Source organism: Cupressus sempervirens, chromosome 8, assembly GCF_028749045.1.
Source record: "Cupressus sempervirens isolate cs-2001-9-10 chromosome 8, ASM2874904v1, whole genome shotgun sequence".
In the NCBI taxonomy this organism is placed as follows: Eukaryota; Viridiplantae; Streptophyta; class Pinopsida; order Cupressales; family Cupressaceae; genus Cupressus; species Cupressus sempervirens.
The window spans coordinates 65486958-65559046 of record NC_143125.1 but is presented as its reverse complement, the minus strand read 5'-3'; the positions used below and the strand labels follow the sequence as shown (position 1 = coordinate 65559046).

The 72089-nt window shown below is 36.5% G+C and overlaps 2 protein-coding genes across 2 annotated transcripts; one reads left to right on the top strand and one right to left on the bottom strand.

Annotated features, from left to right (window-relative positions):
• The first annotated feature begins 28504 nt into the window (after positions 1-28504).
• Positions 28505-57703, top strand: LOC149541629 (carbon-sulfur lyase). The gene is made up of 2 exons (XM_089796809.1): positions 28505-28633; positions 56890-57703. Exon 2 carries the CDS (start codon positions 57025-57027, stop codon positions 57451-57453), a length of 429 nt encoding a protein of 142 aa, XP_089652935.1. The 5' UTR covers positions 28505-28633; positions 56890-57024; the 3' UTR covers positions 57454-57703.
• On the bottom strand, positions 45835-46835 carry LOC149541630 (uncharacterized). The gene is made up of 2 exons (XM_089795634.1): positions 46225-46835; positions 45835-46102 (listed from the first exon to the last, which is right to left on the bottom strand). The coding sequence occupies exons 1-2, from the start codon at positions 46833-46835 to the stop codon at positions 45835-45837; spliced, it is 879 nt and encodes a 292-aa protein (XP_089651760.1).
• Positions 57704-72089: the final 14386 nt, after the last annotated feature.

Genomic DNA, 72089 nt, shown 5'->3' with positions numbered 1-72089 from the left:
CGGTAAGTGTCAAGGTACTCCAGACCAAAAATCTCAAAAATAATAGTCATAAATTTCTTGTCCTCAAATAGAAAAATGTTCTTTAACCTTCTCACTGAAATCTTCCCTTCATATGACTGTGTTTGATTGTCTGATTCCAAAGCAAAATTGGCATCCATCTTAGATTTCCAAACAAAGCCTTCTACTAATATCAAAATCCAATTTTCCTTTAATCACGCCCTCTAAATCTCTAAAAGCTCAAACTTTGAAGGGTGACTCTTTATGATTATAAAGCCTCTGACATGCGCAAGGAGTTACTCCATAATGAATGCTCCTTCACCCCGAGAATAATATCTCATGATTGAATGAAATGGTCACTCAATGGGTGGGAAAATTTATAAATAAAAACCATTCCAAAGCCCATAGCCATCAATCCAAATTAAGATGCCTAAGGTCTTCAAATATCTCATATCATTTCCCCAAGGAACCATCCACTACCAAATTTGCCAACTTATTTGCCAATACATTGGCTTCCCGATAGATGTGGGTAATCTTGAAGTCTTCAAACTCCTGCAATAGACACTTAATCTGGCCTATGTGCTTGCCAAGGTGTCATGACTCCAATTTCCTTTTCTTAACTTTTTTTACAATAATCTCAGAATCACCTTCCAAATGCACTCTTCTTATACCAAGCTTGATTCCTAAAACAAGAGCCTCTTTGGCTACATCACATTCTGCCACATTATTGGTGCCATCCCTTAGACATTTTGCCACAAAAGCTAAGATGTTTCCCTTGTAATCCCATGCTATGCACCCACATCCTGATGAAGCTGGGTTACCTCATGTAGCCCCATCGAAATTGATCTTAATCCATCCCTCCTCTGGCGGTAGCCAAATGCACTTATCTCTTTGTTGAGTTGTTATTTTACACGATGCTAAATGGCAGGAATTCTTGTGAATTCTTCTGTTGAAAAGCCAATTTTGTGAATCGACTCCAAGGTTCCAGGTTGTCTTACAACACACTGAAATCTGCTCACTTGAAGATAAATGTGATTATTCATGAGGAGGCCTTTGCTGGTTTGTTTTGACTTCAGATAAATGAAGAATATGCACGCTATTTCAAAATAACACTAAAAAAAAGTATGTTTTTGTATTTTATGTTTTTTATGAATGCAATCTAACCATGCAACTAGTATGAAATCCTATTCTAACAAGGGGGTTAATAAAGAAAATAATGAAATTGAAAGCAAATAACATGAAATTCAAAGCAAATAATGTGAAATTAAAATCCTAACGGACATAAGCTACAGAAAACAACACACTACAAATTAAGCTTTCAGAGGAATCGGTAGGAAACCAATGAAAACAGGAGCAGCACTTCCTAGAATCCACTGATGCAATCGTCAATGGGAAGTTTCAATAATCGAATGATGTTTCACTCTGCATCAAATCGCAAGGCCACGAAAAGTGTGCTCATGCAAGACAGAGAGTTATGCAGGCACAATTTGGTGATTCCTTCTCAAGCTCGGTACGTTAGCGGAATTCATAAATCTATAGCAAACACCAAAACTAAAAGATCGCACAACCAGAAACAATGCAATAAACCTTTGGCTCAATCACAATCTCATGAATAAAATTTACAAAACAATGACACATTTAGGCAAGAATAATTACACTCCAAATGCCAGCACCAAAAGCATGATCTTATTGCAAAATAACGATAGCCCTGATTACATATTACAATAGGGTATTTATAAGAAATCGTCTCCTCAATTTGTGTGAGAGTGAGAGATATCTTCATGCAATAAGATACTTTTAAACTAATAAAACAAACTAATTATATAAAAACTACCTATCTATCTGGTGCTTAAAAGGACTCCATCCATTTTATATTCATTAATTGGATGCATGAGCCTTTACATGTTAAAAAACAAAGAAATTATGAGAGAAAAAGCATGCAAAAGCTCCAAGTCAAAGTGGAACTATCTGGAGATGCCAAAATTAGAAGCTGATCCTTCACAGGGCATTAGTCAAAGTTAAACTGCCTTCAAAATGTGTTTCTGATGCATGGAAAGCTCTATTTTTGGAACTAGCAGTTAACTATCAGCGCACCTCTGAAAATGCGGAGCTGGGAAGCTATGGACCTACGAAGCTACAAACCTGCAAAGCTGCGGACTTGTGGAGCTGCGGACCTGCGGACCTTGACAGGGTCAAAAATCTCAAAATTTCACTAAGAGTCAAAACTGAAATTCTAGCATCTAGGTTTTGTTCTTCTTCATCCCAAAGGTATATTTAGATGTTTGCCCTTGAATTTCTCTATAATCTCAGTGATTTTGGCCACATCCAATAAATCCAAAGCTTCATACTTGTCCTTGACCTTTCGTCTATAATTGTCTACCTCAATTTGAGTATCAGCAAAATCCCCAAGTTTGGTATCCAATTCTAACAATGCTTCCTCGATTTTGAAGGCCTGTCAGATGTCCTCCTCGTCATCAACTTCCACAAAAATCTTCTTAAAATTCTCCACTACTGTATCTACAGGTAGCAATCTCTCATGTTCCTCATCTTCAAAAATATCTAAACAGGCATCGCTATAGTGCCTCTCTACTTTCAAAATTTTCCCTTGGGCTTGATCCTTGAGCCGATGAATTTCATCATGTAATGTTTCCATTACTTTATTGCTATCTGCAATCTTCTCTATCCAGTCATCAATCAAATCTAACTCATCCATTGTATATATATCAATCAAAGTTTAGTTCCTTTTTCCTTTAATGGCCTTGAGAGTTTGTAAATCTTTGCTCCAGGCCTGTACTTCATCAATAATGCTGAAGTCCTACTTCAAAATTGCCACCATTTTATTCACATTTTCTTGAGTAGCGTGCAACATCTTCAGGTTTGCTATGATAATCATGACTCCTTTCTCTTCAAAACTTTCCCGTCATTGCTGAAAGGCTCTCAAAAATGGATCCATATGGACTACTCCCCCTTCTCTAAGAACAATATTTAAGGTCTCCTCAGGGCACTCAGGATCAAGAGGACCAACAACTTTGGCCAAATATCCCTTTAGGATCTCAACCTACCTTCGAAGTGCTTGGATTTCCATCTCATCCTCCCCCATGTTCTTCATGATTTCCTTAATTCCCATGGTCACCATTAATTGGGACGCATCCCGTGTGGGTTTTCCCAACAAAACATTTTTCAATTCATAATCCTTAGGACCAAGGCTTTCTACATTTGTATCTCTAGGAGGAACAACTACCTGTGCAAACAATTCTGGGCTATTTTGTGTACCTATAACTAATGCCAATGGTATTGCCTCATGTGTCCTAGACTCAGGTGTATTCAAAATTTCTGCAATCTCATAAATGTCTTCCTTCGAAGCTCAGAATCTAGGTTTGAAGCTTCTTATTACTTCCTTTTGCAGCCACCTTGGAGTGTGTTCAGCTGGAGGTCTTCTTATTGAAGATGAAGGAGTATGTTCTGCAACTTCCTTCCCCTTATCGCTCCTCCTTGAAGTTGTTTCTATCTGTGAGGGCTCTCCTTCTGTTTGCTCGGTCTTAGTGGATCCAGTAGCTTACACCTCAGTGCCTTGGGGAGGTGATTGAGAATATTCGACTATTTGTCCCTCCTTTGACACTTCATCGGTTTCCCTTTGTTCTGGTTGCTCCTCTTGCAATGGTTCCTTCTAAACTTGTTCTTTTGATCCTGGAAGTGGACGAGTAACCAAACCTTTATCTACCACCATAGCTTGTGGTGAAGATGGGGGAATAGGATCGGGACCTTGTGTGCCTAGTAGTATCTACATCTAGCCTTCTTATTGAAATTGGCTTGTAGGAGTACACCTAATCTTACCATCAATTAACGTCGTTCCCATAGGCATGAAGTCAAAATCGAACATATTAAATATATCATCCCCTTCTTCACTTTGCTCATCTACCCACTATTGCACTTCATCTTCCGAAGAAGAGACTTGTAAGGGTCTTGGCTAAATGGATGGTGATATGCTCAAGGTACTCTTTCTCCTTTCTTCCTCTATGGCTCTAGCTAGTTGGGTTCTTCTTTGTATGGGCACTTCTTCCTCTTCATATGTCTCCTCTTCTTCCTCTTCTTCTTCTTCTGGGATAGTTTCAGGAATAGAAGGAAAAGGCACCATTCTCTTAGTCACCTTTTGCCTTTTCTTCATTTGAATCTTAATCCTCTTTTGTTTTGTGGAGGTGAGAGGGGATACTGGTTGTTCTTGTGCAGGAGGCATAGAATCTTGTTGACTCTCTTCCTCTTTAGATTGGGAAGGCACAAAAGGAGGCAGTGGAGGATTATCCTGGACTTGAGTAGCTCTGATATCCTCAGATCCTTGCATATCTTCTTCCTGTCGATGGGAAGGTGCTTGTACTCCACCCTGTTCTGGTTAAATTCTTTGCAGGGAAGTCCTCTTTCTTTTTCTCTTTCCTGTCCTCTCTAGAGGATGATAGTATCCAACCGGGCGGTCAAGTTGGTATACTGCCTCTGGCCTGATGGGAGATTGGAGCGCAAAGGTAGTGACTGTAACTTTCCTTCCTCTACCTTTCTCAGGGCGAGCTTGAGCATGGAAGACTACAGTATCAGGTATGGGATCAAGTTGAAAAGGCTGCTTGATCCATTCCTTCGTCATTCTAACAACATGTCTTGCTCGATGATTTATATCATCGCCCTCTTCTCTGTCAACTTTTGCATTCACGATGGGTCTTTCTCCGATTTTGTCCAAGTTGAACAGAGGGTCCAATAGCTCCTTGGAATCTTGTTGCCTTATCCCCTTTGGAATATTGAGCTTAAGGGTCTTCTTTGCTAGATACAAAGTCATCCTACAATAATCCCTTATGTGGATATCATAGTCATCTGTCGCGTTCATCCAATGATCTTCAATAGCATCTTCATGATGAAATTATTTACTAGCCATACCCTCCACTTTCCCTACATTATCAAAACGGATCCTAGGGGAATTGTACTCCTCAAGGGGATAATCCTCCCATTCCCACTCAAAATTCAAAATATCTTGCTTCCATTTCACCTGATATGGTCCAATGATGAGAGGCCATGTCCAACAGGGTCTTCTTTGTCTCTTCACCCTCTCATACGCTGATTCAATCTGCCGAGAAATCTCCAATAACACTAACTTGTCACTCAAATATCTAGGGAGTTTCTTGGGGTTGATAGTGGCACCACCTACCCATAGATATGTGAATGTCTTGAACTGAATGAAGTAAGCCCCAAGAGTTGTTATCTGTGTTTTTGCTTCATCAGATAGCCTCTTTCCATAATCTCCTTCAATGAATCAAATGATCACAAAAATGAACGCATCATTCACGATTCTATATTCCTTGCTCTGTGCTGAGAGCTTCTTCTTCACTAGTTGAGGATAAACAATATATGGCTAGGCATTGGGATCCTACATGTTGCCCTTTCTATACAATCTGGGATAATCTGTTGCCCTTGTTGCAAGTAGGTATACTATGTAAGACATCATATAAAACTTCTTCTTGTCTTTCACCATCCTCAATTGCTCACACAAGTTTTCACTTACTGTGGTAGCCCAGTCCAATAGTATATTTGCTATTTTGATGGTCTCAATGAAGTTGATCATGAAGGTACTAAGGTGTCCCGCTACAGATAAACCCATGACTCTGCTCAAAAGAATGATGGAGTAACCAATATCCTCCTCCATATATCCCCGAGTCATGTCCACTTTGCCTGTTATCCTTCCTTGAGGAGGCCTCTCAATAAGGTAAGATGACTGTATAATATCTGTCGCCTACTTCTGGTGTTCCCTATACCATCTCTTTGCTTCTTCGTAGGAGAGTCTAATGAACTAATCTACTCTTGGGAGATGGAAGACCCTCTCAATATTGTTGGGTCGAAGATCAAGGACTACTTCTCCTGTCACACTTTTCACCACTCTCTCTTCAAGAACAAAATGTTGTGCCAGAGTCGTTACTAGTTCTGCTGACTGCACTGATATGGGATGTGACACTGTGTTCACCAACCCGGAACGTATCAAGGATGATACCAAATCTAACCTCCCAATTAGCTTATTACAGGTTTTCAGGAATTCTCCTAAGTCTGTATGCCCTAAGTCAGTATCTCGGATCTCAGCATACTCATCGTGCAATCTCGATTTGGATGGTACAACTTGGAACTTGAAAACTATAGGCTTGGGTGCTACTCCAGATGTGGACGCCATTTGATTAATTGGATGACACAAGAAAAAATGTCATTAGTTCAAAAGATAAGACGTAAAAACTATTAAACTAAAAAAAACATAAAGAAAATAAAATGTCCCCTTTAGGTATTTCTCAATATTTTTTTTTTAAAAATTTTAAAAATTTATTTATTTATTTTTTTAAAATTTATTTATTTATTTATTTTATATTTATAATTTTTTAAAATAAGTATGTGGGTCGCAAAAAGTGCACCGCTGGCGTGGATGTGGCTCGACGGTGGATGTGCGTGCGCTTGTGATGATTAGGGTTTAACGAGCGCGTTTAGTGATGGGAATGGCGTGGGGTGCGGCGGGGGTTTTATGGGCGCGTGATCAAAAAAATGGTGGCACTGTAGGGGGTAGCATTGGCAGCGTGCGTAGCGGCGATAGTTGGTGCCACGGGTGTTGAGGCGTGCGACACTGTTCACGGGAGGCGCGCAGCGCAGGTTTGGTGGCGCACAACATCGTATTTGGTTTGGGCATGCATTGTGGAAGATAAGCGACGCGGGGCAGAAGGCCATGCGCAACAAGCATTTGCATCGCACACAGGAAAGCGCAGGCAGAAGGCAGCACGAGTGCGCATTTGTGCCGCATAGAACGCAAGAGGGCGCGAGCGCGGATTTGCACTGCACAGGGCGCAAGAGGGGGCGGTTGTTGTGGAGAAGTGGCTTTGTGGGGGAGCGTCACGCGTGCGATGCTCGAATGTATGGTGAGGTGTGCGGGAGTCAAGTGGGCGCAGGCGTGGGCACGCATTGCATCGCGCCATTGGAAATTAGACGACGTGCGCGGAAAATGTTGTGCGCGCAGGCGCATGTTGCGCCATGCTTACCTTGTCTTCGGTTCGTATACTCCGTTGAGTCAAAACAAACCAAAAAAAGTGTAAAATGCAGAGGAGGGAGGGGGTTTTATAGGCCTTGTGCTGGGTGGAGTGCGTAGTGCGCCTCGGCAAGTGCCGCACACTTCATCCGCCCACGCGCAATATGCACTCCTCTTTTTTAATTTTTTAATTTTTTTTAATGTTTTTCTAATTTTCTAATTTTTTAAATTTGTTTTAATATTCTAATTTTTTTGTGCTCTAACACTCTAACTATAATCAAATTTCTTCTCCCAACTCTCGAATTGTGAGTCCGAGAGTCGAAAAAAGTAGGGGGTCCCCATTCCTATTGAGGAATGGGTCATGTGTTGTGGACACCACAACACTCTTCTACAAGAAGGATCAACATGTAAGAACCCATTAACAAGCCTAAACTTATAGTGATAATATTTATAAGGAAGAGATTGAGTAATTTTTTATTTTAAAAGAAATGAAGACAAAATATTTAATTCAATAAAATAAACAACTTTATAAAAATATTTAATAATTTAATAAATTTAACATATAATATTATTTATTTTAGAAATTAAATATAAAATTTATTTTCATTATATCTAAAATTCTTATCAATATATATAAATGAAAAAAATAACTATTTTAAGAAGCTAAAATTTTACAATTACATATTATTTATCATCTAACTTATTATACAATTGATATATATATATATATATATATATATATATATATATATATATATATATATATATATATATATATATATATATATATATATATATATATATATATATATATATATATATATATATATATATATTGCATTAGATTATTCTTATATTGTATTATACCTATTATAATATTCATCATATATATTTTTTATAGGTAATCGACCGAAGCCTATATTATGTATTATTTATTTTTTATTATTATTAAGATTAATTACTATTATGTGTAGATCTCAAGTAGGTTCGAACCCAAGACCTCCAAGCTCACAATTTACCATTGTGATGTAGGCTCTTGCCTAATATTCATCATATATTACATTGATATATTTATATTATATTTTTTCTTTTTGTATATCTATTAAATAATACACATTTTATAATATTAAAGGTCAATATATAATTAAATAAATAAATATAAATTAAAATAATTTATTATTATTTTTAATTATTTTTTAGTTGTAACTTTTCCAATAAAATAACATAAATAATTATTTATATCATCACTCCGCACATTTAATTTTTCTCTATGTTATTTAAACTTTAAATTAATAATTAATAATTTTTAGTACACGACATTTTTCTATATATTTAACATAAATATACATTACATATTTTATTACGCCGGAGGCGTTCCCTATATGAGAGTGAGAAGCTAACATTTGAATCCGATGATGGAAAATCATGTAGAGCGAATGACTACCATTGAAGCAATGGTAACCGTCGATCGATTTTCACCTTTTCATCATAGCATGACGTACAGAACACTGTGGATTCAGTGTGACAAACAAAAAAAAACTTGGGTATCAAAAAGTCATGGTGGAAAGTAGAGTTGGAGGATGCAGGTGTATGAAAGTCGTGGGGAAGAAAAAGATTAAGTGAGCGAACTCGGGGCCGCAGTGCGTGGGAAAGGGAAAGGGAACGACGGGATGCTGATTTCTATTTCAAAGCTCCTATTGCACCACCGACACAGGCAGGGAGGATGCTGGCAAGGGTGAAAGGAGGTGACCGTGGATTTCACATGCAAATCTGTTTTACCTGAAAGCTTCTAACGCCTTTTTCAGTAAACCCATTTTCTGCAATCTTGCAATTGATGCAAGGTTTGCATTGAGTCCATGTCAAATCACTTCCCGTGTCCATAATCCCTGCAATGGCTACCCCTGGAGTACCAATTGCCAATTTCATCACAAATTCCCCATTTCCCCTGTTCACAGCCACTCCCAAATCCGTCGCCTCTGTTTTTCTAATGTGTCCGCAGAACCCACATTACTATCTTTCATAATCCCCAATTCTTTGGGCGGTCACAAAAGCTAGGGAAAGTGGTCCAAATGCATGCATTCATAGACCACATTGAAGTTCAAGAAACAACATGAATTGTGATGGATTGGTGTCGGTGAAGAGGCACAAAAGCAAGTCATGAAAGCCGCGCAAAACATGTTTTTCAGACAGATTTTTTGAATGGAGAAAACGCGTAGGAAGGAAAAGTATGTAACTTATGTACTACATAGTTACAGAGCTCATTGTTTATCCATTCATCTTCATCAAAAACTACATTAGTTCCGTACAACTGTCCAGAGTTGTGGAGTATAATAAGTCGCTCTGTGCACCGTTGATTCGAGCAATCATAAGGATTTTACATACAGTCCAACTGATGTTATGTGTTGAGAAGAGTGTAGAATCGATATGCACCAGTTCTACTCTGAATCCATTCATTCCCACACTATTGTTCTTCAATTGGAAAACTTGTTGCAGCTACAGAATAAACAATTCCTTTTCCGATTCAAAGCCGAGTTGGTAGTATACTAAAGTTTATTCGTTCCTTATTATATGTATTTGAGATGCTTGTAGAGTGATACAAGTTTAAACTTTTAGAATTTATATTGTATACTTTTTAATCATAATTCTTTTCATGATATAAATCTCTACAAACCAAATCAGTATTCATGCATTATCAGTTTTACTTTTCTCAATTTCTTAGCTGCCATGCTATTCCTTTCTGTTGCGACGTTGCTGTTCAAATTTGTGCAGGTTGGATAAATTTGAATGGATAGCTATCTTTTTACCATGTATCTTTCTATCCTCTGCTACAACTCTCATAAAATTGGCCGTTGTTTTTAATTTTATAAAACATGCATTTTGCAGTATTGACTCTACCCAATGAATAATAAGAATATAGAAAGTGAATACATAATTTATGGGTGCTACAAATTAGTTTTTGATCCCCTTTAAATCGACAAGCATTTGTTCGATTCATTATCCGAAGTGTTAATGTTGATTAATAGTGATAGTTTAACAATTTGTTATATGTTGGGTTGTTAGTTTAATTGGTTCATGTGAGAAATGTGATTGTGGAAGTTAAAAAGTGATGACATCTACAAATATATATCAACTAGCATACACTTAAAAACAAAATAAGGATATCAAATTTCTAAATATTTAACGAATCTTTAAATTATTTCAATTTTTGGTTTGAAGATAACAATTAATGTTGCAAAATGATTCATTTATGATTTTAGTCTAGAGAAATTTTATTATATCTAGAACACTAAGAGCATGTAATCAAGGTGTCATCTCGATAAAGGTTAAATTAGGGGATGATATGGTGAAAATAGGAAGGGGAGAGAGTGAAAGAGTATATTTAAGGGAACACAAATGTAAGAGTGTGAGTGTGAGAAGGGGGAGAGGGTGAGAGACGTGAGGTAGAGATAGAATTTAAATTAGGGGATGATATGGTGAAAAGAGGGAGGGGAGAGAGTGAAAGATGATATTTAAGGGGTAGATATATGTAAGAGAGGATGAGAGATAAGAGGTAGAGATAGTTGATAATAAGGGGGAATAAATGACCTAAGAGGGGGAGGGAGATGGGATAAAGCAAGAAGGGGAGGGGAGAGATGAGGAAATGAGAGAAATGGATGGGGGAGATGAGCTTACAATGAAAATAATGAGCAATGACCCTTAAATGGCCATGCACAACTTAAGGGCTTAGGGTTACAATCAATGGTCCAGTGGCAATCACTACATCATTACAGGTCTCATAGAAAGAAAATCATGAGATTAAAATAATACCTTTCAAGAATTACAATTTTCATTAACGTGGAAAGCTAGTTTATTCCAAGTTCTTTATTTTCATCTCTTGAATTTTTTTAGCTTAATGGTCTATAGGAAATACCGCCCAAAAAAACACATGATTGTTGTTTTTGCATGAACCCCAAATCAATTTGTGATAATGTGAATGTCAAGGAACTAACATTTATACTAATCACACAAATATATTTTGAGGTAGGAGAAAGAAACTTTGGTCATTAGCAATGTTTTACCAAATTGTGCCTAGAGAAAATAAGAAAAGCCAACCAAAAAATTTCGTTAATTCTGAAATAATGCAAGAGTGTTGTAGCGTGATGGATTTTGTTAATAGGTGCTAATGCATTAGAAAGACAAAAGAAGGTTCTTGTTTACTGCTAATGCAAAATTTAGTGAATTCACCCAATCAACAGTGTGTCATTTAGTAATAATTATTAAACTTTTAATTTGGGCATTAAAAAAAACTCTATGTTGACCCTATAGTTAGAAAAAATGTTGCCCAAAGTAACCAATAGAAAACCTTGTTTTCCCTCTCCCTCTCCAACTGCAAACATAAACATGATCTTCTTAGTAATGGATGATAATATTGATATAATCTCATGATTAGCTATTTAAATTCTTTAGAACAAAGGTCATGGTATGCTTGAACTATGGAGGGAGATCTAGATAGCAATAAAAATATGCAAATTTAGGGAAATGTGTGCAATATGCTAGAGTAATTGAGCTTTGTAATATCATGTCACATGCTTCTACAAAGCATTAATTTATGTTTTGCAATGTGCTAAGAATTGTGAAAAGGTGATAATTGATTTATGTTTCAAATCACCTCAATGATAGTCACTCAGGCTCCATGCTTGTCCTTTAATGGGAGCTTGGGGCTTGGAAGAAAATGGGCACATGCTTTCACTTTTTCTAAAAGTCATGAATAAATCTTGGGGAATTCCATCGAGTTTTAAATTAGTGGGTACTCTTTTACTTCCAATAATTAATTTCTACAAACTGCGTGTAAAGTTTATGAATCCCACAAACTTTCTCATCTTCTCGCATAGACAAGGAATGACTATTGAGCCTCTAATACCTATTGTTAGTCATTTTTTGTTTTTTAAGAGTATAAGATAGAGATTTTATATCTTGATTTTACAAAGTATAAGCTAGAGCATTTCCTATCTTTATTTTTACGTTGTAGACATCCCCTATTTGAATCTAAGGAGCCAAATTCTCCATCCGACGGTCAGTAATCATGGAGAGACAATGATGACCATCGAAATAATCTTAACCATTCTTTATAATGTGATCCGATTGGAAATAATTTATGTCAAATGCATTGAATAACATTTTGTACAAAACCAAAAATGGACTTTTCTTTTACTGGCCTCAAATGACCAGTACGCCCTCAATGGATACACCACTTCAGTAGAAAACACTTTTTGCAGTGATTTAGATATCTGATTTGGATTGTGTTGGTGCAAGATGCATCTGATGGCTTATTAACTCCACTGATTTTGACGACAACAGCGTCGCCCAACTATTATTGTATTAGAAGCAGCCCCATTCACGGGAAGACTCTTCACTTGCAACCGACATGGATCTCATAGACGATATTATCTAAATTATTGTCTATCTCTGCTAAACTGTTCCCTCCAAAATTCAGAGCGTTGGTAGACGTGGTGGAGAGTGTCAAAGCAAGGAGGTCGGCACTGTGTTTCGAACCCACGACATGTAGGTCTTCTTCGCTTCACTATTTGTTTGGACTTTTTTCCTTGCTTTTGTTCTCAGTAAGGACTTTTTGGTATGTTGTGTACAATTTGCAGGTGTTAGTAAGCAAATAATTGGCAACAAAAAAGCGTAACAGTAGGCGGGAGAAATGGCACTGAAGCAAGGCTGGGAAAACCTAAAATGTGGTAGTTACAATGCCACAAGCATTAACGCCTTCACTATAGCAGACAAGGTCCATTGCTGAAGACACAGAAAATAGTCAGGAGACATGGCGAACATTTAAGAAGACCTCAAGTGCGACATCAGAAATGATGGCGGGGAGCTCAACATTGGCATTGTCATTAGTCATTCAATTGTTCTTATTATTATTTTTCAGACTGTGAAATGAAGTGTGCTAATCTTTGGTGAATGCATTGATGGGCCCTATGAATTGAATGGGATTCTTCTAGGTTCAGTCGCTCTCAATGTTTTTTGTGTGCCTCTGTTGATGATGAAGTGGTGGGTTTCTTTTCATATAATATTTTCAATGCAGCTATCCTCCCTACAAATTATACCATTGACTAAATTTCAAACTAAAATAAAAATACATAACAACTAGTATTACTACATAACAAATGCATGCAATAGTCTTTAGACAAACTAGTTGCCCTTTCTGATGTAGAGAAACTTAAAGATTTACCATGTTCAAATCCGGATGAAGATGAACTTCAATCAAGAGTACTCTTATGCGCTAACCAAAAGGTCATGCTCTATGCAAACTTATGGGTTGAAATTGGACTTGTCAATGGCGCACTTGGACAAATAAAAAAAATTGTATACAATGCTGGTGAAAAGCCACCTCAACTCCCTTTATTTGTAGTTGTTGACTTTCCAAACTACATTGGGCCACCCTAGGACCATAACAACCCACAAAATATTCTGGTTCTACCAATAAGTTGTGGCATTCACAGACAAATACCTTTAAAAATGGCATGGGCCCTAACAATACACAAGTCACAAGGACTTACACTACAAAGAGCGACAATTAACATTGGCAACATTGACAACCAAAAGGCTAACATTCACAACAATATCAAGAGTACGTGAACTTGTAGACCTCCGCATTCAACCCACATTCACATTTGAAAGATATGCACGAATGCAACAAAATCCATTTGTTGCACGAAGGAAAAAAGAGGAGATGCACCTTCAAACATTATCAAATACAAGTCCTCCAACAATATCAAATTTGGAACAACTACTACAATTAAGCTTGAATTATTTTTTAGATACATACATTACAAATTATAGTTTTTAAATTCAAAGCTGAATAAAATTTTGTAATCTAAATAGGTTTAAATGACATTGCATACGCACAAATGGACCAGACACTGGATGAACCGGGAAATCAAAGCAACTTGTTCACAAATTCACGAGACTTGAAACTTATTTCAAAATACAATGGTGCTCTTGTTTGGCATGGAAGAGGATTGCATATTAATTTCTGCTCCTTTCACTCTCCTGCCTATTTATCAAGGTTCTTGTTGATTACCAAACATATTAAGAACAGATAAAATGTCTCGTTTGTGTTAATTAAGAACAAATTTTACACCTAAATACGGCGTACCTATTGCATACTAAGGTGCGATTGCTAGTATATAAGTATTTTTAAGCCGATAGACTTATTATTGTGAGACTTGCCGCTATAATGTTATGACACCCTGGCGGTGTCGGACGAGAAAAACGGGGTCGGTAAAGGAAATAGCAAGAATCTCTCGACGTCTGCTCACACAAACCAACCGAAAGTTCCACTACATTATCTGCCATGATAAGCCCTCGTTTTATAAAAAGCGCTACGACATTTTGCCGAACAAGCAGCTGAAAGCTTACACGTCAAAATCGAACCATAACGCGGACATAAAACCAAAAATCATTGTACAACCATTTGTTCAATTTTGCTATTTAAAAGAAATCTTAGTAAAATATTCTGCACGGTTAAATAAAGGCACTAAAATGTCCTGAAAAGGCAATGCTTACCTTCCAAGCCTTGAAAACAGCTGAAAAATCTTTCACAACGACGCTCTTCAGCACACATTGCAAATAATTGCAAAGCAAAATTTAGCAAGCACGTATCTATAAAGATTTACCTACTTAAATTCACTCTGGAATTCTCCAAATAAAGATTTTTGGTACATGCTACGACAAAGCAGACCAACATTTCTTAAATGTAAGATCTGCAGCTGCATATTATGACTGGAGTTGGTGGCATTGTGTTCTGGACCTTCTTAATTTGCTCTGCAAAGTGCTTAAGATTTTCTTGAAAAGCAAGAAAACGTAGCCTTTAATGGAAACCCGTCAAATATTGGATCGCAAATCGAAGCTCCCGTGGACGTAACCTGCCGTTATCCCGGGATCGTTTATATATTTATAGTGTTTTTTAACCGCGATGAAATTATTCTCGTTAATTATTTTTTTTATGATTTTTCTTTTCAACTTCCTCCGAAAGATTCAATATTAACTATAAAGAATGAGGGGATTGATACATCATTTAAAATTGAAGGGATCGATACAAATTAAAGGGATTGATACATCATTTAAAATGTAAAATGGGTAGGTGGCATGGATTGCTTAGAACCAGAAGCCACTGTTGGCGTGAGAATCAAACCTGCAAGTGGGGAAGAGAACTGAGATGACTTTTTATTACAAAAGGAAATTAACGTAGGAAGAATGCAGCTATTAAATATAAATAAATAATTCTTTAATAGTAATATATAATAAATTATGTGATTATATAGAGTATAATCTCAATTTTAAATGTTTTGGGACACTTGCTAGAAAACATTCGAGTAATTTGGTGTTTGGTGTTAAATCTCATAGAAAATTGAAATTATAAAGAGAATTTTGAGAGATGTGAAATTAAGGTGTTTAGTGTCATTTTTTTCAGGGCTTTGTGGACACGTTGACAAAAAAAGAAGTAAATTGGTATTTAATACTCACTTTTTCAAGGCTTTTTGGACACCTAAAAAAAGAGTAAATTGTTTTTTGAATTTTTCACATTGAATCTTGAAATGTGACATTGGAATATATTTTAAGAGGCGTGCACTTTTTCAAGGCCATTTCGGACACCTCTACAAAAAGAAAGCAAATTGACACTCAGATGTACTTTTTCAGGGCTATTTTGGGCACCTCTACAAAAAGAAAGTAAATTAGTGTGTTGTTGCCCCACTTTTCATTTTGTACCCGTTATGCGGAAAATGGTCTTGTGTCTCAATTAGGTTTAGGTATGTCTAAGTCTGTTTCTTTTCCCCAAGTGCAAAGTCTCTCCATCGAGTTTTCATCTTCTTTCTTCCCTCGCATTTCGCAACCGGGTGGGTTTCCCTTGTTGCCACGAGTTATTGGGTAGTATAGGATCCTTCTGATGGAGATTCTTGGGTCATATTATGATCTTCATAAAGTCGTTTCCAAGAATGAACTTTCTCATGACTTATGTGATGAACCTCCTTATAGCAATATCGTGAGAACGCTCGAAATAACAGAATACAAAGTGATAGCAGAACTCAGAATGAATCTACTGATCGCAGGCCACTTCGAGGGGGTAACCTCCTTTGAGCAAGCTCAATACAATAAATTCGTCCGTGCTCATCAAGGGCCTAAACCTATTCTTATATACTGGGTACGATCTAGAAAAGTAATACTACCTATGCATGTGGGATAATAAAATATACTCACGGGACGACTTACAAAGCATATGCGTCCAACAACACTACTCTAACAAAATAAACAGAAGGAACACACAGGTTCCTAACATCCCCTCTCCCTTAGAAAAAAGCTTTGTCCTCAAAGCTTAAGGTGTGGAAATTGTTGTTGAATCTGAAGAAGGGGTTCCCAGGTAGCATCCTCTGGTTGCATGCCATGCCACTGAATCAAGACCTCAGAGATGGAGCGAGAGCGAAGCTGGCGAGTGCGCTGGTCAATGATTGCCACCGGCTCCAGGATAATGGATCCTTCCGTATCCATTTCAGGGAGAGTAGTTTGTGCTCTGACAGTGGTACCCAGAACTTTCTTTAGACAAGAAACATGAAAGACTGGATGAATGCGGGAAGAAGGAGGAAGGTCCAGTTTATAAGCAACTGAACCAATCTTCTGCAGAACCTTATAAGGCCCATAAAATTTTGGGGCCAGCTTATGACGCCCTTTCAGTTTTAGGGAGGATTGTTTGTATGGCTGTAGACGAAGAAAAACCATATCCCCAACTTGAAATGAGCGCTCAGAACGGTGTTGATCTGCTTGCTGTTTCATCCGATTACGGGCCATGTGAAGATTATCCTGTAAGGTACGAAGAATCTGATCCCTGCTGCGGAGAACTATGTCAACTGCCTGGACTGGTGAGCTGTTGGGAGTGTAGGGAAGGAGCACTGGAGGTGCCTGACCATAGACTGCTTCATATGGAGTCATTTTAGAGGCAGTGTGGTAAGAGGTATTGTACCACCATTCAGCTAAAGGGAGCCACTTGGCCCACTGATGTTGCTGTTCGGAAGTGAAGCAACGAAGATAAGTTTCCAAGCATTTATTGACAATTTTAGTTTGACCATCAGTTTGTGGGTGATAGCCCGAACTCATCTTCAGTTTGGTGCCAGTTTTCTGAAACAGTTCAGTCCAAAAATGACTGGTAAAAGTTGCATCACGATCAGAGACAATGGAAGAAAGGAGTCCATGAAGACGAAATATCTGGTCCATGAAGATTTGTGCAACAGAGGAGGCAGTATAGGGGTGGTTGAGGGCACAAAAATGACTATATTTCGAGAGACGATCAACCACAACCAAGATCACTGTCTTGCCACCGGATTTAGGAAGCCCTTCAATGAAATCCATAGAAATATCAGTCCAAATCCGTGTAGGGATGGGCAATGGTTCGAGCAAGCCAGGAAGGAGGGTCGTTTCACCCTTGTGGCGTTGGCAAGTATCACATTCAGCCACCATCTGTTGAATCGTCTGTTTCATCCCTTTCCAAAAGAAGTTTCTCCTTGCTCGCTCATAAGTTTTGAGGAAGCCTGAGTGCCCTGCTGAAGGAGAAGCATGGAGTTCATAAAAAATAGCCTGATGTAGAGCTGGGTTCTGAGGAAGCACTAGTCGACCCTTGTATCGAAGAGAAGCACCATCCCAAGAGTAATGTGGTATAGCAGAAGGATTAGTGGCTAGCTGGTGAATGATTTGAGATAAAGAAGAGTCACTGTCATAGCCCTGCTGAACAGACGCTAACCAATTGGGAATGGGCATAGAAATAGCGGAAAGGGAAGCTTGATTATCAAATGTGCGAGAAAGAGCATCTGCCACAATATTCTCCTTACCCTTCTTGTAGGTGATCTCATAATCATACCCCATGAGTTTGCTGACCCATTTCTGTTGTGTAGGAGAGGATACCCGTTGTTCCAGGAAGTATTTCAGACTTTGGTGATCGGTTCTGATGCAAAAATGACTCCCTAAGAGGTATGGCCGCCACTTCTGTACAGCATGCAAAATAGCCATCATTTCTTTTTCATAAGTAGAGAGGGCTAGATTCTTACCAGAGAGGGCTTTGCTAGTGAACGCAATAGGATGGTCATCTTGCAGGAGAACAACACCCAATCCATTGCCGCAAGCATCACTCTCAATAGTGAAGGGTTTGGAAAAATCTGGCATCGCGAGAACAGGTGTACTGCACATAGCCTGTTTCAGTTGTTCAAATGCAGTCTCAGCAACAGGGGTCCAGGAGAAGGCATCCTTTTTTAACAGAGCTGTCAATGGTGCTGCAATTTTCCCGTAAGCTTTGACAAACTTGCGGTAGTAGCCAGTCAACCCCAAAAAACCCCGAAGGCTCTTGAGAGTTTTAGGATGCGGCCAAGTTTTCATGGCATCTATTTTTGTAGGATCCACCTGCACTCCATGGTGTGCAACAATATGCCCGAGATACTCCACTTCCTCCTGGCCAAACACACATTTAGATAGTTTTGCACAGAGTTGATGATCAGAGAGAAGTTGCAAGACAAGCTCCAGATGATGGAGATGCTCAGCCCAAGTTTTGCTATATATGAGGATATCATCAAAGAAGACCAGAATGAATTTCCGGAGGTATGGCCGAAATATGTTATTCATCACTGCCTGAAATGTTGAAGGAGCATTCATGAGGCCAAAGGGCATGACTAAAAATTCATAGTGACCATCATGTGTGCGGAAGGCAGTTTTAGGTATATCCTCCTCATTAACCCGAATTTGATGATACCCAGAACGAAGATCTAACTTGGAGAAAAAATGAGCCCCATGAAGTTCATCAAGAAGTTCATCAACAACTGGAATGGGAAACTTGTCCTTTATAGTGAGATGATTAAGTGCTCGGAAATCAATGCAGAGTCGCCATGACCCATCTTTTTTGCGAACAAGCAGAACTGGAGAAGAAAAGGAACTGGTACTAGGGCGAATAATACCTTGCTTCAGTAAGTCACGGACAAGTATCTCGATTTCGGTCTTCTGATGAAATGGGTAGCGGTAGGGCCTGATGTTGGGCGGAACACTGTCAGGAAGGAGCTGAATACGGTGGTCCTCTGGACGAGAAGGAGGTAATCCCACAGGTTCAGCAAATATACCAGAATACTTGTCCAAAATGTGTTGGAGATCGGCAGGAGTGCTAGAGACTGCTGATGGCTGCATCTGAATGGAATGGAGCTGAGCGATGACACCATGTGAATTCTTCTTAAGAAGTTTTTCCATACGGTGTGAACTGATGATGCTGAGAGACCCTGGTTGTAAGCCTTTCAAAGTGTGTTGGTGCCCTTCGGCTGAAAACTGCATCCAAAGTTCAGCAAAATCCCAGAGAATGGGGCCAAGAGTGCGTAACCACTGGGCACCCAAAACCACATCACAGCCACCTAAGGGTAAGGCAAACATGTCAAAGCGCATGTTATAATCTCCAATAGAGAGACGCACATTGCGACATTTCCCTTTACAAGGTAAAGTGCCCCCATTGGCAATCATGACTTCAAAGCTAGAGCAGGGATGGATAAAGCAATCAGCCTGTTTGGCTATTCGTGGATCAATGAAGTTATGAGTGCTACCAGAATCAATGAGTATAGTAAGAGGGATCTTCTTGAAGAAACCCTGGACCCGCATGGTTTGTGGAGTAGTGACTCCTGCCAAAGCATGGACAGATATCTCTGGTGGAGCTTCTGGTGAAGGAGGTTCAGGCTGGTGAGGCTCAACCTCATCATCCACTGTTTCCTGAGCATCTACATATTCTTCCAGTTCCGGTGGAGAATCCACATCCAAGAGATAGAGCTTTTGCTGAACACATCTATGGCCCCGAGACCATTTCTCATCACAATTATAACAAAGCCCTTTGTCTCGCCTGACTCGCATCTCTGTTTCCGACAAGTGCTTGATCGGAGTAGTTCTGGGAGCTGGTATGACTGGAGGGTTGTGAGAACCTGTATTTCTGAATGGAACAAAATTAGATCTGGAGCGTTGTAGAGCACTAATCTTGTCTTCCGCTAACTTAGCCAACCCAAGGGCTTCCATCATTGTAGTAGGTCGAAACATTTTGACTTCTGAGCGAAGTGCATCCTTCAGACCACTGACAAAACAACTACGGAAGAATTCATCAGACAAGCCCTCTGTGTGATTAGCTAATTTTTCAAACTCTGTCTGGTATTCTCTTACAGTGCCTGTTTGACGCAGTTTAGTGAGTGCTCCTGTGAAATCATCAAAGGAACTAGGGCCAAAGCGCTCCAAAATGAGGGTGCACAATTCGCTCCACGTTGGGCCTACATTAGCCTTGATGTACCAACGGAACCATTGAAGAGCTTCATGTTCCAAATGAAAAGATGCAAGGGGGACTTTGTGGTTATCCAAAGTATTATGCAAGCTGAAATACTGCTCTGCCCTATAGATCCATCCAGTCGGATCAGAACCATCGAAGCATGGAAAATCAAGCTTTGGTCCACGAAAATTGCCAGAAGAGGACCCAGTATCTCCTGAATGGTTTCGGCTCATGGCTGACTGCTGAAAGTTAAGACCCATAATTTTGTCATCCAGATCTTGAAGTTTGGTTTTGAGGGATGCAATTTCCTCTTCCATGATTTTTGCTCCTGTACGCGTAACAACCATAAAACAAGGTTTTTTTTTTTTTTTTTTTGAACAGTCGACTTAGAAAAATTCACTCACAGACAGAACAACTGAAAAGAGTTATTGCAATAACAAGAGATATTAGAAGTGAGAGGAACCTGAAGGCCACGACAGAAAAAAAAAATTGATGTAATTTCCACCCAGCGAGCCCAAGAGAGTGCTCTGATACCAGATGTGATGAACCTCCTTATAGCAATATCGTGAGAACGCTCGAAATAACAGAATACAAAGTGATAGCAGAACTCAGAATGAATCTACTGATCGCAGGCCACTTCGAGGGGGTAACCTCCTTTGAGCAAGCTCAATACAATAAATTCGTCCGTGCTCATCAAGGGCCTAAACCTATTCTTATATACTGGGTACGATCTAGAAAAGTAATACTACCTATGCATGTGGGATAATAAAATATACTCACGGGACGAGTTACAAAGCATATGCGTCCAACAACACTACTCTAACAAAATAAACAGAAGGAACACACAGGTTCCTAACAACTTATTATAGTTTGCACATAAAGAAAATGAAGTTTGGGGAAAACCTAGCATTGGCTTCTCCTTGGCGGAGTTTCGAACTGTGAAGGAAATTTTTCGCAAAGGTCAACAAATGAGGTTTACAGGCTAAAATAAAGAAGAAACAAGTCATTTTGTGGATAGATCTTCCTTAAATTGTAGTGTTCTACCTTGGAAATCACTCAAAATTCATCATAATGATCAGGATAGCATCTAGCAGAAAACTCTGAAGTAGCTTCTCCACTGTAGGTTTTCGACCCAGGAAGTCAGTTTTTCGACAAAGGTATTTGCAAAGGAGAAAAGCAAGTAAGTGGCTTCCTTTTTCACTTTCACAGCCCTTTTTAGATTTCCTGAAGCTTGGAGACACATTGACTTAAAAAGTTGAGTGAAAATAAACATAAGGGCGAAAAAACAAAAGTTGCCTTCTCCTCAACGGGTTTTCAACCCCGAAAAGTGATTTTCTGCATCTTTCTAAAAATCACTTCTGCAAGTATGTGGGACTCATAGATCAATCACAAGATGCTAAAAAAAGATAATGGAAATCAGTTGATCACATTTGGGAAGGTATCTTGAGCAAAATCTGGCTGAGAAAATTTTTACCCATGGAGTACTCCGTTCTTAATTCTTCGCAACTTGGTGAAAAACGGGAAAGTAAATCTATAATAAAGGAAAGTAACCGTTGGCCCAACAGGAACAGTGAAATGACATGTAAAAATTTGTTAGAAACCCCCGCATTTACTAATCTAACAGATTTATCCTTTAATTCACTCATGTGGTGCGGATCTTGAAGATTAACGGGTAGATTGGGATTTCTATATAGAGATGAACATAATGGATTTTCAAGTTACCACTTTCTTATTTGAACTATTATGCTTTCTCACAGTTGCAAAGCTCTACTTTTTGTGCTATTTTTAGTTTTAAGATTTTCAATTAATCTCTATCTCAGTTGAGATGGCAACAAGATTCGCTAGATTTGATGGACTAAATGGGATTAAGTCAACATTGCAAAATGTTACAGATACCTCACTTTGTTTCTTCGATATGCAAGATTTCCAAAGAAGGTTGAAGACGAAACCAATCCACCCAATAACAGAGAAACTCCAAGGAAGTGGGCTAGTGGAAGCAGCCAGGTTTCCAGTGGCAATTCAAGCCCTCGAGCTTATTGTGGAATGTATTAACCATTATAATCCGGACACTAAACAAATTTTGTTGCTGGATCATACAATTTTGATCTCAATTGACTGGCAAACTGGAGTCAATTGCTTTTGGATTCCAGAGCAAGAAGAATTTTCCGAATTGACCATAGGAGGAGCCATGTTCGAATTCTCCTTGAAGAAGATGGTGTGGTGGAAGGAACTCATGAGGTCCTGGTTCCAAAAGCCACAGGGAGCAAAGAGTAAGGTTCCTAAGACCCTTTTTGGCACTGATCTCAAGCTTGAAATCGTGGACATCCTGGTTCTTTTGCATCGGTTGAAAGGTGAGGTAGAAGCACTCAATTTTGTAGAACAATATTTCTTTTTAGTACAAATCATTTGTTCAGACACACATTATGTTGATTGGGTGTATGAGGTGAGTGAACATTTGTCTAGAGCTCTCAGTGCTGCAAAGTTCTATAATACCTTCTACATGTCTTCTTTCCTGATTTATATGTTGGCTTCTTTATAATTGTGGTTGGGCCTTCCAAGAATAGAAGATTTTCCTGATGATGTAAAAAGTTGTGAATTTTATCCATGCTTGTAGTTATAGAATAGTTATGCAGAGTATGTCAGGGTTAATGACTCTTTTACAATGAGGATTTGCAAGGAGCTACAAGGATGCCCAGAGAGGAGGTTTAGCCCAGAAGCGATGGTGACCATAAGTCAGTTTGGTAGCTACTTCATTCAATTCTCATCCTTCTCATATTTGCATCTTGCAGCTTTTGAGGGATTTCCTCTGAAGTTGCCCAGATACCCAAGCAACATGATCGTGCTCGTAGAGATCGTAAGACAAGCTATACAAGTGAATGTGCTGAGCGCTAGTCTAAGGAAGAAAGGATATGAGTTCCCCATGAAAGTTGGGGTTTACAGTTGTGATTCTCAGTCTAATGCTAAAAACATGCTCAAGGCATTTGAGAATAAGTATAAATTGGAGGAACATGAGGTTGTGAGGCCTATGTTCGACCCAAATGGATATGCAAGAGAGGTGCTTCAAATCGAGAGTGTGATCAAACATTTCACTACTCTAGAAGATTATTGGGCAGATTGCAGAGATGAGTTGGAGAGCCGTGATCGTGCATTTTCCAGACTCATGGTGGAACAAATAAAGACATATGGCATTGATCTCAATGTAGAAGGATTACACTTGAGATGATGGTCAAAATATGTATAGCAATACATATTAAATTAAGGGGAATTCCTATTAGTTTTGAGCCATATGTGGATGAGGAGGAGAGTCTCTATATTATGATGGAAAGGATAATCAAGAGAACTAGAAAATGGGTAGAGTGGACAACCAGAAAGAGCCATAGTAGGGGTGCAGCCACTCAAGCCTCTCCAACACTTGTAATGCCTACTTCATCTCAGAGTGCTAAAGTGGGTGTGACCATAGCTTCCACCCAAGGACCAGTTCAACCTGCGGGCGAAGGTGATCAACCCCTAAAAAAGAATGTTCCAATAGCTCCAACATGTCATGATGGTTCCTTGCCAGTTATAGGAACCCAGACTGGCACTGAAGAGAAGAAAGCAGAAGAACCAAAGGACAATGCTCTTACTCCAGTACCTTCCCCACACACTACTCATGTTCCATCTCCTCACATGACCCTTGTTCCTTCTCTGCATACCACTCCAATCCCATCCCCTCATCATAGCCCGGTGCCATCAGCAAGTGCTTCACTTCTGAGACCAGGTGGTTCCCCCATACATATAGTAGACTTAGGGGATGGAAAAAGTAGCAATAGTGAGTCAACTAAATCAGATGAAGAGATGAAGAATACTTCAAAGATGGAGAAGGGCCAAGTTTCTTCCAGACTCATCTCAAAGGACTCAAAGAATCCTTTCTCTTCAACTGTTGTAGCCATGACTCCAGTAAAGAAGAAGATGTTCAGCATCGAATCACTTGGAACAACTTCCTGTTGGAAGTACTCAAAACTAGCTAGGTTACTGAGAGGGGAGGGGTGAATCAATAACCTCAAAAAATTTAAATCAATTCAGTACTTTAACCATATAATTCACTCACCATTTATTCTTCTAATCTACTGCATGCATGGAAAGATAAACATTCATCACAAAAAAGAACACAATGTTTGGTGACCCAAAAACCTTCCAAATAGAAAGTAAAACTAGGGTGGGGACGATACCCACAAAAATTCACTACTGTAGTATAAAGTTGGCCTATTAAGGCTTACACTAACCACTTCTGGTGATCTTCCCTATTAGGAGCAAATAGGATTGCTAGGTCCACCTTGTTAGAGGATTTACAAACATACAATGAAGTATGCACTCGGTTAAGAGATTTATACAAAGATTGTTAAGTCTACCCTGTTAAAGGATTTACAAAACTGATTCACCTGTCAAGATGAAGCAGTGGATCTATTTACAACTGATTGCTAATAAGATCCTTTATGCACTGATCACCTTATGTGATAGATATGACTTTTCTGCTCCTATATTGACCTTGCTACATTCCATAAACTAGTGCTGATAATCTTTCGCATGCACTTCTCAAAAATACTTCTTAGTACTTCAACATACTGATGCCTTACAATGCATCTTACATATATACCTTTCCAATTAACAAAATTGCAAGGTTGGCCAAAATACAAGTAAACAAAACATTACTGAGTCGACCCAATAGTAAATAACTCGGGTTCACTAAACTGACTTGGTGACCTTCTGATACTCAGCGTGTACTATATTACACGGCATTGTCATGCACTCGGTAGAAGTGAAGGCTCAGTCCATACTAATCACTCAGAGTAGTTCTGAACTCGGTGACCACCGATGACTTGGTATATGTAGTGTCACTCGATAAATACTAAATCCCTTGTTTACCTTCCTGCCACTCGATAAACACTACACATCCATCACTTGGTAGATACAGACTGATAACTCGGTAGATACTGTGAAGCTCGGTAACCATTGCCTGCTCGGTGAACACTGTTGAACTGCATACTCACTCGGTAGCTTTAAGGATGCTCGGTGTGAACTGCTTAAGTGATGAACTTATAAGGTAACCACTGAATGCTCGGTATAAACTGTAGATTGAGTGATGAGCTCAGTAGTCATTCAGATTCGAATAAGTGTTGTTACTAATGACAAATACAACATAATGCCAACAAGGTGATAGGAACTGATTCTTGGCTAGAAGATACTTTGGAAAGGAAAAGAAAGAGAAAGGATGAGAGTGTTTTTGCAAAAGACACTGTATCCCTCGTGGTTCGTTCCAGGACTGCATTGGCAAAGGTCAAGAAATAGAAGACTTTGTCCATACTTGGGCAAGATCCAGAAACAAGGCACGTGACAATGGAGATAGCAAAGCTGAACAAAGGAGGGAGAATTGAGGATTTGACTCCTGATGATTTAACTTTGCATTTAATCTACCTTGGGGAAGCCAAACATGATACAAAGGTTGGCTTGTGGAGATCAAGTAATGAAGTGATAGAAGGACAATTAGAGAGTCTCAAATTGTCAAAGATCAAGATGAAAGCAAAATTAGAAGAATTGAATAAGTTTATTAGGCAGCTAGTCACTCCACTAGCAACTATTTATGGTGGTCTATGACTCAGACTCCTAGCGCAGCTGAAGTGCAAGCTCTCATTCCCCAGCTCCAGGAAGATAGGCACTATGGCTAGATCGGTAGAGAGTGGATTGAGAGACTCAAATCAGAAGGAGTTTCTCTCATGGATCAAATTGGAAATGTTATCCTCAGATTGGAAACAGAAAAAGATAACATATTATCTAACAGTAATACTCTGGCCAGAGAAAGATTCAGGTGTGATGAATGCATCTCCCTTCTAAAGATGATCATCTAGATGAAAGCAAAAGAAGCGGTCAAAGCCAAGATTCTAAAGAAAGGGAATGAACCTTTGTTTGAATGGTTCCAAAGTATGAAGTTCAAGCTATAAATGATCCAAGAAGCTGAGAAGGGGCCCAAGGAGATAGAGGGTAAGATAAAGAAGACTTAAGATAGAGGATTTGAGCTGATGAGAGGGCTACACATTGACTCTCAAATCAGTGGTCAAGGAAAAGACTTCATTAGAGTGGAAGTGATGAAAAGTAACTTCTTTATTTTTTTGGATAATTTGTCCACAATAGCTTCCAGTAGCTAGAACAGAATTGCAAAACTTCAAGCGCTCAGTGGATGGATACATGTGGCCATAGAGGAGTTGCCAGATCAGTTGAATGCCATAAAAAAGTTGGCAAGGGAACATGCCAAATGGCTTTTGAGATTCACCAATATACGCGTGCTCAATCATGAGGAGTTGATCCCAATAATGGTTGCTGCCAAGTCATATAGGGCGAAAAAAGAAAAGGGGAAGAAGTCTAAATAATTCATGTTATGCCCTCTTTTTGTTTTCTTTTGTAATTTTGTAATATGACAAACTAACACCTTGCCATTTGCCACCCTTACAAGATGAACCGATTAAACTTCCATTGTAACGATCATCTCAAAAACTCTATATGTATGAATTGAAAAGATTAATGAAAGGTCGGCAAATTTTTGGTGTGAAGTACTTTTTGTTGCAAAGACAATTGAAGGGTATTTTATGTCAATGATTTTCTGTTCTAGTTAGTATTGTATTTAGTTCATGTTTTCTCTTTCATTTGAATTGGAACAAGGGAAGAATAGAGTTTTACCCCCCTATTTTGAGGCAATGGATGAATGTGATAAGTATTGTTACAGTTCATTCGATGAAGAGATTCTGTGAGTATTTCCAATTTATTAGTCATAGTTTAGATTTGAATTAGCTTAGTTCAATAGCAATTAATTATGTGGATGGAATTTATGGATTCATAAGATGTATGTATGCATAAATTTGTTTTAGTATTGAGAAGTTTTTATTTGCCTGAGTTAGATTTTATATAGGTCCATCTCGGTTATCCTTCTACTATTCTCGGGTTAAGAACATACCCCAAAGTAGTTTAGGAAAAAGATAAAATCATTACAAATCTATTTCAGGGAGCTGTACCTACCAATTCAGAGGAAAGCCAACACGTCCACAAGTAGCTTTCCAACTGTTTGTGAGTAGATATTGTTCCGAATTGGGCATCAAAGAGTAATAAACAAAAAGAACAAATCTATTTACCAACATGTGCTTAGGATGTCGTGCAGGCTTTTTTAGACACCTCTACTAAAAGAAAGTAAATTGGTGTTCAAGTCTCACTTTTTTCAACACTATTGGACACCTTCACGCAAGATTTTGAGAAGTGTGTGTGGCATTAAGATGCATTTTGATAGACATGAAATTAAGATGTTCAACCTCACTTTTTTCCAGATGTCTAATTTTCCAAGAGTAGAGGCCACTAGTAAGTCCTAGAGCATGGAGCCATTTTGAAAAGTGATGGTATATATTTTTTAATATTATTATGTAATAAATTATGTAACAACATATTAACATATTGATAAAACATGATATAGGGTACAATATGTCATTTTTTAAGTCTTTTAGGACACTAACAACCTAGTAAATTGGAGCTAAATTTGGAACTGCTTTTTAAAAAATTAGGAGAATTTTGAGAGGCCTCAAATTAAGGTGTTAAATGTCACTTTTTTCAAGGCTTTTTCGACACCTAAAAAAAGTAAATTAGTGTTTGAATTTTTCACTTTTTGAGGGCTTCTTTTTGGACATCTCACAAAAAAAAAGTAAATTGGTGTTTGAGAATTATTTTATAAGACATTAGAAGTGTGTGTAGCTTTAGGATGTATTTTGAGCATGGAACCATTTTGCTAAGAGGGACCCAAGTTCAATGATGTACAAGCAATTGTAGGAATAATATTCAATTTTGCCACATATTAATAATAAAAAATAAATATCTAATATAAATAAATAGTTCAAAGTGTAATTCATAAAATAATGAAACTTAGGCAGTACTATTAAGCATATTAATCTAGAGTGAAATGATTAGACATGCCTTCATATTCGACCTACTTTCACTTTTGATAGATACTCCAAAATGCAAAATAATCAAGAACATCATCAAAAGTATAAAATATTCAAGAACATCATTGAAAGTATACAAGATTATCAGCTTAACCCTTGCACCCTTCCACGATCATATATATATATTTTCTATTATTTCCTAAATTTTAAACAATTCTACCTAATTTAGTTGCTATGCGACCTTATTATTTTCCCCACTTTGACAATGGTATCATACAGTACATTTGTCTTCTGGGTTTGTACATCCCGTTTGAATTTCTATCTGAAGGTTCAGTCTTTTGGCAATTGGTAAGCCTACAGTACAGAACTAACTGTTTTGTGTTCTTTTTCATTCGATTGCGTAAATATTTTTTCATTTACATCGACGTTTTCGATCAGTTTCATTCCGATGATACTTTATAGAGTGTGATCAGAAATGTTTATACGATCAAGTCTTAATATTGCTTGCAAATGATCTGAAAACCATTACTGCTTAGGGACATTTTATACTGCTGAAAGTGTCATTGAATCCCAATAGTTATTGAAAGTAGATTCGAATTTATGTGCAGCTATTTTGCCCACATGATTAAACTTGTTCCGTTTAGAGAACTGCAAGGGTATAATTTGATGAGAGCAGGTATCATTCTATTGTTTAGGTGCCGTGGATTAATTTTTTGTACAGTTCTGTTATGGGTTTATTTCATTATCATTTATCATCAGAACCAGATTATTCACCCCAACGCTACTCAGTCAAACGGTACTTCCGATCAGACCGAACCTAAAACCCGAGCTCACATTATTTTTAGGAAAAACTTCGAAATTCGGACTTCAATCTTACAAAACTCGGCGCTCTGGTTTCTCTATGCCCTAAGCTTTGTTCAAATAACTTATTTAGGCTAACCTGTACTAGTACTACACGACCAAGCACCAGGTGGCTCTATCATCTTCCGTGTAATTCATTTCAGAGAGGGGCCGGCCTTCTGTTCTTGGAAGGTTTCGATCGATTGATATTCTTCACTTGTGCAGGTGGAAGTGAAACACTAAATGTGATCCCTCACACAGTAATAATATAATGGAACAGTCCTATAATTTTATTTCTTGATGACATTTGTTTATTCATAAATAAATGCAAAATTAACCAAACTTATGTCTATTTCGGTATGATAAAAAACATCTTAGCATAAATCACAGTTTATCAAACTGAAAAGGAGTCAAACTCTCAATAGTTGTTTTTAAGATAATTAGATGTAGGTTCTATAGGGGTTGAATCCTAAGGAAAAACTATTGCAAAATGCTTAATGCTGTAATGCCAATTAATATAATTATCAGTGTCAATACCACAAAAGCTACAAAGCGGTGATAACCATAAGCCAAGAGGAATAAAAAAGGCGGAGCAGGGGCAGATGAAGATGCTGCAACTCCGTCTACGATCATAACACCTGGCTTTACAGACTCCTGTTCTTCTCTCATAACTCCTTGAAGAAGAGTAGGGATTGTAAAGAGACTAGAATTCGCTTTCTGTCTCATAGAACAACATTGTCCACTGCAATGGCCAAGTCCAAAATAAACACTTCAAGGTTATCAGTCCTGTTTGATGCAGGCATCAACCTACTCTCCTCCTCAGCTACCCTCTACTTCAAACACTCTAACCTGCTACAAAAGCTTTGTTGCGCTTCGTTTGAACTAATTACTACCTCAACAAGTGGTTTTGATTCTTGTTTGATTGCAAAATCCGATCATTCTTGCAGGGTCTGCCACCTTATCCCGTAGATTCTCAGCGAAACAATTGAATCACAGAATTCACCACCCTGAAGACATTCCTCCTGCCATAACAGTTGTCCTCAATATATCATTCTCATACTGTGTCCAAGCTGCATCTGCAATAAAAAAAATGTTTTGCAAAGCTGCACCAGATAACTCACTCTACTCATTAGCCAATCAGTTACTTCTTCTTTTGCCCAACAACAAGATTCCACCATCATAGCTCCTGAAGCCCACCAAAAGCCAATATTACAAGATTGAAAGAAGCCACGCAGCTAAGAGATAGATATAATATTTCACATGAAACTCATAATATAAACGCACATGCCATGACTTCTCCTTCTGTCCAACTCAAAATGGTTCATCCCATTGCACACCATTACAAACTTTAAGCATGCCAAGATACATAAAGCTTATGGTGGAAATCTGAAGTTAAGAGGAAGACACAAAGCAGCATGTGACTGATAAATAAACAAGAGATGCTTTGTTTGCTATCCATTCAGATAATTGCTTAGCTTAGATTTAAAGAGACGTTGATCTATGCCTAACTTTGCCAACCTGTCTGCTACTTTGATTTTTTATCCATAACAGTTCATTACTCAGCAATTTACTACTAGAGAAATCTTTTTGTCTATGTTCTTCAAGACCCAATTGGGCTTCTGACTGCTAAACATACATTTATAATGATCAGCGAATTTCCTTTCACCTCCAACTTATGAAACCTGATTGTTTAGGTATCTCACCTATTTGTTTTACTGCCCAGATGGACAAAATCACCATAGATGAACAAATCATTACCTGCTCTTGCCACAGTACCTGAGCCTGCTAACACTAGATTACCTCTTAGTGCACTGTCAAAGTTCAGTAAAAAAAAACCTTCCTTCAGGATAGATCGTTTACTTTGGTTTTGAATATTAATTTAATTATTTATTTATCACCCCTTTAATGCGGTAACCAATATTATAACTTAAGTCCAATGTTTCATGGCGATTCGGGGATGGCTAAGGTGGAACAACGAGGATATTGGTATAGAAATTTATGTGTATAGGAGAGAGAGAGAGAGAGAGAGAGAGAGAGAGAGAGAGAGAGAGAGAGATAATATCAATATGAAAATAAATCATGACAGTAATTGTTTAACAGAACAACAAATTTCAATAAAGCATTATAACAGCAGTCTCATCAAAGAACCATGGTCTATTAATATCCAAAGGTCTCAAACATGTACCCAGAAGTTTCAAACATCAAAATTCAAGAGTCTATGAAAGTAAACCTCATTCGAATCATCCATTGGTAGCCACTATGTCATTGAATATATTTGACTCTTATACATTTGAATTTAGATTAGTTGTTTTGATTCTGATACTTTTGAGATTTGAATACATTGTTTGATTCTCATGTGGAGGCTTAAGCAAAAATAAATAAAAGATTAACGCCTATGGGTGTTCCCATTTGTAGAGCATGGAAGGGATCTCCCCTCAGTGTTCGACTGTCCCTGAAATGGCTATGGAATGGGGATGCCAGACTTGGGGCAGAGGATGCATCCTTCATTCATAAAGGGAGGTACAGATAAAACATAAGAAACATAATAAAAATGGAGACCTCCTCAACATGTAGCATGCTCATGCTCCTTAGCTCCTTGAGTGGTCCAGGGAGAAGTAATATTCTTTATTTTATTAAATATTTAAAAGAGAAGATGGAAGTTATGCAGAGCCTAGGGGCAAGACAAGAATACCAAAATGGACTAATTTGGTTTTGTTTACGTGTCATGAATTTCATAAATGTTGTATCTTTGTACCAAGTCAATTTATCATCGCTAATTCAGATGCTATTCCGGCATAGAAGATGGCCCTTGTGGAAGCCTTAGAGACTATTTCTTCCCATTTATGTTTACCTTATCTGTTACTCAGGTTTTGAACCCCTACCAATGTTTTCCATCCAACCTAAATTCACGTAGTTAATTTATAATGACTGCCTTAGGCTGAGTGTCATTCTTAAAAGAAATGGAGTGATGCAATAGTCTGTGGGAGAGATCAAATTTGGCAAATTAATTTCTCTTGGTATGATGAGAAGCATTCAATTCAGCTGCCCTACATTTGCATTTCCTCCTCTCGCTTTTTTCTTTCAGAAATACATTTTCCGAGTTCTAATACATTGTTTTCCCTGTTGTGCTGGTTTTCTTCTCCCATAGTTGCCCTGAAGCATTGCTAGGGCAATGAGATTAAGAACACTAAGATCTTTAGACAATTCATTTTGAATCATTTTATTTGAAATGAAGGGAAGCATGTTTCTATGCAAATTGTTTTGTTTGTAATGCTGTCCTTATCATAATTACTTTATAATCTATGAGCAGGTTTCTTTTATGAACTAATGGTAAATTAAGAAATGAAGTGTCTTTGATTTTCTTTGCTCTTGACTTTTTAATAATTTGTTTTGATTCTTATTGTTATGTTTTATCGACAGTTGCATTGCCTTTTCTTTGTATTTTGAATCTCTATTTTGACTTGAATGCTATTGAAATTGTGAGCGGAGACTCTAGTTTAAAGGCACACTGCAAAGATGAATGGGCCTCCTTGTGTAAGGAATCAATTTTTGTATCTTTAAAGTAGAGTTTTAAGTATTATGCCTCAGTTTTAGCTAGACTGAGTGACATTTGTAAAATTCAAAACCTGGGAATTATGTTTCATGTCTTCTAAAATTGGTTTGATTGCGCTTTTAGAAACATCCATATTCTTTAATTGGATAGAATTTTGAGTAACTATGGTAATCAATAAGCTTTGTAGCCTATATTTATATGAATAAGATCTTTTTGAAACATATGAAACCCATATCAAAAGCCTGAAAACAAGCTTATCCTAGTAAACGTGTAGAATATTTTGTGTCTTCACAAATCTCATACAGGCAAACATCCTAATCAAGCTATTGGCTCTAAGAGAGTGAACTAGTTAACAAACCATTTCTCAAGTGCCTTTTCAGATAACCTTGCTAAGAATGGTAGGAACAGAGTATCAGGAGGTTTATGAAACAGAGAAAAGATTGATCTCTTTTAGATTCAAGGATCCAAATATGGTTCTTTACATCAACAATGAGCTCCACAGGTGTATTTCCAAAGAGAATAATTTCCAAAATGTATATATGCTCTTTATATTTCTGTAAGTTTTAGCCAACAGGTATTAATCTAAATAGAAACAGCAGCAATTTTGAGTATTTGTCTAAAATTTTGAAAACAATGTTAAACTGATTTAGTATGCCTTTTCAAAATAATTTTTAAGCATCCTTACAAATGAATTTTCCTAGCCAAGGCAGAGATATAAAATTAAATTAAAATACATAAGAATATTGTTCCACTGTTTTGTGTTATTTGGAAAACCTTTAGAACTCACATACCTAATCAAATATTTCTGTGATGGGTAACCTGCAAAGTATTAAGGATCCATTTGAAAGCGACAGCCACCCCTTGATCTGTTGCTCCTTAAGTTTCTTAGGATGCAAGGAGCTGAATTATGATTAAAATATACACAGCATTCAAGGCCCTTACAATCAGATCAAAGAAAAATCTCTAAGAAGTTTCTCTGACTACCTGAAATACATATTTTAAAAAAGGTGGACAAGAACATAATTTTTGAACGAGATCCTACAAAATTTGTAGCAAGGATGCTTTTGCAAAATTTTCAGGTATGAGAGAAATTTACTTGTGCATGTTTAATGCTTCACCCGGTTTCATAAGGTTCAGATCTCGTGGTGAATAAGAAGAGAGTTTAGGATTAAAATAGTAGTGGTTTGGAGCTCACTAACTTTGCATGCTAGTTTTTGTAGTTTAAGGTTTGCAAGAAGCATAGGAGGTAGTTAAACATTTTTCTTGTCCATGTAACTCCTTGAGAACAGATATACAAAAACAAATGCTCTAGGTCGAGCATATTAGATGCATTACTTATATTAGGAGTTCTTTACCCATGAGTTGTGAATAAAGAGGCGACACCTGCATTTCTCTTTTTTCAGGACAATTAGAGGTGGATTGTAACTTTGGGATCTCTATTTATAAAATGGGTAACTAGTGACGTTCAGGTAAATGGTTTCCCTGTGTACTTGCATTCAAAACAGAATCATCATCTCATTTCTTTTCATTGTAAAATATCTTCACAGGGTTCCATTTTAGAGATGAGCATGTGACATTTTGCTATTGTTCTTACTTTAGATCTTGTAGCGGTTATAGATTTCATGGAAAACAGCATTCACTGACTTTGTTGCCCTAATGGGTGAGACTGGAATAATGTTTCATCGCTTTCTCTTCATGCTTCATCAAGGGTCCAAAGGTTCTAATTGCCACATTAAGTTGGTCAGGTTTTTCTAGAGAAGCCACATCATGTACTTGATTTCATAAAAAAGGTTCACTTTATGCTTTATATCTTGTTTGTGCCAAATGAATTGAGATAAGGTTAAATTGTCCAAACAACGAGGGAGCCCTAGAGATGTTGGGAAACTGTGATTTCATGAAGTCTGAGAGTTCCAATTAAAATGACAAGAGATCAGAGGGGAATTCTGGGAATGGAATTTTTGGTTTCAAGTAGGGATAATTGGAGTAAAGTGCTGACCACAACTCACAAGTGATACACATGGCCTCCCGAATATAACTTCCATTTCCTAAGGGATACTCACTACCTCCTAGTTCAGGTTGTTCTGGCTTCTGTGCAACTTGATATTTGATAACATCGAGTTGGCATTGCTAGGAATCATGGATCAGCATGCCACTTTAAATATGTAATTGGGCTTTGTACACACCACTTGTCATACCTAGGGAATTGGTTTTAGCCAAAGCATTGTATTAAGGATCACCAATCCTATTTTCCTCACCACCATAGATGGCAGCAAATATCCCCACCACCACTCCTATCCCTACCCTCCTCGTAATAGTGGGTGAAAGTGTGGGAGGAGGGCCCATTAGTGAAAACAATGTTAAGGGGCATGCAAAGATATTTTGTTAATGGACTTAGGACAAGTAAAATTATAATTTATATTTAAAAATATAATTGGAGAAAACAATGCTGAAAAGTTTTGCAATATCCCCCATCAGTAGTAGGAAAGGATAATTAATTTTTGGTTTTAAATAATCATGAAAGGTTTCAAAAATTATTTTTGGCAATCTAATTAATAGGCCCTAATCACGTTGTAATAGAAGGGGGTGAATCTTTAATTGTTTATTTTGTGTAAAAAATGAAACCTGTTATGATAAATGCAATTTCTGTAATTCACTTTTAATGTGAAGTCATAAATATAAAATAATAAAGACAAATAAAGAATGTATAGACTTTGTACTTTTACAACCACACATGGAAAATCAATACAAAACAACAAGGTTGCATGGGGACATGGGTACTTGGGTACTTCAGATACAGGTACAGGTATGGCTATTTGTCAAAATAGGGGACAGGGGTACTTTGGATGTCAATTTTTAAATATACTCTAATATTTATTAGAAAATCTGAAAAAATGAGTGATAATGAGTTTTCAAAACAAGAACAGAGATAAAGTTTGCAGATGTAATGGATAGTTTTGGTTTCAGATTTGCAATATGTTTATAATAATAATATCATGTATATGCTAAATGTTTTGAATCATAACAGAGAAGGGAAACTTTAAACATGAACAAGAAGATCATAAATCATATAACAATGACATATTGCAAATGATAAACTTCTGTCTCAAACAGTGATAAAGTTTACTGGTAATCAATATTGTATCAAAGTTTCAAACTGATTACATATTGAATTAAGCTTGATAAACAGCAGGCTGATTTGAAAACAAAAAACTGAAACAAAATTCAGAAATCCTAATCAAGGTCCTTAGCTATGATGCTCTCCACTAAGAACCCATTGAGTATTGGATACTTGAGTATGTGTGCCAGTAGCTGGTATGCCTTCCAGGGGTATGGGTACGAGTACCCATGTAACTATGCAAAACAATAATTAATATCATTGTTTTGCTCTTCTCCAAGAGCATCAATTTTATTTGTTGGTCTATTACATAAAAAACCATTGCCAACCACTTGCACAATCTCAATGATGCAAGTCTTGTGTAGTAGCCTCATGCCCCTCATCTTGATCAAGATTGATGAAATCTGTGCAACAAAAGCATCCAACTTAGGATGTAGGGGATATATCTCAGTGCCTAAAATTGCTTTGTACTAAACTTTGCTTATTTTGAGAGGAGGCGGGAGTTAGATTGCACGTACATGTTGCATGATTGAGTGGATAAATCATAAAGGTGTATGTATTCATGTTCTACTTAGCTGAATAGGAATTTGTAACCAATTTAGATTTGAGACCAAGTCGATATGACATCTACAATTATAGCTGCCAAAGAAAAAGTGGGAAAATAAAGAAAAATAAAAAATGCATTATTGTACCCCTCACTAACTTGACTATATATAGTGGCACCTCCATTCTACAATACATGGAGGCCAAAGCATATGCTAGGGGATGCAATGGGGTGTCTATCATGATCCACCATTCAATTAGGTTTTTGCACTTGTTTAATTTTTTCCTGAGATTAGTGAAGAGTCTAGTGGGTGCTGTGTGTTACCTTCACTAACTTCATTGACTTAGCATCCTTCTAGGATAAAAAGGTATCCCTATTCTATGATACTTGAGTCAAATAAAATAGTAGATGCAAGAGGGTGTTCATTGTGTTCCACCATTCGACTATGGTGTTTTGCAATTATTTGAAAAATGTACTTAAGATCTTTCTCTTTAGGTACTATTTTGTCTCTTATTTTTTGAATCATAGAGGCAATATTCTCAGTTTTTTTAAACATTGTTGAGTCAAATAAAATAGTAGGAGATGAAACGGTGTTCATTGTGTTCCACCATTCAACTATGTTTTTTTGCACTTATTTGAAAAATGTACTTAAGATCTTTCTCTTTAGGTACTATTTTGTCTCTTTATTTTTTAATCATACAGGCAACGTTCACATTTTTTTAAAACATTGTTGATTCATATTGGCAATCTTGTTTGTACTCATGCTGGACTTGAAACTTTAGAGATATTCCACACGAACCAACCAATCACTTTATAGGACTATTGCTTTGAACTTTTTAGCCTTCTCTACATTAGTCTGCCTTGGCCCTTCATACACTGAAAAGCTTAGTGCTAAATGCCTCTTTCACCTTCATAAGGTTTCAAGACAACTGTGAGTGGAAATAAGTCTTACAAGCCTAATATGGTGTAAAAAATTAAAATAAATAAAAACAGTAGATGACACAAGAAGTAAATAATATTAAAACTATTATAAGGTGGGTTAAATTTTAAAAGCAAAGTAAATCAACAAACAAAATAGTGAGATTTCATAAACTTTCCTTCAATAGGTTCATCTTGGAGGACTTAACGATGGCTGATGACAAATGATGATATTTTGCAGTTATCTGAATCTTTGTAGCCTTCACATAGATTTGTTTTATCATGTGTGCCAAGTTTTTGTGTTATCAATATGTCCTTCTGCTTGATCCTTACTTGATGATAAGAGAGTTCCCTAATGTACTTCACCTCGATGACATAATCTTGCAATCCATTACCCATTTAGACTGCCTCATTTCGGAACTGACTTGTATATCCTTGCATATATTGGCCTTGTTTTTTGCCTCAACTATTTTCAATTAGAGATTTCTCATCTTCATTAAAAACAGGACTAAAAATTCCTCTTAATAAAACTAAGGGAGTGCATAAGTACCCAATTTCAGTCTTAGAAAAAGAAGCTTGTTCTTCTTTAATAGTATGCAAAATGAAGCAAACCCAAAGTGAAGCTAGTGAATGATTAAACATCCAAGCATTTATATCATCTTCATACTTCTTTCTATTGTAATCTCTTTTTTGAAACGAGGTTGGGCTGAGAATCTATGATTAGCAGAAAGTGGTTCTTCCTCATGGATCCAGTTTTGTTCTTTTATCAGCGCTTCATTTGTTATGGGACTCTGAATAGAATTTTTCTAGCATTGCCACAATAGCCTCCATGATATTCTCTCATCTGTTATGCTTTCCAATGAATTAGGAAAGACTTGCAACATGCACTTCCATCTTGATGAATATTATTCTATGATTATGAGGTGCTCTTTCTCAGTTGTGAGCTGTGCATTTCACTCCTCTGTTATTCTTCCATGTGGATATCTCTAGGTATAAGAGAACCATTTGATCTTCTTCACTTGCACTAGTCCTATTCATGGGCATCAATTTGCAAATCAATCACCATAAGAAATGTACACAAACCTAGAAACTATGAACTGGTAGGTGGTATACCAATTTGATTTATAATTTGTGTAGGTATTCCTCACTTAATTCACCAATGGAAATTAGATCTTATGAAAAAACAACTTAGCTGATTTATGCTATTTCCTTACCATTTTCTCAAGAAAACAGGTATATCGTGCTTAAAAATGTGTCTTAATGTTTTAGTTACTATAGATGATTGTATGCATAAAAGAAACAAGCAAGAACTGGAAACACACTAAAACAGAGCTCAACGCAAGGGATTTAGAATGGAGAAACCCAATGTGAGAAAATCCGAATGAGCAAGGATCTATGGTTTATCTTGCCACCATTTCTTGCAATTGTATAAGTCGATCTACATGATCAACACCACAAATGCTACGCTTTGCAACTTTCTTGAATATACTCTTTAACTTACATGGTACGATTTTTTTAATTTTTATAACTGCTGTGAGTTTTTCACACCATCGCTCCATTGGAAATGAGAACCCCCTCTTTTTGCTTCAGCAGTAGCATTGGTATTAAGTGGTCTTGGTGGCAGTTTTCAAGTCTGCAAGTCTGAGAGATGAGTTTGAGCAATTTTGGCCAGCTGGGAAGTCAAGACTATTTGGGGTATGAATGAGAGTTGGACTAAGCTAGTCAGGGAGATGGAGTTGAAACCAAGTGATTTGTGATGAAATGAGTTAAAACCTATTGAAAATCCTTGTTCCAGCTTCAAATTGATCTTAGAAAGTCATGTAAGGTTATAGGAGGTTAGAATGCTAAAGGCGTGTTGAATTCTGAAATTTGGCCATGTTTGGGATTTTTTTGAAAACCCCCAAAACCTAGAATCTTTATTATAACTCCCATGAGGTTGAAACCTATCTCAAGCATCTTGACATTATTTTTATAAATATAACTCAAGGTATAAAATACTTAAATGTTAGATTTATATAATTCCTCCTGGCGCTTGAGCTGAAAAATAACCGTGGAAAGCATGTTGCAAAGAGAAAAATCTTAAAAATTCCTCTTTCCCCAAGATTTCCATTGGGACTTAGAAAAGCAAGGTCACCGGGAGACGGGGAGACTTGGAGGTCTCTAGTACTGGTACGGATACGACAATTTTTCAAAACTAGGAGACGGGGTACAAGGAGATGGAAATATTTTTTTTTTAGTTTAAAGAGTCTAATGCTAAATACAACATTTGAAAATAGTAATACTGTAAAACTGAAAAAGTAAAGTAAATATTAATAGTAATGTCACATTAATATAGATTCAAATATTTCAAAATTCACATAATCACAATATTGTATCTCATTGGTCTTAATTTTCTCATTAAAAATATTAGAATGAGGGCTAAAATACATAAAATTATTTAATATTATATTTTATCAAGAGATTTTGGGGTGACTTCACTTTTTGGATTAGGAGACAGAGAGACTTCAGGGGACTTCATCATGAAGTCTCCAACATTTTTTGAGGTCTCCAGAGACGTGAAAAGTCTTCGAGACGTGTCTCGGTCTCAGAGACGCAACTTTTAGGGGGGAGATGGGTCTCCTTGTAACCATGTAGAAAAGCCAAGCACGAACACGACCTCAAACTTACATTGTCAAGGGCAACAAATGAAAATGATGGAGGTTTTTATGAAGTTTTAAGGTGGAGCAAAGTTAAAATCCTCAGGTAGGGTGGAATCTTCCCCTTGCCTAGGATTTTATTTTCTCAACAATCCAATTTCTGCCCCCAAAAAGTAAAGACAACTCAACATTTCGTGGATGTGATGCAAGTTGAATGATCAAGAGGTGAAGTTAGAGGCTGGATGGTGAATTAAGGAGGTTTAAAATGAAAATCTTGACCAAGTGAAATGTCAAAATCCTCTGGTAGGGGCAGTATCCACCCCCTACCAAGGATTTCTAATCCTCGAATGCTCAATATTTCTACTAGCCATGAAGATAAAGTCCTCTTTCTCCCTGTAACATGTTGTTTTCCCGTAGCCATATTAAAACTATATTTTAAAATTGTAACATGCCATTTTCCCCAGGCCAAATGAAAAACCATATTCTAAAGTAAGTCTAGTTTTCGTAACAGAATGACATGATGGTAGTTACATGAGTTACTTCACATGAAAGGGAAATTCATCAACTTTATAACATACCAATTTTTCATAACCGTTGTAAAACAAATATCTATCTAACATCAAAACCCTTTCACAAGACTATGATCTCATTTAACTAGCTATAACTAGAAAGATGTAACTGATAACTAATCTATTGCATCTTAACATCATCGAATGTAAGGAAATAAATAAATGATTACTTTTTTATTATTTAAATCAATCTAACATACTCAACTGAAAATAAGGTAACAACAACTACTTTTAAACAAGCATATATTTCTACGCTACCTATTTTAGCTTTCATAATTCTAAAAGTAAATATGCAAGAACATCCAGTTATGATGAAGAATTCTCTTTGTCTTGTTGTCCAAGCCTCGACATTGGTGAGAGGATAAGCATTGACATAGGCTTAACCTCCCAACTGCGGACCATTACTTATCCCCACACATCCTAACTTAATAGTGTTGTGAGGTTTTCACACCATTGCCCCAAAAAATTTGGGGACTCCCTTTTTTTGTGATGTTCTTAAGTCGAGCCATCTAAGTAATCAGGTGGTTTGAGTGTTCCAACAGTTATCTCCAAACAACTGAAGCATCTGGACAAACAAAAGATCACATGATCGACACATCTGCCTATTTCTACCCTGGCCAAGGATTTCAAGTTGGGTTCACAAACCCGATCTCCACCACTCGACTCGACAACATATTTCATTTTCGAAATAAGCATGAGCTATTATAAAATTTTCTATTACTTAGTTAATTTGATTTCATTCTTGATTTGTGCAGGCTATCTACACCTCCTCACCATTTCAGGCTACCATGCCGGTGATTCCTATGTGCTTGAGAGATTATATCCTCTATATTTGATTTACACCTCTTCACCTTGAGGGCTTCTTGCCGGTAAATTCCTCGGTGTTTGGACTTTCTGATATTACTATCATCTCTGTATGAAGAAATAAAAGAAGGAAATAAATTTGGGCAGAATCATTGTTTGTGGTTATCATTTTTGTTTCATTTCCCATATCCATGGTTGATACATTCTCATGGTTAAAGAACAACAGTGACATGAAAATAGACTTTATGTATTCCAACTGGGAAACTATATAAAAAAGAAACATACTCCATTTAGTTGGTATTTATCCTGGCAACAGTATTTTTCATAAAACATAATGAACACAGTAGGACAACGACTGGCAAAGCATTATGAGTAAAAATGTTTAAACAAATTTCGCACATGAATTAGTATGTCTTACGGGATTAGCACAAATTGTTCTTTTGTACCTGCTACCAGGAAAGGTAAACTCCGCCCTCCTTGTACTAATCCTGTGGTCAGAGAAAGCCGTGAAGGTGTAAAGAAATCGGGAAAGAAATAAGTCAAGAAAATCGATAGCAATTTTGGATTCTCCTCCCTTGTTTGAACGTATAGCAAATGAAATAAGAACCACCGATTTTCAGAGAGTAAAAGGTTATGGCAATACGATCATGAGACTCTAAATTTAAAAGGTTGCTTGGCTTCGGCTACCTTCAGTTACAAAGAAGCCATTCGAATGCCATTCAACTCGAATTTTTAAAAAGAAAAAATAAAGAGGGAAAATAAAATAAGATGTTGAGAAGTTTTAATTATTATTTTATTATTATTATGCATTCTTATATATGTTCATGTGTACGTATTGATGAAGTGACATCATTAAATTATAAACTTATAATTTATTGGTGTCACCTCATTTTTATATACATATGTTTGTATTTGAGGGTGTATAATAATGATTAAATAATAAATTCAAATAATAAATCTTCAAAGGTATGAATTCTATTTTTAATTTATATTATTTTAAGTTTTATTATATTATTTTTTTAATAGCTCATGCGGTTCCACAATGCAACATGTTGTCAATTCTCCATATCCTTCCCAGGGTAGTCCTAGGTCATACCTGTCGATTCAGATGACTGGACTAATCGACCATCCCCTTTCGCTGATCCTGTTTAGCAATGCTTCCCCTCTTTTCAGTCTTCTCCTTGCAATCACCCAAACAAAACATTCTCGCTAAGACATTAATTCAGAGATATATTAATTGTTAATTCAAAACCATTGTTGATCATTTAGTGACAGTTCTAGATTTCATCAATGTCTATAATAATTGACTCTCTTCACATGATCAGGAAAGAAATAAATTGATACAATGTCTACAATTAACTAACTCACTTCACATGATTGGGAAAGGAATAAATTGATACATCTATAATTAACTAACTCACTTCACATGATCAAGAAAGAAATAATCTGATACAACGTCTATAATTAACTAACTCACTTCACATGATCAGGAGAAATAAACTGATACAACGTCTATAATTAACTAACTCACTTCACATGATCAGAAAAGAAATAAACTGATACAACGTCTATAATTAACTAACTCACTTCACGTGATCAGTAAAGAAATAATTTGATAAACCAACGGCTATGGTCAATTTAAAACTTAGGGAAAAATTTGGGATGTAACAAACTTATTACATTTTATGAAATTACAATAGAAACTAGTAACAAAGTAATCGAGTTCACATGAAGAGAAATTTCTATAACTTCCATTTCTAATTACTTTCCAAGTCTATTACAATCATTAGAAATAATGTAATGATATATCTATTTACTCAACATGATACCAAGTTACAAAATGAAATACATAAAATAAGTGCCATACATGTAGCAAAAGACAATCACTATGTTGAGCAAGTCTCGACATCTGGTGTAGAGGAGAAGCATTGACATGGGCTTAACCTCCCAACCACAGACCTTAACTTATCCTTACACAATCTCAATTGAGAAAGGCCCTACCTACCCCAGGGTTAGGCTTGAGGCACCATGCTCCTGCCACTTGGGCATTTTGGTGTTAGAGTGTCAGCTAAGCAACAAACAAGGTAGTGTAAATCCTCTAACAACCTCCTCTCTGTCAGCTAGCACTCTAACCTTTAGTGATCGCTATGACAAGCATGCCACTCAAAGTAACGTGAATCGGAATTGTATCAGAATCGGCACGGCCGAATCAAATCGTGAATCGGGGTGAATCGCCGGTGAATTGGCGATGAATCGGCAAATTTGAAAAAACCTTTTAAATGTAAAGATTTTAACAATTTAAGACTTATTTCATGCACCCTTTATTGAATATAACTTAAAAACACTATAACATCATCAAATAGAATCTAACATACATAACCATGAAACATAAAATCCATCACATACGTAACTATGTTATCATTATGTACTAAAATGTAAATTGTATGCTAGCTGAAGTAAATAAAAATCAAATGATCATAATGATTCAAATCATAGAATTAGTAAGATGAAATCATGAAGATCAATAAGACATCAAATCATAAATGTATGTATAAATCTAAAATGAAGATCCATGAAAGTTTGAAACGTATGTCTATCAGTGATTCAATATCACTATCAATATCTATACAGTGTAAACAAAATATAAAAACAAAGCTCTAGCTCAAGCCTTATCATCCTCATCATCATCCTCTAGCTCTGTTGCAGCCTCAACCTCAGCCTCTGAGTATCCAATTTGCCTATGAGAAAGGCGTGTAAGGTAGGTCCTAGAGGACCACCGAGCCATGTCGCCTGCATGGGCAATGGGCTCATGAATAACGTCGCTAGGGCCTGCGTCTGTGCATGCGCGTGTGCGTCTACCAATGCCTGAACGTGCTGTAGCTGCCTCCTCTGCCCTGGCCACAGCCTCAGCCTCTACATCCACCTGGTCAACCCACGCGCGGTCTTCCTCAATGAAGACTGGGTCCACGGTCTTTGTGATCCACTCTGATTCTGGATCAATCTCCTCTAGAATGATCGGAGAGGAGTCAGCGCCCAAAATCTATTTGATCCTAAGACGAAGGTTGTAATGAACAAAGACAAGATCATTCAACCTCTGCACTGTCAACCTGTTTCTCCTCTTCGAGTGGATGTGCTCGAACATGGACCAACTACACTCACATCCAGAAGCGCTGCTCGGCTGACTCAGAATGTGGATGGCAATTTTTTGAAGGTTTGGGGTTGTGGCCCCAAACATTTGCCACCATCTATCTGAAATAAGGAAAAAGCAAAAACAATTAGTCTCATTTACAAATTACAACTCTAAAATTAATGCATTATATAATCAACTTTAAGTTTAGAATCTAGATTCATGAACATTGAATATATTATTTAATTTTTACTTGGCTGTAGTGTTGTTTGAGCATTTATGGCCATCCTGCCAGAGAAAAGTGGCCCCTCCTTATTGTTGAACTGGTCTAGCTCAACAATCGCAGCAGCGCTATTTTCATCGCTACTCAATCTCTGAATCACTGTGTATAAGCCAGTGAGAACCTTTGCATCCGCCTTGAACTCAGGACGGAAACGAAATGCCGGATTTAGATAGTAAGCTGCTCCGTGGATGGGTCGATGGAGCTGATTCTGGGCTATATCTCTCCTGCACTCCTGCATATTGGGCTCTGATGGCCTCCTTGGCCCTATCCATGCCCTCATAAATGTAGCCGATAGAGGGCTTCTCCCCATCAGCAGTTCGTAGCAAAGCTACAAGGGGCTCAGTGACCTACATATCAAGTAAAACAAAAAAATTGAGTCAAAACTTAAATAAAATAATATAACTTAAAGTAAAAGCAAAATACTAAATGTTAAATTGCAATAAATTTACCTTAAGGATTTCTCTAGCGGGTTTCCAAAAACCATCCTCATCAAATATGCAATCCACCACATCTAACCCTACAGTGGTCGTAGCATAGGAAGAGCAAATCCACTCCTGCCCAACAAACATGCTCCTCAATCCATCCCTTGATGTCAACAAGGACTGCAAGGTGATGAAATTCGAGGCAAACCTCGTGATACCTGGGCGAGCTAACTCCTTGCCTTTTGTGTACTTCCTTATTGTGCTAAGGACAAATGCATGATTATAAATGAATTTGCATTTGTTTTTTGCCCTTTCCACACATGACTTGACAAACTCAAGTTTGCCAATTTCCTCCAACATGAGGTCAATGCAGTGTGCCGCACAAGGGGACCAAAATATGGTGGGGTGCCTCTCCATCAAAAGTTTACCTACAATAATTTTAAGTCAATTAGAAACTCAAATTTCAAAATTCAAATAAATTTATTTTCAAAACTTGCAAAGTTAAAAGTTTACCTGCTGCAACATAATTTGCTGCATTATCCGTCACCACCTGGATCACATTTTGTTCCCCCACCTCTGCTATAACTTCCTCAATAGCCTCACATAAATATGTGGCATTTTTCACATGTGCGGAAGCATCAATGGATTTTATGAACATGGTATATCCTACAAGTAACAAAACAACGAATTATAATGTTAAATGGATCATTAACGAATTAGCATTCAACAAATCAAAATTTACAATGTATGTAGGAAAGTAGAATGATCAATCACCTCCACAGGATAAAGAAAATTGAGGAGTGTTCTATTCCTCCTATCGGTCCAACCATCAGTCATGATGGTGCAACCCTTTGCAATCCATTCCTTTCGGTTCTCCTCGAGGTCAACCCTCATGTCCTCTACCATCTCATCCAGGAGGTATCCGCTCAACTCAGCCTCAGTTGGGGCTTTAAACCCCGGACCACAAATAGCAACCGCATCTATCATATTCTGCCAATAAGGAGCCCTGTCACAAATAAAAGTTTAGATGTCAAAGACTCAAATTATAAAACAAGTAGATATAATTAAAGTTTTACTTTTACTTTTAATTTTAACTTTAAAGAAAACAAAGAAAAAAGAATCAATTACCTGGCTGCAATAAATGGAATGTTGCAAAAGTACCAAAATTTGCATATCTCCTTTTTGGCAGCATCGTGAATCTCCTTCTTCAAACCCATGCCCTCAAGCGTGGGTTGGGAACCAAGAGTAGTGCGGGGCACAAAGTAACTATCCATTCTGTTCTTCTGCACTCTAGGTTGCAATAGGTTGGTGTGGGACTCTGTCTCAGTATGTGATCGACTAGCACTAGCACGAGCAGAAGAACTAGGATAAAAAGGAGGCCTAGAAGAACCCTCTCCAACACAACCTACGGAGGCGGAAGCTGATGCAGATGCAGATGTGGATGCGGCTGCGGATGCGGGAACATGGGAGCCAATACCCCTTAACCCTTCAACTTGCATTTTCCTATTTGCTTTGTCTTTTTCAATTTTTTCTAATGCCATTAAGCAAGTGCGTTTTGCCTCAGGAGTTTGGTGAGTGCAAACTGTAACATCGTGTCCAGGTATAGCAGCAATGTGGAATTTCAATCTATAAATACCCCCGGAAGTTATTTTTTCTTTACAAAACATGCATTTTGTTTGATATTTGGTTCTTCCAGGAAACTTTTCATTATATTTCCAACATTCATCTTTTTTATCCATTGGAATTTGCGAAAAATGAGAGCAAAGGCTGCTGCAATAAATTTTTTTATGTAAAATATCAAAGTTTGAAGCTAATAAAAATTAGAAAACAACAAACCCTAGCTTGCAACTTAGTAAAAATAAAGAACATTCAAGATTTACACTAAAATTCTTGAAAACTATAGAAATTTAATAAGAAATGCATAATACACTAAAAATTTAACAAAAAATGCATAATACACTAACATGCAAGAAAAAAAATAAGCACTTACCTCTTGCAAATGAGTTGAGGATTGTTGATATTGGCTCCTTAATGCTCCCAAAGCAATTGATGGGCTCCCCAAATGGCCTGCTGATCTCTTTGGTGCTTCTCCTTCTTGCCGGTTGGAAACCTATGGCTTTTCTTTTCTCTTCTTCTCTCTCACTTTTCCTCTCTTCTACTCATGCTTAACAAATAGAAGGCCCTTTAGGGTTATAACAAAGAGAATAGGTAAAAAACAAAGTGAAAAAAACAAGTGATTTTAAAAAAAATTCCAACTTCCCTTTTTACATGCCGTGGACGATTCATGGCCGATTTTTTAAGGCGATTTTGGCGATTTTTACATGAATCGCTTGACGATTCATGGCCCAGAAATCAGCGATACTGATTCACGATGCAAAAAAAATCGCCTAGCATGAATCTGGTCGTGGAATCGCCGATTCAGGCGATTTTTGAGCGATTCTCGTTACTATGATGCCACTAACCTACCTTGGCCAAGGATTTCACTGGGCTACTATTGCCTGATCACCCACCACTCGACTTGACAACAAGAAATATAATTTGGACAACCATGAGCTGACTTAGTATATGCAGTTTTATCATTTATTTACTTTCTCTTTTCTAACATCCATTTGTTCTTTCAAGGATGTTTCTCCTTCCCCACCCTTTAATGCTTGACCCTTCCACTCTTGGGTGTATCTTGGGAGATCCCGAAATCACGAACAATATAGTATCAAATTTAACAATTCATTATTCTTATCGTTCGAGCTGATCTTATCTCAAGAGTTATATGGTCAATACCTCTGTATAAGCCAAATCGATTGTTCAGGAAGAACAACATATCGATGCTTACTTATAGATATTGATGCATAAGATATGCCAAGAGAAAAAAAAATCATGGAACATTCATAGTGATTGCAAATCATTTTATGATATTTCCGGGTCTGTATTATCGGCAACACCGTATAAGTATAGCATCAAAATGATGTTTGGAAATTTTATAACAGTTCCTTAGGAAACCTTCTATAGCCCTTTAATACGATCACTGTTGCTTCAGTCCTTATCAAAGATGAACAATGCCAATATGACAATACTACTTACATCATTGTTTGCAACATTCGAATCAATAATGAACAAATAATATATGGAAATTAAGCATGAGCAATGGTCGCACAACCTGTAGTTGGTTGATGCGCTCCCTAGCACGGCTCAAGAGAAATGAATTTCAACGCGATGCTTGTTGGAAACCATTGGCTACAGAGTTGATACAATCACAGCCTTGTTATTTTCACTATGATGCAGGGATTCACAATAAATTTTCTACTGAAATTGCAATTTGGCTTGAGGTTGAGAGAGAAAAGTCTTGCAAAATATATGCTCAAAACAATGCGAGAAGAAAAGAATACTTCCCAGGTAGTGGAGAGTGCAATAAACAAATCATTCGCACATGTTCTTAGTTACAAGAAAGAGTGGCCATGCATGGCCTACCATCTGTCAAGTAACTCCCACCAATTTAAAGTTTTAAAAGAATTATGAGCAGGTATGAAAATGACAATCGTTCAACAATATGGAGCCAATAATAAAGATACACATAAAGGTTATTCTTCCTTATGATTTCTATAATATATTGGCAATATTGGCATCATGCACGTGCATATATATATATATATATATGTGCATAAATTTAATCATGTGATTCTTTGTATCAAAATATTGGTTTACGCGCACACACACACACATAGGTGCAAATACAAATGTTAAAAATAACATGGTGTCAATATATATATATATATATATATATATATATATATATATATAGATATGCATATATATATATATGTATATATGTATATATATCCATACATACATATAGATGACCATCGATGATCTCAAATATAAAAAGGTAACAATTTATGTTATTTAATATGTCTAATGTTTTTTTTTTCTTAATGAACCAATTGGGTAGCTCATACTCTTGCTTGCCTAGCCGTAAAATCCTTAACCAACATGGTTAGAATCCATACCTGATAACCTGTTGATGGACCTTTGGTGCCCCAATCCTTACATCCCGTTCAGCAATGCTCCCCCCCTTTCGTCTTCTCCTGCATCCAAAGAGAATATTCCCATGATAATAACATATTCGTCAATTTGACATCAAGATAACTATAATCAAAAGTATTTCAAAATTTTCACAATGACTAACGACCATTCCCACTAACAACTATAACTTCTTGTAAAATAATAATTATCATTTTAAATTGTAACGAACTAACTTCTTGCTCGGCCCTTTTGCAGTGGCTTGTGCCATATGAACACTTCTTTTCTATTTTATTTTATGCACCTTGTATCTGAGTGATGATATGGGGTTTCTTTTCTGATTCTTTCCCCATTGAGCTCTTGAATCAGATTTTTATTTTTAATATATTTGTGGCCTGCCACATTCACCCAAAAAAAACTCACAAGTCAAGTTTACAGGAATCAAACGATCAATCATAATTTCCATTTCACATGATCATAACATTCAACTATTTCTAACCATCCAACTGTTATTCACATGAAATATATAACGACTATGATTATTTTAAATGGGCCAAAAATTGGGATGTAACAAAAATATATCTATATTCATAACAGGATAACAAAGAGACAGTTATAACAGCCACTTCATATGAAAGAGAAATTTAACAAACTTATTCAAATGTTGAAATTCATCATTAAAAAAATTAATAGCGAACTAATCTAATTCACATGAAATATAGTTATAACTTCCATATCTATTTCCTTTCCATTTCTATTACAACCTTTCAAAATGATAACATAATGAAATAACAATTTTAACAACATGATATAGTAATATGACAATGATAAATGAAATGTCCAGAAGGACCAAGTACCATACATGAAGCAGATGATGATTATTGTGTTGAGCAAGCCTCGACATCTGGTGGAGAGGAGAAGCATTGCCATGGGCTTAACCTCCCAATCACGGACCTTTACTTATCCCCACACAATCTCTTTTTAGAAAGGCCCTCCCTACCCCGGGTTAGGCTACCGCTATCTTGCCATTTGAGCATCCTAGTGTTAGAGTGTCGACTAGACAACAAACAAGGCTGTGGATATCCTCCATCTACTCATCCTCTCTTAGCTATCCCTTTGATCTCTAGTAATCGCTATGACAAGTATGCCACTAACCTACCTTGGCCAATGATTTTAGTGGGCTACTAAGTATGCCCAATCACTCACCACTCGACTTGACAACAAGAGTTATATAGTGGACAACCATGAGCTGACTCAGTTATTTTATGCAGTTTTGTAATTATATATTTTCATTACTGATCACATCTTGTTCTTGTAGGGATGTTCTCTCCTCCCACCTTTTTGTCTTGACATTTCAGTCCTTATGGGTTCTTCCTAGGAGATCTTGTGATAGATTTAGTTTGGGTATCAATTTGTATTTCTAAATCCAAAACATTGTACATAATCTTTATCATGGCATCATATGCTGTTCTTATCTCAGAGGCATATTGCCAACACCTCTGTATAAGCTAGCCAAATTAACAATATGCACAATAAGTATTTTGGTGATCTGCAAGTATCATATCATATACAAAATCTGTAAGTGGCATAGGTATAGCAGATCACTTGTAATAAAATGACAACTTATGATGTTCACATCTATGATTATTATCATACGATCTTTATGCTGCAACATAAACAAAGGAATAATGAATGCATAACCTGCTAAAAGAGGTGCGCTGCCGTGTGCGGTTAGAGATTACTATTCTTGTCTGGCTGACGGAAATGATAGTTCTGTAAATATGAATGCAAAGAAAGTCTTGGCACGTCTAATGCTACATGCTAGGCTCTTGAAAGATATGGAGCTCGCTCAATGAAATCTGCAGTGTTCGCAGTTCTTGGCTTATGGAAATTGCCTTGAGGGAGAAATGAAATCATAGAGCACAAAAGAAAGACTCGGAAAAGAATGCTTACATAGCCTTGGCAAGAAAATATATAAACCAGCCCGCAAACGCATGCTCGGTTACAAGAAAGGTCGAGGTGGTGGACGCAAAGCTAGATATTGGTTCCATAAAGAAATTACATTTCCAATCGATTCTAATAAGTAACTCCATTGGTTGAAATATTTGAAATGAGCATTTGAAAATAAAACCCAATGGAAAGATAGGCAATCTCTCAAAACAACAAGGAACAAATATTAATGATAATTATCAAGGTTCTCCCTCCAAATGATTTTAAAATATATTGGCATCATTGTATCTTTGTCATCTCTAATTGTACGCACACATATACATACGTATGCATAAATTTAACCATACATTTCTTTTGTATCATTATATTGATTTACGATCATATATATATATATGTGCAAGTATAGATGTCCTGATACCATGGTGTCAACATATGAAGTATAACAGGAGGCTCCCCATTGATCTCAGATAGAAAAGGTAACAACTTATATTATTATTCAAATGCTTAATGTTTTTCTTGATAAGTGTTATGAACTGACTGGTTAGCTCATGGTTGTTTAAGGTATACTCTTGCTTGCCTAGTCATTAAATCCTTAGCCAAGATGGTCATAATCCATACCTGATGGCTTGTCAGTGGACTTTCAATGCCCCAATCCTAGCTTTCATTTTGGCAATATTTCCTCCTTCGTCGTGTTCTACAACAAGGAAGAATTTCCTCAATAATAACACATTCCTTAATATAAATCAAGGTAACTATAAATGAAAATCATTTTTCTAATCATCATAACGGCTAACCACCATTTCAAATAAGCAACGAACTTTTCAAATTTCTTTAAAATAATAAATTTTCGTTTTCTATTGAAATTGTAACGCACAACTAACATGTCATCTTCACATTAATTAAATAGAACAACCGTATTTCCATTTCACATGATCATAATATTCAACTGATTTACTGGCCAACTAACATTCACATGAATTACATAACAGCTATCTGATTATTTAAATTGGGAAAAATTTGTGATGTAACACTCCCCTAAAGTCCGCCTTGGACTAATTGACTCCCCCATGGGGCTCTAAGTTGCAGAAAAGAAAATGAGGTAAGTTGGGATGATAAATGATGCTCAAAATCAGATCAAAGGAAGGGTATGGGGTTGCAAGACAAGAGTGGGTATGAAATGTACAATTGGAAAATCCTCTCCACCCCTCTATTATTGCCTCCTCATAGACATGGATTAGACTTGAAGCACTTGCTTTTAGTTGAGAGCAAGAACTTGGAGAAATGGACAAAACTCAATTGAGCTAAGGTCATTAATGGATAGGCTGGAAGTTTGATGATCAAGGAAAACTCCTTGAATCCGCCATCCCCCAAGGATACTTTATCCTTTCCCACTTTGATAAGGACATGACATGAACTAAACCCTCCCCCCAGCTATCCCCTATTTCATAAAGCAAGGGACTGGATTCACTTGCGCAATGATGAAAATCTGATGTGTAGAGGGAGGCATTTGAAAAATCCTTCAGTGCTCAAGAATTCCACCGCAAGGAAGAGGCTTCACCAAACAGCAAGTAGGAGGGGGCAATTTTATCGAAGGATGATCTAGCATTCAAAGAAACATTAACATGGTTGGCCTAAGTGGGCTGAAAACTAATCAATTTTGATGATTTTTATCGGGTTGGAGACGCCAAGTTGGCTTCCCTAGAAAGTTGAGCCTCTTCAAGTGCCTCACCACCTATATAAGGGGGGAAGGGTGAGTTCATTTTGAGATCACACACACACTTTTGTCTCTTCTCTAAGGCAGTGATTCTCTCTTAGAATTGGCAGAAAAATTCCTTTTTCAAGACAGCGATTTTGGACTGGCATTTTTTCCTTTCTAAGGCAGCAAACTATCTCTATAGCTGCAGCGAACCATCATGAGCTGAAAATGAATTTTTTCTGGGACAATAGGTGCTATTTTATGACTACTATCGAGAGGAAGAGTTATCACACATAAAGGCAGATTTTCTTGAAGTTTGAGATGAGGAAGGTAATAAAAGTGAAATCTGGGCATGTTTTGAACTTAAAAACTTAGTTATTTCCTAGATTTTATTAAGATTGACATCAGATTACAAGATCAAAATCAATTTATGATATTGAAACTCGAAATTTGCAAGAAAATAAAGGAATTGGGTCCTGAAGAAATCTTTGGGAAAGTCCATCTTGCAGAATGTTGATTTGATTTGATTTCATGAGAAGTGTCATATTTCTTTCATGTTTGCTTATCATTTCATGAACTTAATGTTTTTTTCCTTCTCTTGCATGGTAAATTGTCAAAGGGAGAGGCATGGAAGGCAAGGAAATGATGGCAAGGTCAATTTCAAGATATCAAGCAAGTGGATGCTACAAGGAGTTAGCTCAAGCTTGAGGACTACAAATGAGAAGAAGGACTCAAATCAAATCATCCAATTACAAATTCAAGGCAAGATGAAGATCCAAGTTTGCTAGTGCATATTCAAGTCATAGTAATGAGAAAACTTTGGAAGATGGCAAGTAGGGAATATTCCATCACAATTGAGGGCTTAGCAATTTTGAGTATCAAGAGATATTTTCTCATCACCTAAAGATTGATCAAGTCTACAAGATGAGGATGCTAAGGTGGCACCTACTTGTCTTCTACCAATCAGGCAATCCTAGTTACAAGCACATTCAATCATATTCTGCCAAATGTACAATTTTCTCATTGGCTTTCAAAAACATTGTAATTTTCTTATTGGCTCACAGATTTTGCCTTAAGGTAATTGGATGATAAGGTGGCAACCCTAATTAGGGTTTGTAGGGATAAATCTTTGCCTTTGATCTTGAATTGATCTTGGCCCTTCATTGTAATTGAGCACCTATAAAAGGACATGGGCTTCTCATGTGTAAAGGGTTAGAAGGATAGACAAGAGATTGGATTAGTTTTAGGGTAGAGTGGGAGACTTGATGAAATTGTTTCCATAATGCTATCAAAGTGATCAATGATTCATTGTTGGCCTTCATGGTGGATTATTTAATGGTGCTTTGAAGTATTGCATGGTTTCTTCAATTCCTCACTTAGAATAGGTTTCATTTCAAGTTGTTGAGATAGAATATAATTTGTCTCGAGTATTTTAGTTGGATGAATGAAATTGTGGATGTTTACTTGCTTGAATCGACATAAACTAGGTCACTAGCTTCTTGCTGATTGCAAGTGTCACTTAGAATAGGTTTCATTTCAAGTTGTTGAGATAGAATATAATTTGTCTCGAGTATTTTAGTTGGATGAATGAAATTGTGGATGTTTACTTGCTTGAATCGACATAAACTAGGTCACTAGCTTCTTGCTGATTGCAAGTGTCCCTTGTGTGGTAAGCTAGTAATTAAAGGCAATTAACATCAATTGATATTCAATCTTTAGTTTGCATCTATCTATGGGATTGAAGAGGACATATTGATTTGAAAATCGTTCCACTATACCTTAAAAGCTTGCACTAGGTGGGTGGAGTCGTTGACAAGATTCCTTCTATTAGAGTCCAAGTTCATCCATACTTCCTTGCATTCATAGTAAGGAGTAGAAGTACAAGACGTTAAATTTTTGGTTGAAGTTGAGAGTTCAAGAATTGGTAAATAATAAAACTATATTATCATTGCACATTGTGAAGCCAAATTTATTGAAGTCAGTTGATATGCCTTGAGTGAATAGCTTAAATCCCTTAGTGATCCCAGAAATTGCATCATTTCATTGAGCAAGTATCCACAAATTGAAGTAACCTTGATCATTTCATGATCTTACCTTGCAAGTTTAGCATGAGAAATGACCTTATTCAAGAGAGGATTGAGTATTTGGTGTTTCATTTCAAACCATTGAGTGTTTGGTTCTGTATGTTGTAGTGGAACAAAACTCACATTAACAATAACACTAAACCAGGCTTCTAAAAATGACCAAAATGACCCTCGCAAGTGTACAGACAAAGTTTAGCAAGGATGAATCAAGTAGACAGTCCGAATGCCAATGAACATGGAGAGAGAGTTTCCCCATTACTCTTCTTTTTTGTCAAATTCAGGCACAACCCACCATGGGAATCAAGGCAAAAGTGCCATGGCATAAGTGTAGTCACCATTGCACTAGCTTGCTCAATTTCAAAAGTTGCCTTTCAGTGTGCAACTGCAGACTGTTTCCACAATTTGGTTTCAAGATACTTTAGCCATTGATGAACCCAAGTTGTTTGGATGACCTGAAAGTCCTTTCACTATCTCTGTAGATCCTTCTACCATCTCAGATGCCTTGTTCTTGCTGAAAACATGTCATGATGTGGACTATTTGGGCCACACAATTCCCTACTCAATTAAGGGTTGTCAAGAAACTAATGGGAGGAATTGTCATCATATTGCTGCATCAGGGTTGTGGAAATGACTAAGGTTGATTAGGGATGTGCAAGGGCATCTTTGAGAAATCTACATGTAAAGAAGCAGACCCCAAAACAACCCAGAAAACCTACTTTGGCAGTTCCAATAGTTTGCAAGATGAACTGAACACATGTTTGCCCTGAAAAGCCTGTAAAGCTCTGCTGTAAATGCCTGTATACCTTGACAGATTTGTTAGAAAGTGATGAAGTCATTCTGGTGGAACCAGTGACAGGTCTTAATACAAAACAGTGAGTGACAGGCCATCTTTTGCTACACCTCTCATTCATCCTGATAATGGATCATTGAGGATGATCTGAAACATTGATGCAAATAAAGTTTACACAGTTGAATTAAGAAGCGCACACACTAAGAATTCGGAATATTTGGTGTTTGATCCTCAACTCGGCCAATTTGGTTTCCCTTGCATTTATGAGAAGCTGTAGGCACACCTAGGAAGGTTTTGGATCTCTCTTTGTAGTGGTAAACATCCATCTTCATGAGAGCTGTAAGTTTGAATGCAAGCTTGAGCGAGGTGAGTGTGTGTTGCAGGGGTAATAAGTTCTTGATTCCGGTTGCATGAGCTCATTGATGCCAACTGGGTATCGTAATCATCTATACATTCCTTTTGATTGTGGAATAGAGGATAAATTGCTCTCGAGCTAGAGTTTTTCACCCCGTGTTGGGTTTTTCTCCAGGGCAAAATTGATCGTGTTCTGTTTTGTATGTGTTTCCATTGTTATTTTCCACGGCTGCATATATCTCTGTATTTACTTCATTCATGACTCAGTATTGCATCCATGTTTGAGTGGTTTTAGCATGTTAGGATGTTTCAAGAATTTTTTGCATTGAATTCTGTCTATTCACAGCAGAGTGAGAAATATCCTACCTATCTACAGATCCCTTAGTCAACTGGGATAGGGAATGAGATAGTGGCTTAGCTGAACTGAACCGGAGTTACTTGATGCAGCAACCAGTAGAGGTCGCTTTCATACCTTATGTGGACACAAATTATCAGAGCAGCTTTGGGAGTTGGAGTTTAGGAAACCGGTAATTTGGGGTTCTTGTGAGTCTGTGACCATCAAAGAAAGCTAAATTACAATGTTATAGAACCAAAGAAAACCTACGCTTTAATAATGGTGATTTACAAATGCATAGAAAAGAGAAGGGAACGCTTTCCTGAGCAAATAGACTGTTTCCGAAAGAACATTTATGTGCTATGAATACGTATTAATGAATGCTATGCTTTTATGAGGCACTTTTTAAGGCTGATGTAATTTTAAAAATCCAAGTTAATTTGGATATAAATGATATGAATCAATTTAGTCTCTCATTCACATGAACCATATTGTTATCTTAAATTTCAGTCTCTTGACGACTGAATTTGAATATTGATAGTAAAAAATAACTTTGTTAGTGATTTTGCAGACGGTTTAGTCTAATAAGCCAGCAGGACCAGCTTTAAATGTCTACCATTTACAGCTGTGATGTATAAAGGTTGCTGAATTAGCATATATAGCCCTTGGGTAAGGAGGTTTGTTAAGTTGATCCTCCATTGCTGGAATGGGCGATCTTGTAGTTCATAAGGGTGGTTGCCATTGTAGAGGTGTGAGATGGCAAGTACAAGCACCAACTGATGTTGTGGCATGGAATTGCAATTGCTCTAATTGTTCCATGCGAGGCAACACTCACTTCATTGTTCCAGCATGTAATTTCCAGTTGCAGGAAGAATCAAAAGAATGCCTCACCACCTACACATTTGGAACACACACGGCAAAACATATATTCTGCAAAGTATGTGGCATAACTTCATACTATATTCCTCGTTCCAATCCAGACGGGGTAGCGTTGACTGTTAACTGTGTTGATCCTGGTACCATCAAACATGTTGAAATCAGACACTATGATGGGATGGGTTGGGAGAAGTTCTACGAAAAATCTGGCATTGCATCTTTCTCAAAGTCGCATCAAGATATGACGTCACTGTCTTAAGAAGCTGGTCCAACAGTAAATCTCAGTGTGATAAGAAGCTGGTCCAACGGTAAATCTCCGGGTGAGAAGACCCAACTGAAACGAATCCTTGTGTGTATAATAACAGTACAAACTAGTACTTGCACCTAAAGGAGGTGCAAGGGGTGCATAAATACCAAATCTTTATTTAAAGTAAGTGTATTAGATATTTCCATGCTTGCTAACTTTGAATAAATTACTCAAGTTGTTTTTATATAATTTTATTTTCAAATTTCATTTGTTTTGATTCTTCAGATAAATTGTTTATTGAACTTGTTATCTTAAATTCTTATGTATTACAATGGTTATTATTTACCACTTCATGACACAACTTGGCTTCAAAACAAACCCACACTCATTTGGAAATATGTTGAAATAGTACTACAACAATTTTCAAGTGGTGAAGAATATGTTCAAATTTGTAATTATCGTATATTTAGATTTCATGATCATACAATCAAGTGAGAAAGACACTTGTGCGCGATCACTTGATAAGGCATTAAATTTTGTCCAAGTGTAGATGATAAAGACATTCCTAAAGCACAAATTTTGGAATATATTTAAGATAAATAAAAAGAAAACCAAAGAGTAGGTGTCTCTCAAATCATCCTTTGGTAAGGGATGAAGCCAAAAAAATAAAATGTGGCTTCTACAGCTAAGAGATCAAAGAGACCATTGAAAATTTCATTTCAAAACGAGTTAACAAGATTTTTGATGAAGACATTGTGCCACTTGTCTATCCTAAAGGATTGGCATTCATTGTTGTTCACCAAGCGTATTGACAATAAATGATGAAACTAATTAGTGAGGCTTCAAAAGGGTGCATGGACCCAAATTTGGAGGCATGTAGAACCTTATCAAATAAAGAGAATAAATTTGTAAAGGAATCTGTCAAGCTCATAAAGGATTAGTGGGTTGAAACAAAAGTTTCCATACTTTCTAATGGATGAAAAATGTAAAAGATGGGACATTAATCAATGCAAGTAGAGTGCCTTTAGAGGGGAAATGATTTTGAGAGAAATGAATTGTGATCGATTCTCTATAGATTCCTCTTGTCCCTTCTCCTTTTTCACATCTAGATCAATTTTCATTTTAATGACATTGTGGTTACTATGAGCAAATCCTTGATTTTGTTCAATTTGTTTTCAAAACCAATAACCTTCTTTTATAGTCTTTTTGAGTTTCTCAATAGCCTCCACTATTTTTTTTCAAGAGAACATAGTAGAGTTTTTTTTGTTTCTTAGTCCAAAGTGTGAGGCCTCACCCCGACCCTTCGTAGCCTTAGTGTTGCTTTATCTTTTTGTTACTCACGACTCGAGATGGTCGAGACACTATCAGATACTTGAACATATCATATTATTATCATGTTGTGATGTTGTTTTCAGATATTGATGTCCTTCATTTAATGCTTTATGTATATGCATGTGATGAATAAAGTAAAATGTAGGATTAACACATTTATTTTGGAATCTTTATGATGAAGGATATAAGTAGGATGCAAGAAAGCCTGATTAATGTATGCTTCAATTTATGTGAAATTCTAACACGTATATATGTAAATGTGATTTTCGGGACTACTGATGTGTGCAATGAGTGTGCAGATAATTGTAGCCGAGGAAACCGACGGAGGAACAGAACTGATCACTATGTGTTAATTTTGGAAACTTTGTTGTTCGTAATTCGCGTATTGTATTGTGAGATGTATGTATGTATCTTTCTATGTTCAGTAAATGTTAATGTTCGTAACTATGTTTTGTTAGTGTCACTTGACACTCGTGATTTGTTTGTGCTCCTCAGTGTGCTAGTTAGGGCTAGCTGTGCAACCCATGGACCTAAGAAGGTTTAAGTTAGTGTCAGTTTGCTATTTGAGTTGTTAATCAATTTTAGTCATCCCTAATCCGAATTAGTCCTTAATCTGCTTTTTAGAGTTGTTAGTTGGTCCTGTTTTTTTTATTCTTAGCTTTTGGATGGCTCTAAACCTATTCCTAAGACTTCAAAACATGTTATTATTATACCCAAGGGGTATGGGTATGGGTTAGGGGTCTTTTCCAACCCCTAAGCCCCTTTTGTTGACTTTTGAGGTCACTCAAAAGTCCCCTTTTTGCCTTTGTGCGAAAATTGCAAGTGGTTGTCATGAGTTGTCTTACCCCACCTCCTCTTAGGGTTTAACCATAGTGTAGGTTGAGTTAGGAGTTTCTAGAGTTGCTAGTGGGTGGAAATAGTTATTGCTCCTTTTGGGTGGTTGAGTTGGAGGCTTATTTAGAGGCCCTTCTTGGACTAGTTGGTTGTGACCCAATCTCTACATTTAGAGAGAAGTTCTTGAAGATTGAAGTAAGGTGAAGGAAACTCTACTCAAACTTGTTCATTGCCATTACCTCTTTGTGAAGGTTGGTATTCTCATCTCCCTTGTTCAGATTTCAGTCTTGTTTCATGGTCATGCTACCTTGCTGTTGTTTCAATGTTTGTATGTTTGTGGGTATGTTGGGAAGCTTTGGAAACCATGTTATTTTTGGTTGATTTCCTTTCATGTTATGTTTGCAATTTTGAGATTTTCTTTGCATGGGTGTTTTGGTATTACGCACCCTTGGAGAGGGCAGAAGTGACCAATTTTGGGAAAGGTCTGTTTAGTCGGACTCCATCCAGTGTAAAGTCTCTTCTCAGGATGAGAAGAGGAAGAAAGGGTTGGGTGTTATGGGCCCCTACCTGTCAGCACAAACCTTGTATGATTCTGGTATGTTGAAATGGAAGAACGGAAGTTCTTGGTATATAGCCCCGATTGGGCATCTGTTTGGTGTTGTGCTTGATTTCTCCTGCTTGGAAGAATCCACCTTTCTCTAGTTTTGATTCATTGTGAATCCTATTGTATAAACCATGTATGATTATGCATGTTGATTGTCTGTTGGTTATGCTTGGTTGTCACCCGATCAGATATTTGTTTCCTCCATGGTTCTAGAAATGAGTTGCAGAAAAACATTATAAATCCCTTGATTTTGATCATGAAGAAAATTTGATTAAATTGTTGAAATTTGGGATTGAGATCCTATTGTAAATTGTACTTTAAACTTATTGTAGATGGCAACGAAGCTGGGTTTTCTTCCTGATTCTTTCCTAGCTGAGCCTTTGAATCAGGTTTGCCAATAAAATTGGTGTTTGAGTATAATTGCTTGTCTTATGATTTAATCAAAATTTCATTAGATGGATGCACATCAGGAATAAGAAGTTTTGATGATGGTTTAATTGAGCAAATTTTTAAGTCCCTTATATGCTCCTTATATGTTCAAAATGATAATTATGTTAAGGTTATTACAAGTCCTTATAAGTTTGCTTTGTAAGGAAATATGTGACAAAGATTGAATTATTGCAATCCAAGTTATATAGGAGACCAAATAACCATGGTGTTATGTGACTCAAACTATGGTATCTATGTTTTAAATCTACTCAAAAAAAATATACCTTAAAAAAAAATGCATGGCTTTGACTTCTATGCTTAGAAAATTTTCATCAAAAAAAAAAGTGTTACAAGAGAGTAAAACTCTTTGCCTTTTGTATGGGAGAAAAGATTTAATGGATTTGAGCAACAGAGAATATTCTTTGAATGATCCTTTGTTAAATTTAAATTTTGAAATTTAACTAATTAGAACTAAAACATTGATATACTTGTTAAGTTTACAAAGAAAATTCAAATAATATATTTATGGCATCATATTTTAAATATCCTTTGTCTTACCAATTTAACTTTCTAATTTATTGCCCCCTTGGTTTTTATCTACCCCTAGGCGAATTGATTGTTTAAGTAATCATGCATGTTGATGATGTCATTTGTTCACTCATCACAACCTTGGGTTAATGTCCTTGTTTAGCGCTGAGTTCACATTTCTTGTTTGAGGAATGCATAAGTTTAAGTTTATTTATTTCTTTTTACCTTCATGTTATCGCCCACCTTGGAGGCCTGTGCAGGCTTGGGGCAGAGCGCTGTCCCAAGGACAGCGCTTGGGAAGCGCATCTGTCCCTTGGGAAGCGCTTGCCCAAGTGGGATATGGGAGTGGGGGCAGGCCTAGGATGTAGGGTGGGGAAATTTTAGTAGTTAGGTTAGTGGAGTTCAGTAGTTAGGTTAGTAGAGTTTGTTAGTAGTTAATTGTTAGTATGTAGATTAGGTTAGATTAAATTTCATGTTATTAGTGGTATATTATTATCTTTTGTTAGTTGTAGTGTTAGTTTTTCTTTAGGAATGTTAAATGGAGTTAGGAATTAATATTATAATAGTGTTTAGAAATGTGAATATTAGTTTTAATTAAATTGTTTAAGTATGGTTGTTTAGAAATTTAGATTTAGTTTGTATTATAAAGTATGTTAGTTTTTATCTTGTCATTAGTTTTAGTTAGTTGTTATAGGTTTTGTTTAATCTTTAAATTAATATAGTTTTATTTTAAGTGAAATTAGTTAGTTAGTTTTATAATGTAATTAAGTGTTATTAGTAGTTAGTTAAATCTAATTTGAATTACTTACAAATATGTTTTAATTTATTAAAATTATTTTAGTTAGTAGACTTTATATTATGTTATTTTAGTTCGCTTTTAATTCAGTTAAATCTTAAAGATTTGTTTTGTTAATTATTAAATAAATTTATCTATATTTTTGTTAATTCATTTTTATATAGTATTTAATTAATCTAAATATTAGATTACGTTAGATGTAGTTAGTTTAGTTTTATAATTGATTTAGTTGTTAATCAACTTAGAAAGCCATAACATAATGATTAGTTAAAGGATTAGTTAATTTTAAGATTAATATTAAATCAGTCTTTGAATATATTTATTTTGAATATAGCTTAGTTGCTATTATAGTATTAATTTTGTGACAATTGAATTCGGTATTTGATTTACGATTGTATTAAAATCAAAATGATAAGTGTGGTGTGGTTATGAATTAATATCATGTTAAATTAATATTAAGTTATAGGATCTACCATCTTTTAAATTAGTGTAACGTTAGTGCTATACTGATATGATTTTAATTAGTTTAAATGTATTTTTTATTTATATTTAGTAAGATTTTGATGGTTTATTAATTTGTTAAAAATAGTTGAAATGTTAAAGTTAATCAATTTGATATACATATATTCAGTTTGAATTCTAGTTAAATTGTTTTTCCTTAAAGTGACTTTTCAATATCGATTAGTTTGTAAATTGATTATTGTCTAAAAGTTTTATAGTTGATTTTGATTATACATTTTCAATGAATCTAAACTCGAATACATTTGCTTTGTCATTTAAATAATTGTTTTCTTATTGTTGAAAGTTAATGTAAGAACATAAGTTATCGATATAAATCTTATAACTAAAGTTTCAAATCTTAATAATATAACCGTCCTCTTGTTTATAATCTTTAGACGTAATGTAGAGAAACTGATTTAAACTGTAATCACAATCATTTTCAAACTTAGAGTAATTTTATCGTTATTCAAAAAAATTGTTGTGTGTGTTTTTGCCTTCGAGTTTTGGGCACGACACAAAGTTCCGTCTCCTTACTAGCTTAATTAACATCATTCATTTTGTTAGAACCTTGCGTTTACTTTCCATAGCCCTCTATATTTAATTTTCTTGCCAACATGTATATTTAAATTCATTTCCTAGACCAACTTCCATACTACTCAATGTTTTCTTCAATTAACTTTTGAAGCTTGGTTACAAAGTCATTATCTCTTTCTTTTAAATCAAATGGTTTAATGATGATTTCGATAATTAATTTTTTGTAAATTAGTATATGCATAAAAATGTTGAAGTTTTATGGTATTACAATCTATTATGATATATTGAAGTTTGTGGATTATATTTTTTATTTATTAACTATTTAGATCGTAAAGTAGTATATCAAATATAAAACTTATATTAAATATGTTGTAGTAGTTTGAAATCTTTTGATTTAGTTATATTATGTCATCATCTTTTTGGATTCAATCCATTCATTTACTTATTTTTAAAACTTTCCTTAATGTTTAATGATGTATCACACATTATGCTCATAAAATCAAATCCATAAATTTCAAACCAAAATGTTTTAATAAATAAATTGGTAAAAGATATAATGTATCATTATTGACATTAATGGAATGGATAGTCATTTGCACAGAAAGAAAATATTGTTCCTTATTTACATTAAGATTTATGTTTGTATCTTCATATACAATAGAAGCAATTTGTGTCTCAAACTCTTCAATATATTTCTTGTTGATAATTTTCAGTGTTTTATAATGAATCTTACATTAATCTAAAAGGTCATGATTTGAGGCCCTCATCTCTTTGCATGAATTTGTTGTATTGATGCCCATGATTGAAATGATCAAATATGTTTTCATAAAGTAAGCTTTAATCTCTTAAACATAATGGCTCAACTAGAGCCTACAAAGACTAAAGACCTATAAACATGATCGTATTAAACAACACACTCTAATCCTTAATTTGTATATGTAGTTCATTTAATACCGCACTAACAAGTAAGTACTATTGGAAAATATAGTGTGATTTGAATTAGTTGTATTTGACAATTTAATGTCGTTCATCCTAATTATGAATTAGTAGGGTCGTGATATAAGGACCTCATTTTCTTACATGAGCATATTGTGTTAATGCTGATGGTTCAAACCATCAAACATATTCCCATCAACGGGCATATATGCCTTTGAGCGGAATGACCTAATGGGAGCTCTTAAACAAGACATTTTAAACTTTGAATAGTCAGGGTTATTTCAAATGAGCACTCAAGTGTTGGAACGACTTATATTTTCTCCCATTTCCCATGTAGCGAACTGCTTGTGAGTTTTGCATGGATTGCATGATGATAAAAATGAATTGTTTAATCTCTAGTTTTGCACAAATATGAATGAGGTTTGCTCAATTTTAGTTGTTCTTTGGTTTGGCTAAGGCTATTATACAAAGAAATAGGAAGTAATGATTTGTAAAGAAATAAGTCTTTCATTTTGATTAGTTTTTTGATTAAGAAAAACAAGTTTTGAAGGGTGCCTAAAATGCTGTACAATGCTAAAGATATTCAATAAGCACTATCTTAAAAGAAACAATGAACCTAGGTGAGACAGGTTACCAACCCAGCAGAGGGGTAACCTCGGTGACAAAAAAGACAATCACCAACCAACTCAAAACTTAAAAAGACCTATCACAAAAGGGAACATACAATTTACTCCTTGATTTAGAGCTTCCCTTGCAGGACTTGAGATTCATATCTAGAGGAGGAACAAAGGGCTTAGATTTCTTTCTTTTTACAATGGTCCATCCGTCCTCCACCTTTGCAGCCTATAGTTGCCAAATCCCCGAAGACACTGAAGAGACAGGAGGAGCAGAAGCAACCATCTCAACTTTCTCATTTGGAGAAACCACAACAAGAGCAGAAGGAACATCAGAGTCAGGGATAGGAGAAAGGACAGGATCTTGACTGGTAGTAAGGACAAGATCCATACCAACAGTCTAGACATCCACAACAACCTCAGGCAATAAAGCAGCTGAAAGGATAGAATCCTGACCAGAAGAAAGATGTTCTTGACCAGAAGACTGGACATCCTCAGTAGCCATAGAAGTGGACGCAAGAGAAGAGCCCCCCACTGGCCCCTGAACCACATCCTAAGGCTTATGCATCGTGTAGTGCTCGGAAGAGGCCCCTGACCACCAGGAAGGTGATTGCCTCGAAACATTCTTAATAGAGCATCAAGTTGCCAAGTGACCTGACATGTGACATTTCCTGCAGCGGAAGGGGATTCCTTCATAATCCAAAACTTGTGTCCAAGATCCCCGCAAAGAAGACAAGCAAATCTTCTCAGGAAGACCCTTTGAGACATCCAACTCCACAAGGATCCACACATAAGTCGAATGGAGAATATCAGAAGTAGTCGAGTCCACAAACAAAAAATCTCCAATAGCGTTCCCCACAGATTCCAAAACAAAATCCAGCTAGAGATGCATAGGGAGATACAGAAGCCGAACCCAAATAGGGATTTTATTGAAGGACTCTGTAAATGGATCAAAATCCATATGCCACGGTTTGGCCATAAGAGGGTAACGATCATGCCAAGAGAAGCTATTATCACACAAGATAGACTTCTTATCTTCAACAGTTGCAAACTTAACAATGAAGAACCCTTTAGCAATCGGGAAAATCTAAACACCGTAATCTAAAATTGGTTTCCAATGCTTGGAGATCCAAGCATGAAGGTCAGAAAGGGAGGGCCAGAACCCCCAAAAACAAAAGATAACAGCTAAGGAAGAGAACTCCTCTGCCGTATTGTAGATTTCATCAACAATTTTGTGATCTAAAACAACCCTTATAGGATTAGAAACACTCACAGGTGAAGCCTCCCGGGGACGAAAAGACCCAGAAGAGAGATCAGTAGAAGGGGCGGCACCATGCAAACCGGCCTCAAAGGCAGCAACATCAGCATAAGAGGCTGCCTTACCCCGAGGGGAAGCAAAACTAGAATCAAGAGAAGCCCTAGCCCGAAAAGCAAAAGCCGAAGCGACCGCCATAAAGCTAGATGTAGGAGTAGAAGCCGAAGTAGCCGCAAGAGCCGAAGCCGGATGCGAAAGTTGGAGCTAGATGCAGGAGCTGAAGCTGAAGCCAAGCGTAGGAGCCGAAGCCAAAGCGAAAGCCAGGCATAGGAGCCGGAGCAGAGCAAAACCCTGTTAAATTTTCATTTTGATCAGTTAATCATTGACCACATTATCAAAACAATTATTGTATATGTATTTATTTTGACTACAATTTATTTACTTTTTCTATTTATTTATAAAGCATAAAATGCTTAAATTGTATTGTTTAAGTCAAAAGACGGAAATGATAAACATACAAAATATTTTATTAACTAAAGAGTTGCATTTTAATGATTGCAACCATACTATATTGCTACCCTTAAATAGGAACACTTCTCTACATATTTTAGATAGAGCCAAATGATGAGGCTCATCTTCTTGCATCTAATGAATTGTAAATTTCTTCTTCTTGTCTCATGGTTTAATTTGACATCTTAGTATAGCACAATTTGACGTTATTATATTTTTGGCAGTTATTTAGCCCAGGTTAAATGCAATTTTAGGTCTAATAGAGAATGGTTGCACCATAAAAACCCGCATGTATGGTTAATGTGCAGTGGAAACAATGAGCCTCAAATCTAGACAAATACTCATAAGAAGGGGTCGTGTTTCTTTTGATCCACATACATAAAATTGTGTTACAAAGGTGGTTAACGTACAATGTCTCTTGCATTTTCAATTCATTTGTGAGGTTTCTCATCTTCCAAAATCTACTTTGTTTCTAATTAATAATGACTACATCGCTACCTACTATCACTTCTACTTCCCAAAGAGAGCTTTGAACCACCAAATTCCCTCTCTTGAGGAGTTTCCTCTCTACAAACCTGTGTCCAAGTCGCCTTATGTAGAAAATCCACATTGTACTCTTGCTCTCGATCCTTTTGATCCCCTTTCCAACATCGGGTTATAAATCACTTTATCCATCTCAAGCTACCTGCTCAATATCTGCACATTCAAAGACACGATTATTAGTTCCTGCCTGCAACATGATACTGTCACTTCTGATTGAATGCTATGAGTCAATTACTTGAGCCAATCACATTTAATTATTTTCAAGCATTTAAATTTGATATATGGTTTATGAATTTATATATATTTTTAAAATCTTAAAGAGATAATTATAAATTACCCTATTTGATCTTTGGGAAAATGGTAAGAAAATAATTCATTTTTTATTAACAAAAAGTTTACAAATTACAGTGAGCTTCCGAGAAAGCTCTGGGGGCAAAACTCTTGGCTTAGAATTTCTGTGAACTTCTCAAAAACTCTCACTTTAGAACTTCTTCACAAAATTCTATGCAAATGTTCAAAGTCATCCACAGTTACGTTCCTGATATCCTTGCAAGGCAATCCATTGATATTTATGCCCTAGGTTATGCTTTTCTTGATTATTCCCACACAGAAATCCTTTACTTTGCTTGAGCATTCCCACAAATATCATGCGGAGGATCAGGATACACTGCTGCAGAAATGAGGAGAACAAGAATTACGTGAAATTGTTGGATCAAGCAACTCATTCATGGACTAGTCATTACAGGAAAATTGTGTTCTACACCCCTTATTGCCTATAGGCAAAACAAATTTCCAATAATATAATGTGAAACATTCATGTCAGCCCAAAGATTTGACCAGTTGCATAAATTGGAGAGCAGTGAAGATAACAACATTAATTGGGCTAGAGAAATTCATGGATTGTGCATCAATGGCAAAGTGGATGGTGCCAATAATCTACCATGACATCTCTGTATAAAGGGCTATTCTCCAGATAATCTAAATCTCAGCAGCCTAATTCATGTGTGATGCAATCAAGTTAGTAATTTTGATGGGCTATATCTGCCAAATTTTATGAACTTTAGTTTCCCAATCAGCCAAATTCAACATTCATTAAGTTTTCTTGTAACATATACATAAAATTAGATTTCTCCTTTATTCACTTTCAAATGTATGCAAGAGATTTCAAGGAGTTTTAGCTTTTTAAGTCTACAAATTGCGGATGACAGTGCTTCCAAGCCTTGAGATTCACACAATCTAATTTCCATAATTGATTCAAGCTTGTCCAGTTCATCAAAGTTCATCAGGTTTGCAAGACGATGACAATATGTAACTGACAATGTTTTCAGGGAAACTGAAGAACAGAGTCTTGGTGGCAACTCCTCAAGATCAATGCGGTAGTCCACATTAAATTCCAACAGCTTTGGAAAGTTGAACAGTTTATCCATACCAAGGCCCTCACATAGACTCATGTATAATTTCTCCAAACTTTTCAAGAACTTCCATCTCCTCGAATTATAGTGAAATATAAAACTGAAGTTGCCACCTCCAAGAATTACATACTTGGCAAGTCTACGTCCTTCATTGCCCCAAAACAATCATAACAAACATGAAGTCAAAGCTATGGTATGACTAGTTTCCAAACGTGATTCTATTTTCTTTTTTCAAGGAATTATTGGTAATCATGTTTGTAGATTGATTGGGTGGTCTGTTTGTGAGGTTATATTTTTGAGACCATGATAGATGAAGCCAAACCATTTGCACCATTGTGTTCCACATTGAAAATACTCCCAAGTGTGCTAGTTTGCAAGATTTCACCAATCCATTTGCACACTTCCCAGGTCCATTCTATATGCAAAAATCTTCGTTTTACCAATATACATAGTTTTGCATTTCCTGGAACCCAACCTCAGAGGTTTTTCAAATGCACCGAGTTATTCATCATGAGCCCAAATCACAAACTTATATTCTTTGTACGAAAGTGTACCTATACCCAAAGTTACAGATTCCCAAGCGACCATTTGATATATTTTCAATCTCAAAACCAAATACAATAATTTGTTTCCAACTTGTTCACTTGCAGGAGAATTTCAAGTAGGCACCTTTGACAATTAAGTACATTCGACCCTGATGTTGTCTTGAGATGAAATCTTGCAGGGTGAGAGTATGTATATTAGAGAGCATGGATGCAAAGTATCAGACTCATATTAGATGATCTTGGCAGTTTTAAAGGTTAGTTTCAGGACTCCTTGGCACAAAATGAATAGTTCACAGAGAAGGTGAAAATGAGTTTTCAACAATGAAACAGTGATCAATTTAGATTCCAATCAATGTGAGGATGTCATTGAATCAGTTTGAAGGACTAGGTGATTGAATTTGATTTTGTTTTTAGCGAGACCCATTTTGGGGTTTGATTCATTGGTCCAAGAAAGGAGAATGTTTTGAAAGTGAAACAATGCATTTACTCTTTGAAAGCCTTTGTCATGAGGTAATATGTTTTTGAGTTCTCCATCCATGGAACTTGAACCAAAAAGATAGTTGTGCATCACCGATAAAATAACTGCAATATTGAAATCTCTTTCTAGTCCTCTCTCAGAGCACAGAGAAAATAAATTGATTGTGTCTCCCTGCCCTCTACTTCGTAGGTAAGAGCAACCCAACCTAGTTTATCATGTGCTCATTTAGCTTTTTGCCAAATCTGATATACCAAAGATAGAGATAGCATTTAAACATGACCAAATGCATGCCAAAACAAGGAGAGCCGTCTGGATCATTTTGTGGTGGGTGGTATTATCTGCCAAATCAAATCAGGGAAAGGCCCGATTATTCAAGAGAGCAAATATATTGTTTCAACCGCTAGGTTCCAGATCTGATAATGTTGACTGTGGGAATGTTGTATTAATGTCTTATGTGGACGTTGGTGTTGGAATGTGTAATTTCCCCCTCAAATGAAATGTAAAGGCGTAATAAATGATTCTAGAAATTGTTGGATTATCGAATAGGGTTAGGTTCTAGAAGACATTTATGTTTAGATAGTTCTAGAAAAGTCTATTTGTCTTATGTTGGCTAATTTAGATGTTTCTGGAAACAATCAAAGACCTCTATAAAAGAGGCACAATGTAATGGTTTTAATCGATCAGACAATGAAATGATTTTATAATTTCTATAAGTGCCCGTGCTGTGTATTTTGTGTTTAATTATTATTGTGGATCCAATCCATCCACCCCTATCAAATTGGTATTGGAGCAAGGTTAAGAAGAGGAGTTTGAAGGATTGTGCATAAGGAGGATTGCAACAAAGAAAGGGGATAGAAAGTTATTGTGAGATCCGTAAGTTTCTTATTACCCTATTTAGGGTTTGTTATATCTGTGAATTTTGTTTATGAGTTTCTATCAAGCATGGCTTGAAGGAGTTTTCAGGCTTCAATTCCAATACTTTCTGGAAAGAATTATGATGATTGGGCTTTTAGAATGAAGCTTATATTTGATTCCTATGAGTTATTAGATATAATCTTAAATGGGTTATGCTAAACTTGTAGATGAGTCTACTTTAAATGCTAATCAAAAGAAAAAGCTTGATGAAAATAGGCAGAATAGTAAAAAAGATTTGTAGATTATTGGACAAGCTCTGGATGACTCGGTTCTTGGAAAAATTAAGCTAGCTGTTACAGCCAAGTAAGCTTGGGACATTCTTGAGACTACATATCAAGGTACAAGGAAGGTAAAGATTTGTTAAATTGCAAGCACTTAGAAGAGAATTTGAAAATTTACAAATGAAGGATTCTGATTCTGTAAACCAATTTTCAAATCGTGTTATGAATGTGGTTAATCAAGTAAGGATGAATGGTGATGAGCTTACTGATCAGAAAGTTGTAGAGAAGATTTTAAGAAGCTTGCCTCCTAAATATGATAATATTGTGGTTGCAATTGAAGAATCTAAGGATTTAACAACATTATCCATAGATGAGGTGTTTGGATCCTTGTATAATCATGAAGATAGGTTGAACAAGCTTAATGGTAATTCATTGGAGAATGCATTCAAAACACAAATGACATTTGGTAGAGGCAGAGGAAGAGGAAATTCTAGATTTAGAGGAAGAGGAAGAGACATATATAATTTTCAAAAGGAAGAAGCGAAGAGTCCAGATCTAGGAGGAAGAAGAAATCAATACTCCAACAAATATTGTGAAGGACATGATTCCACAACAAGCATGGAGTGGTAAGATTCATAGTGTTTCTCATCTCAAAGTATTTGGTTGTATTGCATATGCACATGTTCCTAAAGAAACTAGAAATAAGTTAGATGATAAGAGTGAGAAATGCATTTTTGTTGGCTATGATGAGCAATCTAAGGCATATAGGTTGTTTAATCTTGTCACCAAAAGACTCATTGTGAGTAGGGATGTTGTATTTAAAGAGGATGAATCTTGGGATGGAAATATAGATAAAATAGTTACAGGTGCTGCAATAATACCATATGGTGAGAAGGATAAAAATGATCATGAAGATCAAGAGGATCAACCAAGTGACCAAGAAGGAACTCCACCACGAAGTCCACAAGGAGATCACTTAGAAAATGAAGTTGAACATAGAGAATCTTCGAATTCACAAGTAATGATTCAAACCCTATACTTGCACAATTGAGATCAAGGATTACAAGCAAGAAAACTATAAGCTTGAGTGAGATTTATGATCAAGGAAGTAAAATAGATTTGCAATCAAATTTTTCTTTATTTTCTCAAGATCCTATATATTTTGAAGATGCAATTAAGGAAAGGCACTAGATTAATGCAATGAATGATGAAATAGAATCCATTAAGAGAAATTATACATGGGGATTAGTTGATTTTCCTAAGAACAAGACTGCATTGGTGTAAAATGTGTTTATAAGATTAAGTTTAAAGCTAATGGAGATGTAGACAAATATAAGGCAAGGTTAGTTGCTAAGGGATTTTCACAAGAATATGGGGTTGACTATAATGAGACATTTGCACCTGTAGCAAGACTTGATAATGTCAGAATAGTATTAGCTATTGCAACTCAAAACAAATGGATGGTTCATGAAATGGATGTCAAATCAACATTTTTGAATGGATATTTGGAAGAAGAAGTCTATGTGCAACAACCACCAGGATATGAAATAAGAGGACATGAAGACAAAGTTTATATGTTGAAGAAGGTGCTCTATGAATTGAAGCAAGCTCCAAGAGGCTGGTACAACAGAATAGATTTATACATGATGGAGAATGGATTC

Excerpts from the sequence above, each read along its gene's own strand:
- LOC149541630 (XM_089795634.1), bottom strand. The coding sequence starts at position 46,835 with ATGGATAAAAAAGATGAATGTTGGAAATATAATGAAAAGTTTCCTGGA. Across the intron at positions 46,103-46,224 it reads ATTCCATTTATTGCAGCCAG|GGCTCCTTATTGGCAGAATA; the intron begins GTAATTGATTCT and ends TATTTGTGACAG.
- LOC149541629 (XM_089796809.1), top strand. The coding sequence starts at position 57,025 with ATGGGCGATCTTGTAGTTCATAAGGGTGGTTGCCATTGTAGAGGTGTG.